Source organism: Miniopterus schreibersii (genome assembly GCF_964146895.1).
Source record: "Miniopterus schreibersii genome assembly, chromosome: 13".
In the NCBI taxonomy this organism is placed as follows: Eukaryota; Metazoa; Chordata; class Mammalia; order Chiroptera; family Miniopteridae; genus Miniopterus; species Miniopterus schreibersii.
The window spans coordinates 61,452,317-61,507,468 of NC_138113.1; the positions used below are offsets into that span (position 1 = coordinate 61,452,317).

At 53.2% G+C, this 55,152-nt stretch overlaps 1 protein-coding gene across 2 annotated transcripts; it reads right to left on the reverse strand.

The window, feature by feature from the left end:
• Positions 1-10,272: 10,272 nt before the first annotated feature.
• Positions 10,273-45,067, reverse strand: IL1R2 (interleukin 1 receptor type 2). 2 transcript variants are annotated; one of them, XM_081156162.1, is made up of 9 exons: positions 44,964-45,067; positions 28,070-28,194; positions 26,877-27,141; positions 22,370-22,550; positions 18,953-19,127; positions 16,918-16,980; positions 15,271-15,406; positions 13,453-13,595; positions 10,273-11,665 (listed from the first exon to the last, which is right to left on the reverse strand). In XM_081156162.1, the coding sequence occupies exons 2-9, from the start codon at positions 28,110-28,112 to the stop codon at positions 11,499-11,501; spliced, it is 1,173 nt and encodes a 390-aa protein (XP_081012288.1). In that variant the 5' UTR covers positions 28,113-28,194; positions 44,964-45,067; the 3' UTR covers positions 10,273-11,498. The 2 variants fall into 2 exon arrangements, with proteins under 2 accessions (XP_081012288.1, XP_081012287.1); XM_081156161.1 differs by lacking the exon at positions 44,964-45,067 and adding an exon at positions 41,853-42,117.
• Positions 45,068-55,152: the final 10,085 nt, after the last annotated feature.

Here is a 55,152-nt window from a genome sequence, read left to right on the forward strand (position 1 = left end):
TTACAGACGGTGAATTTTGGAAGGCTGAAGAAAGAAGTGCCTGCACAAAAGAGCCTGAATATGATACAGGCCGTTCAACAGAAACCAAGTGAAGATCCTTCTGAATTTTTAGAAAGGCTCTATCGGGCCTATTCAAAGCACACTGATGCTGACCCACAGGCACCAAAAAATGTCTGGATGGTGAATATGACTTTTATTGGGCAAAGTGCCCCGGATATCAGAAGGAAGCTCCAATGTTTAGATGGGGCATTGGGAATGAACCACTCCCAGCTGATGGACAGAGCCTTTAAAGTTCACCATGCCCGGGAAATAAGGAAATTAAAGCTGACCACTGTTTTCTTAGAAACAGTGTGGGAAACCAGAAGGAGAGGCGGGCCTAAAATTAAAAGGGAAAGACTCACTAGGCATCAATCAATGCGCTTACTGTAAAGAGGAGGACCATTGGAGAAAGGACTGCCCAGAACACAAAAAGAAAAAGAAAAAGCATAGGAACCCTCTCAGAGAAATGTTAGAAAGGAATGATGACTCTGATGATGAAGGAGGAGGCCCTGGGGCTCCCCAAGACCTTCCCGACCTGTTACTACTTCCCCACAGGAGTCCGGGTACAATCAACAGTGGGGAACAAGCTAATTGACTTCCTTGTAGATGAGGGAGCTACACAGTGCTAAATACAAACTTAGCCAGGGAAAGTTCAGCTGTGGTGATGGTTACTGGAGTGACCAGGTAATTACAAAAACAGGCATTCTTTCAACCTCTGGAATGCCAGCTTGGGGATCAAAAACTTACACATAGTTTTCTCTATAGGCCAGACTGCCCCATTCCACTGTTGGGCTGAGATTTGCTTTGTAAATTGCATACACAATAACTCTTTCTCATGAGAAGCAGCAATTGTGTTTAGAAGTCCCCCTGGAACATGTTCTCCAGCTCCAGCTGCTTCTGGCTTGCTCGGAAGGACACAGAGGTGAACTGTTCCCACCTGAGATCCATGAGCAGGTCGTTCGAGCCATTTGGACTGACAAAACCCAAGATAGGCTGGTTAACATCCATTCTGTAAAAATCAACCTAAGAGAAGGGCCACAGGTCCCACAGGAGAAACAATACCTGTTTAAAAAGGAAGTCTTATAGGGAATTCAACCCAGTAGTGCAGAAATTCTTAAAATCAGGATTAATTCGGCCATGCCAGTCTCACTGTAACATCCCCATTCGGCGAGTCAAAAAGCCTCACTCTAATAAATATTGATTTGTACAGGTCCTTAGGGCCATAAATCATGTTGTCCAGGACATCCTATGGTGCCCAACCCTTATAATTTGTTGACCACTGTGCCCAGGGATAGATAGCAAATGGTTTTCAGTCCTAGACTTGAAGGATGCTTTATTTGATTGTCTGCACAGTATGTCTCACTTTGGAAGCCATCAGCAACACCATTCTTGAAATGTGAAGCAGTCTACCAGCTTTGCTTGTTCAGCAGTGCCATCCTCTAGACACTGCATGGACCATCTTCCGAAAACAACAATCCTGCTCCCTTGCACAAAGGCTTTCCTCCTTTCTTATCTCCCTCTTCTTTTAGTAGATAGTAAGAATTTCTGGACTCAGGGATAGGTGAGACTGTGCCCCTTGACAGCAGGAAGAAACTACAGAAGTTGAGACTTCCATCCATTTAACTCTAAGATTACAAAGGTCCAGGGTTTTGAAGGGGGGAATTGTTACCATAGGCAACCCGTTGGAGCTCAGGCCTGGCTGGACACTTCAGAGGGGTGAGCCATTCAGGGGCTGCACAGGGGATGTGGGTGTGCTTGGATCTAGGGGTACCCTGTGGACTCCAACCAGCTCCCCAGGATGTATGGGCACCATGTCAGCATCAGGAGGTGGGCTGAAGACTGCAGCATCCCCAGACTTCCTGATGGCAGGTCCTGCGTCACCTCTCCCTCTCCACCACTATCGACAGTAAGGGAGTGCTGGGGAGCTTCTCCCATTAGCCAGGATGGGTCAAAGGGAGGTTTTTACACCAAGCACACCAAAAGCTAGAAAGATGAGTGCACAAGACCTGAGATGGAAACTAGCAAGATAATTGACTAGAAAAAAAGCCCACTCCTCCCTAACCCTGTAAGAACCATAGGCTTGAGCAGAAGCAGGGATGGTCTTTGAGATGGGACCACAGTTCTCCCAGATCATGGCACCTTTTGCTCCAGCACCGGTCTCATCAATTTGACTTTGGTTGGGGCAGGCAGGAGAGCCTGCGTTTGGGTTACAGAGGAGGCACTTGAATAGAATCTTAAAGTAGAAGTAGGGTCTGGAGAGGAAGAAAAGCATGGGGAAAGCCAGTAGTCACTGGGCAAGATCTTCCTCTTGCCCCATCTTTTTAGTGCATAAGCCACCCATTCATTAATTTATTCATTCGATAAGCACTAACTGATCACCTACTACGTACCAGGATGTAAGGACCTCCCCTTTTCTGAATGTTTTTGAACAGCTGCGGGACTATTTGGCTTCGGTGTAAATATCCTTGCAGACTGAGGGTGAGACCACATGCACCAGGAACAAAGGCTTGGACAAAGGCTGGGTCCCGCTTTCCGGGTCTAGACTCCATGGAGATAGCCCAGTGGTACTCAGACTTTGACCAGAGCCCAATTACTCTGCCTATTCTCTGTCCGGGGAAGTTCTGATGATGAATGATTAGGAGCAACAGGGAAAAAGTTGCAGAACAATTGCTACAAATAACCAAAAATTGCTCATTTTTATATGGTAAGACTTGGTTTCCTCCCCTGATGTTTCCTTCCATTTGGACACCCCTGGGCCCCCATCCCAAGAGAGGAGTATGAGGGACCCTACCGTGAGTTTCGGAGAGGAGTGGAGCAGGCGTCGCTCAGTAATTGGGCTCTGCTCTGCCTTTCAGGGGCCAGGCTATAGACAGATAGCAAGCTTCTCCTGGGCTCCTCCATGCTCTAAATTTTCCAGGCCTGAGTTTACACAGGGAAGGCTCCGGCGCCGCACGCCTCCCGGGCTGGGAGCTGAGCCTGCCCAGCTCAGGCTTTCGCCAGCAGGAAGCTCCTTCCCCTCCCACCTGGGACTCCTTCCAGCGCCTGCTCCGTCCGTGGTACAGTCACGTGCGGGCTCCCCTTCTGCCTCCTCGACTCTCCTTTCTCGGAATCGCTTCAGGATTCAGCTGGGGAAAACAGGAGCAGTAAGGAATAGGGTTTGCGGGTAAAACACACACCAGGTGATGGAAACATCTGGTGTGGTGAAGGGGTGGCTTTAAGCTGTGGTGGCCCAGCTGACCCTTCCCTTGGTGGCTTGTGGCAGCCCACATGGGGCCGCGTGGCTGTATAGGTTGTTCTACGACGGGTGGTGGGCCCTTCCCCGACACAGACAAGAGCCTGCACTGCGCTGTCCCTGTAGACGCTTCCCCTGGGGCCACGTCGATTGGCTTGCTCGCCTGTGTGTTCTCAGCACGCGGTCTGCTCGTGAGGCTGTTGGAAGCAGTCTATGGCTTGAGCAGAGGCAGGCCGCGTAGTGACCGAAGCAAAGACAGGGGGCTTTGCAAGCAAACTGCTGCAGCCCGACCTTGAACTACATTAACTGCAGGTGGGTGTGGTTTGATTCCAAGCAAAGCTGCGTGAAACTGGGTGAAGCCTTTTTAGACCAGGTGGTGCAAGGGGGCTGAGTTCCCGTGCGCCCACGGGCACCGAGAGGTTCCAGCTCTGCCTTGTCACGCTAGGCCTGAGTTGGCAGAGCCAGATTACCTTCCCCAACTTCCATCTCCAGCTAAACCAAGGAGAGTGCTGGGGGGGGGTGCATCTTACATTCATGTGGCTTGTTCAGGGGATGAACTGCTTATTGAAGAAACGGGGCTGAAAACTATGTAATTAGGACAGTAAGAAAGGGGGGTTCACAGAGACCAGGCACAGTAAAGGGGGCTTTAGGGCGGGATACTGAGTCTGGGCAGGGGTGTTGAGTCTGGGGCAGGGGAGATGTTGCACTGATAGCACAGTGGGATTATGGGGTTTAAGAGAGAAGGCGCCCAGGGTGCTCCTGGCAAGCCTAAGCTTACTGATTTGATAGCTCTCCAAATGAGCCAAAACCCCCAAGGGGTGTGCAAGGACGAAGGAATGAATGCCTGGTCTGGGAAGTAAAGGAAAGTTAAATGAAGGAAAACTTTCAGGCCCACGGGCACTAGGAAGCAGAAGCGGTGAAGGCAGACACACCAGGCCCGAACGCGCGTTAGAACCGCCGGAGGCTCCTTGACCAGGGCTGCGGGCCCACCCGAGTCTCATGAGCAGCGGAGAGCTCCGGGGGCTGGTGCCAAACCCCGAGAGCCAGTGGCCTCCGCTCGCCCAAACTTCCCTTCTGCCCAGTTAGCCTGAGGCCCGCTGTGGTCGCCGCCGACCCTCAGGGCCAGGTTTGGGGAGCAGCACTGGCTGGGGGAGCCGCTCGGGAGTCCAGGGAACGGCTTACGTCGCAGTTGGGGGCAGCCCTGCGATAATCTTGTATTAACACCTGGGGCTTCTTAAAGGGAACAGGGAGGGGCCAGAGACGGCAGCCCCTCTCCCCGACAGAGAAGCTTCTCCGGGACTGAGCAAGAAGGAATTGTGGAGGGGAAAACCTAGATTTAATTTGAGCACTTGGAGGTTGTTGTCTTTTATATACTTGAACTCATAAGAGCAAATAATTTAATCTTTAAACTTGAATGTTTCCTTAGGAATTTGATAATGAGAAAAAGTTTAAAATCAAGTGTGGACTACAGAATATTCTTTGATGTCTTTTTGGACATTGCCAAGACTACATTTATATGCGACACGACATCCTACTGCTAATGCTGGGCAGCTTTGTGCTGACTGCTTGGCCGGCATGACTGCTTAATTAAGGGCATTTGAGATCCTCCCTGAAAAAATGAAATGAAATTAGGAGCACACCTATCTTGTTGGCTCTTCACTTTTCTTGCAGAACTTCTGCTGAGCTATCAGACAAGGCTGGGCACAGTTGTGTCAACCTGTGTCTCTGACATTTTCCATGCAGGCCTTGCCAACTCTGCAGGGCCTGCCCCTCCCAGGGCTGGCCAGTTCTAGAGCATGCTTCTCACATGACAGCAACCAGTCCAGACCCCGTACCTCGGCCACCTCGGCCACCTCGGCCACCTCGGCCACCTCCGCCACCTCCGCCAGCTCCGCCACCTCGGCCACCTCCGCCACCTCCGCCACCTCCGCCACCTCCTTTATGGGGCTCTCACACTCCCTGCCACTCTCCACCTACCCGAAGCCAGGCACCAGACAACTCGGGACAGCCCCTGTGCCCCGGAGCCCACGAGATCATGCGCACTAGCCTCCCCTGAGCCTGCTTCCCCTGCCATGTCCCTTCCTGCCACACAAACCACAGTCCGGGTCCATGCCTTCCCCTCGCTCCCTCTGCCTCCCACCCGCCCGGTGCTTCCCCAGGTAGCAGCCGCTTCTCTCGGGAACTGTGAGTAACAAACCATCTTTTCAGTGACAGTCATCCCCTGACCTGCTGGCCTAACCACACCTGAGTAATAAGAAAACCTACATTTTAAAACAGTAATTTGGGACAGGAAATAGGGGGAATTTTCCGCCTTGAGGATAGCATGGTTTTGCATTTTTTAAATTCCCATACTGAGTCTTCTGGGGCTAAATCTACATTGCTCACATCGGGCTCAGGAAGACCCAGGAAAGGGCACCGTGTTTATGACCAGCGGGCAGCCTCAGAAAGGTGGCAGGGACGGTGCTGGGCAGCTTGCTGCCATCCCCCTGGGCCACGGCAGCCCCCTGGCTGGCCACAGGCTGGTTAGAGTCTCACAGGCCAGGAGAGCAAAAACCTGGGAAGTCCTTAGGGGCAAGGGACCCCTGGATCCCATTTTTTGTGCTTAGTTCCCTGCAGAGGGGCCCCTTAGAGTCACCCTTGTCCCCTCGCAGATTCCAGATGCGCCCCTGGCGAGCTGGGAGAGCTGCTCGGGAGCCAGGCTGCCCCGAGAGAGCAGCCACTTGCTCTGCCCCTTCCTGTGTCCTCACCAAGGCCCATCCCCGCGGGGCCGCCTGTCCTCCGGGTTCAGGGCGTCGGTTAGGAAGCCTGTGCTCTGCGCACCTAAGCCACACTCTATGCCGTGATATTCCCACTACGTGAGCCCCTGTTTCCTCATCTCAAAAATGTGGGTTCCGATAGTCCCCTTATAGATTTTTTTGAAGATTAAATTGGGTAAAACATAAAATGTTCCATTGTGATGCTTCAATGTTGGTTTCCTCGCCTCCGTTTTTGCTGCGCCCCCCCAGCGAAGCCCCCTCGCCTCGCGCTGCGGGGGGCTGCTGGGCCTGCGCCCGGGCCCGGGCAGGGAGCGGTGGGCTGGGCCGCTCCTGCAGAGCCAGCGGGAGGCACCCCCGGAGCTTCCTCGCAGGAGGCTTGGCCTCGCCTGAGGGAGCAGGGAAGTGGCTTCCGGGGCCCCTCGGGGGAGGCGGCACACCCCGTGGCTGAGCCAGGGGCCAGGCTGCCAGCCTGGTGCCAGCACGGAGGAGGAGCTCTGGGAGGGGCAGGGAGGCCCCGGCTCCACGGTGACCCAGGCTGTAGCCCAGGGCGGCAGCTGGACTTCTTGTCCTCTGGACGCCCCAGGACAGTGCCCCCTTGGGGTGACAATGGCAGCAACAAGGAGCCCTGAGGAGAGGACATGGGTGGGGATGACAAGAACAGGAAACAACCACAAAAGCACGAGGCCCGTGCCAGTGTCTAAGTGAGCTGCTGGCAGGGTCGCGGAAACAGCCAGCGCGAGCCTGGGAGCAGGAGACTTAGAAGAGCCCACTGATGGGCTCCCACCGTCCGTCCGGGCCGGCAAGGCCCGGGAGTCCCACGGAACACACGGCTTATCTACGCTCTCAGCAGACACTGCTAAAGTCCCTACTAGGTGTCCGGGCAGCGTGCGGGTGCTGGGGCCGCCCCAGGGAGCAGGTTCACAGTCAGTATACCATCCCCCTCCTGTGCGTTCCCGTAGCGTGTGAAATGCCCGGGACAGCAAGTCCCTTTGTACTGCACGGAGGATTGCTGGTGCCTGGCTTGTGCCCATGAGCACCCCCAGGGAATGCCCCAGAGGTGCTGTCTGATTACACGGGGTTTCCCTGCAGGCAGTGCATTGACGTGAGGTGTCAAACGCTACTTACTGCCCCGTGCCACCCCCAGTTTTACGGGGGGAGTGAAAAACTCACCTTCCTAGAGTTAAACCAATCGAATCAACAGAAGAGGTGAGATTGGCTGCATTGAGGAAAGAAACCACCTTGTTTCTTTGTTTAACTTGGACTCAGGTGTGCAGAATTAGATTAGCCAGAATTCTTGGTTCAAGACCCGTCCCCTTCATTGGTCGTCCAGTGGCCTGTTGCTTGATCTGTTTGCTAATAAACAATAATAACCCACAAGCCAACAGGAGATCTAGAACCTGAGGAAACGTACATCTTCCTCCCCCGCCCTTGTCCCAACCTGCCCCTGGCTGTGGTCACCATCCTGCACCTTGCGTTTCTCACTCTCCCACTTTGTTTAAATAGAGACAAATTAAACACTTAAAATCATACATGTGACCTTTAATAGACACATGCTTCTATATATAGTTAAAATACAGTTTTCACGTATGTGTTCTTCAGTGTGTGTGTGTATATATATATGTATGTATATATATATATATTAATATGTGTAAGTATGTATGTCATGTGTGTATATATGGGCATGCATGTTACACATGTGTGTTGTATGTGTATATGTTATACATGTGTGTATGCAGATGCATGTGCTATACATTTGTATATGTGTATGTGCTATGCATGTGTATATGTGTAGGTATCTGCTGTACATGTGTATATTTGTGTACATGTGTTATACATGTATGTGTGTTGTACATGTGTACACGTGTTGCGCATGTTATGTGTGTGTTGTGCGTGTGTGTTATATATGCATGTGTGCATATGTGTATGTTGTACGTGTGTGTTGTACTTATGTATATGTGTGTGTTATGCATGTGTATATGTATATATATGCTGCAGGTGTGGATATGAATATGTATGTTATACGTGTGTATATATGGGTGTTAATCATGTATATATGTGTATGTATATGTTACACGTATATTTATGCGTATGCATATAGAGAGAGTTTAGTTGCAGTTGTTTTTCATTTGGTATAAAATGGCGTCATGCTATAAGTAAATGTTTCTGGACTTGCTATTTGTGTAGTAACATACCTCTGAGGTTAACCCCGCGTTGCCTGTAGCTGTAGTTTGTTCATTCTCACCCCTGTATAAGGTTCCACGGTGCTGTTACACCTCAGTTTTCCTTCCCATTCTCTTGTCTGGTGGGTATTTGGGTCGTTTCTATGTTGTTGTTTTCTCCTCTGTGTTATGGACATTTTAAAACATATGCAGAAATAAAGGGAATGGTCTAAGGAACCCCATGCACTCACTGCCAGTGTTAACACCTGGCCAGCCTTATTTCATCTACTCTCCCACCCAGCACTGGATTATTCTGACACAAATCTCAACTATCAGCCATAAAGTTTCCATATGCCTCTTAGAAAGAGAACTCTGTTTTCCAAATGGAACCATCCTATAGCACACGTTCCTTTATATTATCACAAATCCAGTGTCCAAAACTCCCCCGTCTCCCACACTGTCCAGCAGTGTGACCGACACTTGAGAGTTGTGGTGGGAGGAAATGCTAGGGGTGCAGTCAAGGGAGCCCAGAAAGTCACTGGCTATTCTCAGCTATTTTCTGGGTCGTTGCTGAAGCTGCCAAAACCTGAAGCTGGGGAACTCCGAAGAGCATGGGAGGGGGAGTTCCAGGAAGGAAGGAAGGGGGCCGAGAGCCGGGCCCCAGCTGAGCCAGCGGCCGGGAGGGCTGGAAGCCTGAAAGCCGCACGTCCTTCCTGCAGGAACCGTCTCCGCCTCCTCCTCAGCTTCGGGTCCTGATTTGATGCTAAAGGCCTCTGCCACCCCTTCTTATTCCTTTCTCCCTCCTATATGCTTAAGAAGCAGGTGAGGAAGTGGGGAGAAGATAATACACAGCAAACATAAAGGGAAGGGTCAGAACCTGCCCATAATCCCTGGTCTAAACATCAGGCCGTGAGCGTTTTCCAAGCAGGGCCAGAGAGCAAGTGTTCAGACTTGGCTGTCTCGCTGCTCGTCGCCTTCGAAGGGCAGGCATAGGGCCCAGCGCACAGGCCTCTGCACACGGCTTCTGTGAAACCGGCCTTACAGAAGCAGCGCAGGCGGATTCGGGCAGAAGGCGGTAGTTTGTCAACCTTTGGTCTAAAACAACACAACTGTTTTCATTTCTGTCTATTCCTCCTATGTTTTTGGTTATTAAATACTAGCACCCTAGGGTTTTTCCTGATATTATCCCCACTTTTCAGATGAGAAGACTGAGGTACTGCGAGAGTAAAGGACATTCCCAGGATCACAGAGGCACCACATGGTGGAGCTTGAATCGAACCCCAGCAATCTGTCCTCAGAATTCTTGCTTTCTTCTCTTTTCCTAGCTGCAAACAAATTTTACTATTTTGTGACCATATAAATTGTATAAAACAATATAGAATTTTTCAAATATCACACTCTTGACAATTATAATGCATCATTGATGCATAATTTTTTCATCAGCAGGGTAATGACTTTCACTAAGCTGTTTCATATATCTAATTATTTCCTTTATTAAATTATTTCCTAAAGTTAATTCCCAAAAGTAGAATTATTGGGTATCTCTGTGACCCTTATAGTGGTGTGCTGGGGAGGGGAGCGCTGACTTGTGCATTTGCCAATTTCTATGGTGTAAGTGCTCCCACCTTGGCCAATTTTAAGCCACCAGCTTCCTATCCTTGAACAGATTTGGGAAGAAATGCCAACCACACTTGACTCTTGCAAGAAGGCGCATGCCGGACGCAGCAGCCCACGGGCCTGACACAGGCTGCATTTTTACTTTCCAGGACCAAATTATAAATGCGATTACAGGGTGTGAGCCTGGCTGCTTTGAAAGGAGCTTGATAACACCTTTTAAAGCTTGACGGTGTGTGAGTGCTCCGGCGTCTCCATGTCGGTTTAATCTACATCTCTGGTTATTATTGAAACAGATCATTTTCCATGGCTCTTTTATGTGTGTTTATCCTGCATATTTCTTACTCATGCTCTTTCATTTATTAGGATTATAATGCTTTTCTTTAAAGTGTGGATAACTCTATAGGCTATAGTTTTAATTCCTTGAATTTGACTGACACAATTTCCTTTGTATTTTGCTTTTATTATTTTTCACGAAGAAAGTGTAACACCATCAAGTCTGTGGGTCTTTACTCTGGTGATTCTCTCCTTGGTGGTGAACACGAGAGAATTCATCCTGGTGTCATGTTCTACACGCTTATTACATGCCCAGCATGTGGCAGGCACTGGGGAGACAGCCGTGACCCAAACACCACCTCGGCGCTCGTGGAGCGCTCGCCCAGTGGGGAAAGCAGACGGAAATTAAGCAAGAAATACAGGGCGGCGGGTCTGGTGCGACGGAGCTGATGCTGGGAACAGCGTGGGGCGGCGGGTGGGAAAGGCGCTGCTCAGAGGGGCTCCGGGGAGGTCATGTCGGAACAAACGTTCCAATGGGCAAAGGAGTAAGTCATGCTAATTTCCCTGAACTTTCGGTTTTAAAAATAATCTAATTGGCCCTGGCCTGATGGCTCGGTTAGATGGAGTGTCATCCCGCGCACCAAAAGGTTGAGGGTTCGATCCCCCGTCAGGCACGTACAGGAGGCAGCCGATCAGCGTCTCCTCACATCGATGTTTCTCTCTCGTGCTCCCTTCCTCTCTCTCCAACATCAATAAAAACATTCTCCGTGAGAATTTTTAAAAAGATAAAATAATCAAATTGGAAGTATTTGGTATATGATTTGAGGCTCTGATTCTTTTTTTCAATGTGTATGCAAGTATCTCAATATCCCTCCCTCTGTCTTTATTTTCAGAAGCTCTATTTGCAGTTGAGTCTATTTCTCAGTTCACTGATGAGTTCTAACGTGTATTTTTCTGACAGTCTGCTCTATTTTAATTGCTATTTTTTAAGTCTTCCTTTTTTAAAATGTCACCAATTCATGCTTTAGCATTTCTAAACCATCCTTTCTCAAAGTGAAATTCCATCTTCCCAAAGAGGAGAACTGTGGCCGAACTACCTTTGTGTCTATAACACCTCCCATCGAGCAGAGCCGAAATAGACTTTTAATATATGTTTGTTAAATAAATAAGTGAATTTATAACTCATTTACATGTTTTTAACTCTTTTCAGGTCTAAGGTCCCTCACTCCTTTAAGTGGGTCGCAAGTGGGAAAGCACGCGGCTGACCCACACGTGTCCTGTCATTCAGTTTAGAATAAACTTTACATTAACACTTCCCTACAAGCCCTCTATAAACACAGCAGCTTTGTTACACGAGTAAGGAAAAGGGCAGGGTCCTTCCTACGTGAGAATATCATTTGTATTTGAATCACTTTATTTCCTTTATTTTACTTGGGTAGGGCTGCAAATCTTGACACCGGTCTCCAGTGCAGTCAGACCACACGCCTTTCCAGGTCTGTGTTTGTTCCATCTGTGCAGCCATATTCCCCCAAAAACCAAGAAGACCAGCGACAAGGGCGCCAGGGCAATGCCCCAGGAGAACGTGGCGGCTGCGGGAAGAACAGTCGTGTCAGTCAAAGGCTCTCTCCCAGCGACGGGGGGGCAGGCTCAGGGCCACAGGCAGAAAGTCCCAGAGGCTATTTTCCTAATAAATGTGCACTGAGTTTCAGAATGTGAGCTCCTGACACCAAGACCAGGGACACCGGGACATGGCCCCAGCGAAACAAGCCAAGCAGGACAACACTTCAGAAAGAAAGGAGGGGGGTGGAGGGCAGGTGCTGAGGGTCGACTTTGTTTGCCCTCCGAACAGTGTGCAGCAAGGTGTCCCCTGGTTAGGTCTCAGCTAGCCGACTGTGACATGGGGGGGAAAGCTGCCCATTTCCTATGAGAACGGATGTTGTAAGGACTCAATACAGTTACAAAGGGGAGAAGGCAAGCTTTGGAAAGGAAGCTTTGGGTGTCGAGATTATTGCTTGGATGCCGCTAGCTCACGTTCTACTCCGTGGCTTCTCCGTGCTATGAAAATATAGGAAGAAGCTGTGAAAGAAACTTAACAAGTAAACACAAGAACACGGGTGCTGTCAGACATGTGGGTGAACAGCCGGGTTCCACGGGCATCCAGGAACCAGCACAATTTCAGACTGTTTTCTGCAGGTCATTCTTACACCCTGAAGCCCAACCCAGCCTCGAGAGAGTGACGTTCAGCTTCCTGAGCGGCCGTGTGGATGCGCCTGCGTGTCCTCTGCGGTCGGTCAAGGCCGGTCCAGCTTTCGGACCCGGCTCACATGGCCTGAAGGCTCCCAGCATCAGGCCAGGCAAGCACGGGTTCCTCTGGGCCATGAATCTGCGCCCGCGGAATCCTCCAAGTCTACACTGCCACCAGCCCTGTCATGGAAACGATCTGAAACGCCCGCTTCTGCACACACGTCCGAGGACAGCGGTGCTGGAGCTTCAGTATGAAGCAGCCTGAACGGTTGTGATCTTCCACCTCGCCACAGGGTAGCTCTGGGTGAGCCCAGGGACCTGTGTTTCCAAGGAGTGTCGCAAGTGAGTCATGCTGGTGGCACACTGACTTTTCTGTCCTTCTGGGCCCTGAGGCTCCACCGAACCATCAGCTTTCCAGTTACAGGTATGCCTGCACTGCCCCCCACCCCCACCCCAGCAAACGTGGAGACTGGGGAGCAGTTTGTGTGCAGCTGAGCTTCAGGCTGCCCAGAGGCGTGAGGGGGCCCCTGCGGGCCCGACTGGGGCTGCCAACGGACCACATCACCTGTCTCCCTTCCCGCTCAGCATCAGCTGAGAAGTCAATTGGTCAGAATGATAACCTGGGTTTTTCTTTCTTCTTTTTAAAATGTCCCTCTGTGGGCACTGGGTTGATTCGCCTCTCACTTTCCTTCCTATTGACTGATGACTTGAGCCTCAAAGCTGCCCTGAGCCCTGGTTGTCTCCCAATCCCTGGCTCCTGGAGGGTCAAGTTTCTCAGCTTTGGGATAAAGAACATCTCCCTCTTCTCAAAGGGTCCCAAGGGACAGCTGGTCCTGTTGAGCCACGAAGAACCACAAGGGGACACGGGGTTTCTTAGAATTTATCGCAGAGCCACTTTATCTCCTTTCTAAAAATCTGCTTGCTATTTAAATTTTTATTTTAATATTATCTCCCAAAGTTGGCCTCCACCCTACCAAAAAAAAAAAATCACAGAATATTAGAGATTCGTTCTCAGTGTTCGACTAACAGGAAACATGAGGGATTTGCTAAGTGATTCGGGGGACCGGCAGCCTCGCCCAGTACCCAGAGAGCATTCAACACGCTTTCCCATGCGCGTCCCCGAAATACATACCTTCTTTGACTGTGGTATGAAGCATCTGGAAACTCAGGGTATTGCGAACAACACATTTAAAATCTGTGGTCAAGTCCTCTCTCACGACTGGGTCAAAAATCAGCGGCACCTCGATGTAGTTCTCATTGTTTTCCGAGTAGTCCCTGAGGGAGAAAGCGAGCTCAGACGCGGCCCGGCAGAGCGCTTGCCCGCGGCCGGCGTCCGCACTGTGCAGGAGAGCCCGCCGAGCTCACGCTGATCGCAGGGTTAAGAAAGTAGGGGCACTGCCGTTATATTTGTGACTTATTTGGGAAATTACTTTTTGAAAAAAATATATATCTTGCCCGGCCGGGCGTGGCTCAGTGGTTGAGCGTCAGCCTAGGATCCAGGCAAGGAAGGGAGAGGGAAAGAGAGAGATAGAAACATCAACGATGAGAGAGTCGTCATTGATCGGCCGCCTCCTGCAGGCCCCGGACCAGCAACCCTGGCATGGGCCTTGACCGGGAATCGAACCACGATCTCCTGGATCCTAGGTCGATGCTCAGCCCCTGAGCCACGCCCGGCCGGGCTATTTGGGAAATTTCTAAGCCTGTTTCTGAAGGTAGGAGTGACACTGAAGATGGTGGTCACTGTAATAGGACACTTGTTACAATGGAAACTTGTTACAATAGGACACTTTAAACAATGGAAATCTTCATTTTTTAAGGCCCTCAATGAACAAAGAACCAGTAGTGGGAAGAGAAATGTGTCATTTTGGGAAACTTGACTGCAGCACCAACAAGTCATTTGCATATGGAAGGGCAGGGAGTTTCCAGGAATCCGGTTTTCACGGTGCCCCCTCCTCTCATCTGCACTGCCAGCCCTCCCTCCGCATAAGAGCATCTGCGATGCTCCAGGAGTCTGAAGGCGCTTTCCTGTCAACTACTGTGAATACAAGTGTCCCTGACGAGGGCCCACGAGGACTTTTTTTAATCTAGGGGGAAAAACTAGGCTCCTTTAGTAAATGGACAGGATTAGCAAGCTGGCATGGGGCAGGTTAGTTTCACCATACGGACTTGCAAGCAAACAACTGTGCTAACCACACAAAACTTTTACCCATTCAATTGCATCCAGAAAGACCCTTTTTGATAGGTCTTTCAAAAAAGTCAAAAATTTGACAAGCCAAAGTTCAGGCTAATTCAGAATATTGACACTATAATTTTTTAAATTATAATTTATAATTTGGAACATTAAATGCTCTCCCTTCCTCACACATAAATGGTTCCTATTTACAAGGTCTGCTTGTTCTACATTCAAAGTGAGAAAGCGCCTTCCAGAGGTGAGTGCTTATGAGAACAGAATTCTCTCCTGCTTAGAATATGAACCTTCCTTGGCGCCTGGGGCAGCCAGAGCTCTCAGAGAAACAGAGGGTCTCTCGGGCACTGTGTAAGTTTCGGAATCTTTTGAAGGCTTGTAAAAACGTCTGACACTCAGGTTGCAGACTGGGGAACAGAAACATAGTAACTCCAAAGTATTTTTCATTGCAAAAATCAAGGAACAAATATTCGATTAAACAGCTAGATAATGCAACCACAATGACAAGTAGTTGGCGGCAACTCAGCTCTTATTTAGAAAGTTTGCTTCTCAAGAACAAATGGCAATTCTGAGCAAAACTCAATTTTTAAAATTCTAAAAATCCAACAGTTTAGAATAGAAAAATTATTTTGAATGTGCTATGTGTGTCCTATTGAGGGGTTGGATGTGACACTGTCTCTTTGAAAAATGAGGAAAGCCTCTGGAGGCCTCACAGCAGCTGTCCCCAGAGATGCCCCCAAACTGACAAACAGCTCCCCCACTCACAGGCGCAGCCCCTCGGTCACACGGCCGTCCTGGTAGGCACTGTCTATGTTGGTGTTGTTGGCCATCCACCACAGCAAGGTGGTCGAGTGCGTGCCAGCTCCCAGAAACACCTTGCATGGGATTGTCAGTCTTGACCCTGTGGACAGCAGGACACACGCATGGACGTCAGAACCAGCTGGATACAGGGCTAGCCCCCTCCTCCCCATCAGTGATCTGAGCGGTGGGTGGACCCCTCCCCATCTCCTCAAACACCCTTCGCCAGCCAATTCTTTCCTTAGAAGGAAGCTAGGTTCCTCAAAAGGTTCCACTCACAGAGCATCAGTAATTACCTAGTGTCTCCAGTTCCTTCAACGGGTCTCGATGGCAGATAAAACCCAGAGGCACGTGGCTTCCCAAGGCCACTCAGTTCCTACAGGGCATCTGCCTTCTCTCCCAACTGATTCTGCTTGTCCCCAAAACCAGATTCACATGTCGACTCTCTCTCTTTGCCATCGCTGGTCTCAGCCACTGTCTTTTACATGAATGGCACCTTCTACAGCCACAGAACGTAAGGCCCGGGTGCCCCTGCCTCAGTCACTGTAAGTTATGTTTTTTAAGTTACCGAAGGGGGGCAGGGAGGATGAGCCAACCCTTCCCATTCGTTCTTCAGCATGGGTGCTGTGCCACCTCAGGCTCAGAACGCCAGTCTTCCTCCCTCCTTCACCACCCGGGGGACCGAAAACCTCAGCCCGCTGCATCCTGCCTCGTGTGACTCCGCCCGATGAGTTCTCTACGCCCTAATTACAATGTTGAATCTAAGCCCAACACCAAACAGAAGAAACAGAGAGAGAGAGATGGCAGGACTCTGCAGCCAGGGTTTAATGAATGAGCATAAACCTACAAAACCATGTACAACACACGCTCTGAGAGGTGCAGGCCTCACAGACACAGCCTGCAGCCCAGGTCTGCAGCCCAGCCTGACCCGAGTGTAGCTTTCTGACCATTCCTGAGTCACCATGACCCCCGGGCAGCTTTTCCTTCTGGAAAGCGGGAGAAATGGGGCCTTTCTATAGGGTCGATGCTGGGAACCCCACTAGAAGCACTGATGTTCACTAAGGACATGAACGCCGCCAGATAGCCTGGACCAACACGGCTGAGAAAGGACAGTCCTGTCAATCATTTCCATCACCCCACCAGCTGCCCTGTGATTTTGGCAACAGAAATGATCTATGAGGGGCCGGCAGTGGCCAGGTCAGTCTCATTTTACCAGTGGAGTCTTGGGAAATGCTGAGGGGCAGCCAAGCTTGGTAAAGTGAATTATTTTCAATATACTGCAGGCACTGCTCTGTGAGGGACTCACACCACCCTTCCCCACAGTTAAAAACTGCCGCCAAAATGTTCAGATTTTTTACGTTTAGATTTTCATAGGTAGTTTTTTAATGAAGCAAAGTACACCTGTTTCCAACAATGCCATTTCCAGCAACATCTGACACAGGGAGATGTTCCCTCACATTTGTTATTTCGGCCTCTCATCCTGGGTTCTAGGGTCTCCACCCAGGCACACTGCACACGAAGGGACAGGCGCAGTCGGCAGACACAGGGGTCTCAGCACCCCAGACTTTGAGATTTCAGGCACCCCCGTGGGTTACGCACCCTTGCTGGCCTTACCCAGGGAAGCCAATATGGTCTGGTGGGGCGAAATGATTACAGGAATGGTCTCCTCTTCTCTTCCTGGGGTAGGTGCACAGAAAAGAGATTCGGTCAGGAAAGCTGTCATTTTGAGCTGCGGTCCAGTTCCATTGTGTAGCTCATTAGCTAAGTTATCCTAGACCGTATGCCACCACTGCGGGAGCCGACCTTTGTCTGGCGGAGGAAACAGGCTCTCCACAAAGCCGAGGGTCCTTGGCCAACCCAAGAAGCCAGAAGCACACTTTCCCCTCACAGATGGTCTTCATTCTGTGATAAACAATGACCCATTCCCCTCCCTGGCTTCCGGAATGGATTCTTAGCAGTAGCTTGCATAATGTCCACAGGATAGGTCTTACTCCCCGTGGCCAATTTGCCCTAAAATATCTCCCCCAATCCACCCTCACCTCCCCAAGGGCCTGCCTCAGAATACTGAAGTCACCTGGAAAAATAAAAAAGAGGCCTGGGGCCTGGGGACCACCTGTGTGTAACTTTAATCCCATGCTGAGTGAGGGATTCAGGTTGGCCACTGTGACTTATTAATTGGGGAGATAATTCCCTTGGGAGGCAAGGGTAGATCTCCTAGGAATCAGAACCCAGTTCCCCAAGAGGCAGGTCTCCCAGGAGCTTGAAGAAACTGGGCACCTGAATTGGAGTAAAAAGAACGGCTTGGGGCTGGGCAAAGGGCTGCCCATCCCCACATCCACTTGCTCCAGCCCCACTCCTTCCACTTAAGAGCACCTTGAAACCTCTATGAGTGAGCATTAGGCAGCGTCGCCGCGGAGCTCCAAGTGCAGGCGGCCTCTCAGCTGTGACCGGGAGCCCTGCCCGCCCCTCCCAGGCCCACAGCTGCAACTCAGAGGCTGGGGACATCAGACGGGGGACAGAAGCTTCAAGGGCCTGATACACCAGTGGGTCTCAAACTTGAGGGCACATCGCGTCACCTGGGGGGCAGGGGCGCTTGTTAAACACAGATAGCTTCGCTCCCGGGCCCTGTTTCCAATTCAGCGGGTCTGGGGTGGGGCCTGAGGTTCTGCGGTCCAGCCAGTCCCCAGGCGTGAGGCGGGGACCTGCCTCCAGAGCATGCAGGCTGACTGCCCCCTGGTGTTCCTGCGCAGAAGCACATGAACGGGACACGCCGCGGTCACGGGGAGTCTCAGCGCCCCCGTGGGGACCGAGGTGAGATGAATGAATCCTCACAAGACAGTGAAAATGAAATATAATCTAGCGATCTGACTTCATGGGAGACACGACTTTCCCTGAAACTTTGGATTCTGCGAGAAAAAAAGTTAGTCTTTTCCCCTCACAGACCAATTATTTAACCTTACTATATTTCCAAAGCTCTCTGAAATGCCCTTAAAAGATTCCAATCGTGTAGTTATTAGTATATAAAATAAAGAAAAGCAGTCTGTTCTCCAGGGCAGAGCCCAGGACTTACACACCCTTGGGCTGGCACCAAGACCGGTGTCTGGCACGTAGGAGGCCAGGCTTACTGCTGAACACCGCGAGTGCTAATCAGCGCTGCTCACGCAGGACACACTCCAGCCAGTGAGGAAGGACACTCACTATTTGGAATCCTGCTTTCAAGGGCAACTAGCCACGCCTTGGGGAACACGACAGGAGCAATTTCCACGGGGTGTGCCTCTGCTTGGCCTTCTAACTGAAAAATCCAATCAAACCTAGTAGCCTACATTCCACATAGCTATGGCCACTGTGTTCTGACGCTGGCCCTGGCGGCACGAGCCTTCCCAAGGGGCCTTCCAAGTGAACCACTGTTTGGGCCCCTCTAGTGGTGCGTTTTAGCCTCAGACCTGGAACCCCCGGATTCGCCCCTCCTCAGAATAACACCTTGCTTCCTACCGTATGAGGCGTCTTACACGCCTTATTGGCCTGGTGTTTTAAGAGAGTTTTCCTTTCACACCAAAGACATTCGAGGAATTCTGCGTGAGCCCCGATTTGTTCTCCGCATGCCCCTTGCCGGACCCGCTAGAGAGGGGCCTTGAGGGCGAGCACTTACTGTTGACGCGCAGTTTGATATTCCTGGTGATGTTGTACCGCAGGCCCCCGCGGGCAAACGTCAGGACGCAGCTGTAATAGCCGGCGTCCTCCACAGACACGTTTTGTATGAGTAAGTGAGTCGTTCCTCTCACACTTAGAAACTTCTCGTTGTCTTGATCCAAAAGGACAGAATCCTTAGGGAAAATGTTTTTCAAAGTTACACTATATACTAATTTTTATCTCAAAAGCTGTGAATGGGATCAGTATTATCGATCAATGTTGAATTTGCAACCCAAAAATGGCCTTGTTATTTACTTTGCAAATGTTGTACTTTGGACATAATTTTAACTCTTTTTAGAAGAGGGAATTTGTTAACACAGAAAACAAAGTTGCTGAATCTGTTTAAGCACCATGCTTAAAGCACATTTGCTTAAGCACCAGGGGGCTGGGGGAGGAGGGGGGTGGGACACCTTTCTTCTTTGACAAAGTAAACCGTGGCTCAGAGGTTGAGCATCAACCTAGGATCCAGGCGATCGGGGTTTGATTCCCGGTCAGGGCACATGCCCAGGTTGCGGGCTCGATCAATGACTCTCTCATCATTGATGTTTCTCTCTCTCTCCCTCTCCTTTCCTCTCTCTGAGATCAATAAAGATATATTTTAAAAAATAAAAAATAAAATAAAATACAAATATATTTATGGCCTGACAGCTGCCTGTGGACCTCAGGAGAACCCAGGGAAGAATCCTATTATAGAGCCGTGGGAACTTGGAAAACAAAGCTCAGAAGAGATAATGTTGTGTAATTACTTTAAAAGTCATTTCAATTTTAGGAGTAGGTGGAGATGTAGAAAAAAAACATAAAAAAACTAATTGAGAGAAATGAGGCCACACTGTTCACATGGACAAAAGACAGGTAGGTGCTGCAGAGCAGAGCCCTCAAGAGCAAGGCCTCCAACAACACAGAAGAAGCTGGAAGGGATTCTGAAAACATCCTGAGAACAAACTGTTCCAGGAACAGCTCTTTCAAAACCATGTGCCTGAAACCTTAATGAGTCAAAGGCACCCTTGAGTCATTTCAGCTTCTTACTCTGAATGGGATCCCAGACATAACTGGGAGTTTGTGCTCCACATGGCTCACAAAGTCTTACTTTCAGTACATTTAATTAAAAGGAGAGAGATTATTATCCCTAACAAGAGTGGACAAATGTGAAAAGAGCCCAGGAGGCCAGCACCACCCTTCTTCCTCGGCCCGGAGCCAGGGCTGCCCGCCTGGCAGTGCTGTCGGGAGCCTCCCGGGCCAGAGCTTTGGCTTCACCAGCTCTCTGCTGTGTGCCCCTGGGCAAGTTCTTACATCTGCGTATCCTTGTTTTCTAATCTGTAAAACAGAGACATTGATAGTTTCTGCTTCGGATCAGCGAGTTTAGGGCAGCGCTGCGCCCAGCGCGCCCAGGGATGATTGGCATCCTCGGGAAGGGGCGAATATTACTAGGCGCCACCAGGGCCTCCCGCCGCCGTGCTCATGGAGCTCCGGGTGTACGCCAAGCCCGCGCACGGGACGCCGGTTGTTCCGGAGGACTCGGCGGTAGGGATGGCTCGTCACCGCTTCGCAAAGGAAGGGGGTTGAAGAGGTGAAATAGCTTGGCCACGGCCGCACAGCTCAACGAGACAGCCAGGGTTTCAGGCCCCAGGAGCTGCCGAGCCTGTGCCCTCTCCGCAGGCACAGTCCTTCGTACCCTTCCCGAGCCAAGAGAGAATTCACTCCTCACGGGGCTGGCTCTTTCACGGGCTGGCTGCTTTCTCCTACTTTCAGAAAATCATTGCATTTCCAGCATTCATTGATAGACTACATATATCGTGAAGTTGTGATACCAGTCAACTGGTTAACACATTTTTTTTCTGAAAAGGCACATTTTAATAATTATGACAAAATTATGCATAGTGTTGATTGAGATTATACTAGAAAATTCGGTTTATGTAGATTGCAGAATATCACTTGTATTTCTTAAATGAAGGAAAGTCCCTAACTTCCTTTTCTCTTAACTATGGAAATACCTTTCATGCCTTTGCTGATTAGCAAAGTAGCACAACATAAAAACGCTCTGTAACACTGACTTATAAAAAATGGAAAGGGGCCCGGCCGGCGTGGCTCAGCGGTTGAGCATCAGCCTGGGATCCAGGGGTTTGCGGTTCGATTCCCTGTCAGGGCACGTGCCCAGGTTGCAGGTCGGTTCCCAGCAGGGGCCGTGCAGGAGGCAGCCAGCCGATCCATGACCCTCATCGTTAATGTTTCTCTCTCTCTCCCTTCCTCTCTCTGAAATCAATAAAGACATATTTTTAAAACACCATGTTATTTCAATGTATATTCCTCCAGATTTTTAAATATATTAAACCATATTTTTACATAACTAGGAAATATAACATATATCACTTAAAGTCTTTTAACTATAGCAGTGTTGTATTTTTCTTCTATGTTGATACATATAAAATTATCTCCTCTTTGTAAGTGCTTATGTAATAGTGCGCTGTTCCCATGAGAGAAAATCAGCTTAACCAATCCCTAGTAGTGAACTTTCCTGTTTCTCGTGTCCTATTATAAACAACGCTTCAGGTAAACATGTTAGGACATAGTGTTATACAGACTTGTCTCATTATTTCCACATGCGTTTTTTAAATGGACCTAATTCTTGACTACAGGGCTAATTTCTATCAATGAGTAAACAAATGACTGTACTTTCCAATATCAGTCTATGGCCTTGATAGGTAAATTTTCCTGTGACGGGCCAGATACTAAGTGTTCTAGGCCCGCAATCCGCACGGCCTCTGTCCATACTCAGCTCTGCTGCTGCAGCGTGAAAACAAACGAGTGTGGCCTGGTCCTAGTAAAACTTTACTTAAGAACACTGAAATTTGAGTCTTACATTATTCACATGGCATAAAATAGTGTTATTCTTTTATTTTTTTTAATCGTTTAAAAAAATGAAAATTAGCCTTAGCTTGTAGAACAGGTGGTGGCTCCTTTTGGCCCTGGGCTGTGGATTGCCCACACCTGGTCTGCCTGCATCACCTGATGACAGTATGTATTCGACCAGCAAGAGAAGAAATTATGTTTACTCCTTTAACCCAAAGTTAATATGTGCATAAAGCGGTTAAATTAACCAACAATTGCTTTCTGGGTTTTAATAGACAGAATGGAGCAAAAGCTGTCTTTTTCAGCTGTTATTTACCCTGGATTTATTTCATATTCTCAATCACTGTTCTGCGGATCCTTACCCAAGCCACATAGGATTAATAGAGCATATTAATCATGGTCCTTTTTAATTAACTGTTTTAAAAAAGAGAAATACAAAAGTGAATGTTATCTTCAAAAGGGGCATTTTATATTTTTCCTACGGCTAGTAAAATACAATTTAATTAAATGCCAGTTTTTAAAGATGTACCTTGTACCACTGAATCTTCATGTCAGTTTTGTTAGGGGCGAATTCACTCAGCTCAGGGCAGACTAAGGAGCCCGAGGTGGAGAAGGTCAGGATTTGGGGGTATGAGATGACAGGCAAGGAAGCTTCTGTGTCCTCAAGCACCCTGAGGTCCATGGACATTTCGTCACAGTAAGAGGCGTTTCTGATTTAAGAGGGGAAAAATGTAATAAATGGCAAGGCAAAAATAAAGGTAAAACTAAGTGAAATTAAGAGCAAGTTCCCCAATCCCATTAAATAAATTCTACATTCTGCATCTTCTTGATTAGTATGGTAATACTTCTATCCCTGATCCTTTTGAATCCTTAGGGGACAAAAAAAAGCACCACATCCTAAATGTTATATAGAAATGGTGATATATTCTGAGTTTTTCCCAAACATCCCTTCACAAGCCTGATTTCAACACCATCAAAGGCCACTAAGAAATCCTCAAGTCCCCTTCAGAGGGGCCTAAGCCCTCCAGGCTCTTGGCTCCTTGGGCAATGGGCCCACTTCTTGGTTCAGGGACCCAGATCCAAATGAAGAAACTGTTTCCCAAGAGCTACTGTCTCCATATAAAGAGAATTCCCTTTACTTCTCTGGGGAATCATTTATGAACTGAAGTCTAATTTCAGAAAACTGCTGAGAACTTCGTATAAAATCTAGAAAAGATTTTTGCAATACTGCATGGGGAAAATTAACTTAAGTTTGTTTGTTTGGATTTAATTTTTTTTTTTGGTTGGGCTAACTGTAATCTCAACATCATAATTCTACCCACACCCCAGGGCAGGGGAAACAATACCAGTAAGTCGTTTCCAGAAACAGGGAGGAAATGGGGACAGACAAAGGATGTTCACTAAAACTAATTTTATAATTTCTAGCTACCTAAGAGATGAACAAACATTTTATGCACAAGAAAATACAAAAAGTTAACTATCACCTTGGAAAGCGCAAATCAAGGAGCTGCGTGCAAAGGAGGACAAGCCTAAAGGACAGAGCGCGGGTGGAGGCCGTCGCCGAGGGGGAGGCGCGGCGGCCCGTCTGGGTCCCTGCACGCACTATTTCACCTGTTCTCGTTTCATTTTCAGAGGAAAATTAGGTATACCGAGACTGAGTAATTCCTAAGGCTACATAGCTGCTAAGAGGTCAAAGCAAGGTTGAAACCCAGTAGGGCCCTGAGAAAACCCTTAAGTTAGGACACTAACTCCGGAAACCAAGCTCACTAGACATAATGAGAGTTACAGACCTCTTCACATTATCGATCTGGTCGTTCCCCTCAAGCAAATACTCCATAGAAATACCCAACAGAAAGGGGGTGGGGAGTAATTCGGCCATGCAGTGTGGTATCCCCACAATGGGAGTCATCAGGGTTGCTCACTACGCACACCCAATTCTCCCATCCTGAGCGCACAGTGGGGCTGCACGTCCTGGCCTCACTGAGAGGTGCAGCCACCGACTCTAGTCAAGGGGTGGGATGTGTGTCACTTCTACACCCTTCAGAACTTGCTTCCTTTTGGTGCGTGGTCAGCATTCAGTCTGGGCCCCGAGCGCCGGCCGCCCTCCCGGGCTGGCTGCCTGTGTTGTTCGGAGCCGCTGGGGAAGGCCGTGTGATCCAGCAGTGCAGCCTTCCCCACTCTGGCTGACAAAGGCCCTGTGGGTTCTAGATCACAAGGCTGTAAAAGTCAGGGGACAGGGCCCTCTCTGACCCTCTGGCTGTAAATGCCAAAGGGTACTGTGGCAACTCTGGCGACTCGCAGCCCCTAGGAACCCAACCTAGAGACCAGCCAGGTAAACTCTCCACAAGCTTGAAAGCTTGACCCACATTCGGATTTCGCTGCCCCCCAATTCCAGGTCACTACTCTTCTAAAGGAATGGAAAATAAAGTAAGAACATTAGCTACAACTTTTTAGTGAAGTATAAAAACAATCTTTAGACCAACATGGCTCAGCCTGTCTCCCAGATTTTTGCATGCTATCACTTCAGTGGTCAATAAACATTGCCTTGGGGGAAGGCGCAGTTCCACGTGCCAGGTGACCACCTGCTGCGGTGCTCCCCTTACTAGATGTTTCCCAGGCTCTGATTTCACAGAACCCTCCCAACAAACCTCTTTATAAAGATAAAACTGAGACTGGAATCGTCAAGTAATCAGACCAAGACAGGAGATGAGGGGTGCACGCTCGCACCCCTTCACTCTGGCCCCAGGTTTTATTCTTTTCCTAACACACTTTTAGGTTTTCCTAGCAGTGTTCCTTAGGAAAAAAAGATAATTTTTTGCACCGGAAAAGAAACAAAACTATGTGTTTATAGCTGCTGTAAAATCACACATCCATATGCCCCTGATACAGAAATAAGAGTTTGCTGGCCTTGCTTCCTAGGCAGGGCTCAGTCACAGAAAGTAACACACACACACACACACCATCTAGGAATCTAGGGCTGGGGCTGATGTTGTCTGAAATCCTCCCATTCACCAGTAATTCCTTTGTGTTAAGAATGTCACGTTCCTTCTCTCTCTTTCTAAATGTCAGTGCTGATGATATGGCTTCTCCTTAAAGCAAACGTGTTCATGAAACCTACAGACTCTAAGCTGCCTGGTGGGAGGAATGGGTATGGCCTGAGGAGGGACACAGTCAGCAGCTACAGAGAAGGCCGGGAGCTCCATTTCCCAACCAGGCCCTAACCCTTTCAGAAGAACCAAGCCAGGGAAATTTTAAGATCTCCATTCTACCTACAACTGTCTCCTCCATGAGCAGCAAGACAGACCAAAGCCACTCAACCGAGAAAGGACAGTCTTTCCAACAAACGGTGTTCAAAAAAACTGGATAGCCACATGCAAAAGAATGAAGTTGGGCCATTCCTTTACGCCATATACAAAATTTAACTCAAAATGGGACAAAGATCTAACAGAAGAGCTCATTCTTAGAAGAAAACACAGGGGAAAATCTTTATGACATTAGATATAGTGATGATATCTTCGATAAGACATCAAAAGTACAGGCAACCAAAGAAAATATAGATAAATTGAACTATATCAAAATTTAAACTTCTGTGCATTAAAGAACATTATCAACAGAGTAAAAATGCAATCCATGGAATGTAAGAAAATATTTGCCAATCATATAACTGGTAAGAGAGCAATATCCAGAATATATAAAGAACTCCTGTAATTCAAAAACAAATAAACAAACAACTCAATTTAAAAATGGGCAAAGGACTTGAGTAGACATTTCTCCAAAGAAAATACACAAATAAAGTGCATGGAAAGGTGCTCAACACAGCTAGTCATTAGGACAATGCAAATCAAAACCAAATGACATAGCCCTTCATATCCCTCAGGACGGCTCTGCTACCCCCTCCCCAAAACCAACAAACATCAGCGAGAAAACAGAAAATAGTAAGTGCTGGCGGACGTGGGGAAGTGGAGCCTTGTGCACTGAGGGGGATGTGAGGCAGTGCGGCCACCGAGGAAAACAGCATGACGGCTCCCCGGAAAATCCACCGATTTACATGCGACCCACCGATTCCACAGACGTGCACACCCGTGTTCACCACGGCATCAAGCACAAAAGGCAGAAGCACCGTAAGTGTCCGTCGATAGATGACAGGTGACCAAGATGTGGTCCATAGCACAACGGAACGTTATTGTCTTAAAAAGAAGTGAAATTCTCATACATTGTACAACACGAGTGGAACTTGAAAACCTTATACCAGGAGAACTAAGCCGTCACCCAAGGGTAGCTGCTGCGTGACTGGGCCCGTGGTCAGACGCCCAGCAGCAGAGCAGAGCGGCGCCCGCCGGGGCCGGGGCATGGGAAGCTGTCGTTTAACCGGGCAGAGTTTCAGTTCGGGGTGATGAAGCGCCCGGAGCTGGATGGTGGCGAGGGTCACGCAACAGCGTGTGTCCCTAACTGACTTGCAGGGTTGAGTGGATTATTATGGTAAATTTTATGTTCTGCATATGTTACCAGAGTTAAGGGGAAAAGCAGCAGGACAGAGGGAGAGGAGGGAGACCGCGGGAGGCAGCCCCAGCTCCACGCCTGCCACCTGGGAGAACGTCACAGGCCATCCCGGCGCCCGCGCGTGCAGAATAAGCGGTGGGAGTGTTTCTGACACTTCATTCAGGCCTCACATCCTGCTCTGTGCCCCTGTGGGCTGGGCAGTGAGCAAAGCAGACCAGGTCCCCGTCGCACCGGAGTTTACGCTCTGGTGGGGCAAACGACCATTAACCAGACTCACGGGTACATGTCAGACGCAGGAAGCTCCGGCGGGGCAAGGAGAGAGGGTGACAGGAGTGCTGTTCTAAATACGGGGCTAAAGAGGTGGCATCCGAGCAAAGACTTAAGCGATGGGAGAGGGGCCGTGGGGACACCTGGGGGCGGCTCCGCGCAGGAGGCGTTTCGGGACCGGAGGGGAGGACACGGATGGGTTCTCACCTGCACACTGGACTAACGTCCAGGCCGCCCCTGAAGAACCCGCCCGCTCCAGACGGCCTCACCTGACAGTGCAGATGTAGGTGCCGGAGTCCCCCCGCACAGCCGGCACAATCCAGAGCGCGCCGTCCTGGACCCACAGGCGCGCGCCTTCCTTCGCGGGGATCGCCCTGGCAGAGCCGTTTTTATGCCACGTCATGTTGACATGGGGGCTGGCGGAGGCCCCCAACCAGTACCGCACCTGGGGGCACCTCAGGACCACGGGCTCCCCTTCCACCTTGAAGCTGGTCTTAAAGTGCTGGCCCCGGTATCGGCAACTTCCTGCGGCCGCTGAGGACAGAGACTGCGGTCAGGCGGGGTCCCACCTCCTGCCCACGGCCCATCCGGAGAGGCAGCCTTCCCCCGACAGCGTGGCGTTCTCGGGGACCCCCGAACCCCTCTCGTGATAATGGCTTCAAAACTCCTAAATAGCAACTTGAGCTTTACTATCAACTCCATTTACACATTTTCTGGGGAAAGTTAAATCGGGTTCACATGGTGTCAAAAACTAAAGATTAGAATGTTTGGCCATATTTTCCACTGGCCAGTTCCCCATTATTAAAGTAGATCTTAGCTGAGTTCAACACGAAAAAGAGCTTAGTCCTGACGGGATGTGTGAGTAAAACCAAAGGCACCACCCCGGCCGGTGTGCTCAGTGGTTAGAGCGTCGGCCTGCGGGCTGAGGGTCCCAGGTTCGGCTCCGGGGCACGCACCTCGGGTGCAGGCGCGATCCCTGGCCCTGGTCGGAGTGTGCGGCGGGCAGCCAATCGATGTGTCGCTCTCACATCCCTGTCTCCCCCTCCCTCCTTCCCTGCCACTCTCTCTGAAAAGCAACGGAAAAAACACCCTCGAGCGAGGATTGAAGATACCGAAGGCACCTTGGGTCACGGGCAGAGGCCCCACTTCCAGGCTGCTCCTTGGGCAGGATGGGTGGGTGTCCAGAGGAGAGCCTGTATCGCATTTCGTTTGCTTTCTTTGTACTATATTTCTTGAGGTGACACTGGTTACCAGTGCAGATCTCAGGTACACTCGACTGCCCGGCCGCCCCCGGAGTCCAGTTCCTCCTGCTCCCAGGCAGTGACCCCTTTGCACTGTGCCCCCCCACCTTCCCCTGGAGCTCACGCCTCAAGTCCTGATGCCAGCAGCCCCTCCCTAGGTAAACACCAGCCCTCCCAGCCAAGCTGCCGCACGCCCTTTCCAGCTGAACGTCACTTCTTACCCGTGTGCTCCTCGGGCTGAGTGGCGAAGGCAGAGACGCCCATCAGCAGGCTCAGGATGAGCACCGTGTCCGGCAGCCTCCGGGGGACACGCGGGGTGCGCGCCTCGGGCCCCGCACTTCGTAGCCTAGAGGAGGAGACAGAGGGGTCACCAGGAGCCACGACCATCCAAAGACAGAATCCCTTCGCGATGCTCCCAGGACAGGTTCCGGAAGCTTCACCTAATAAAAGAAACCTTTTTGCCTGGATTTTTTTAAGACGACAACCCAGAATCTGGAGATTTGCTCCTCTACACTGCAGCCACGACATGCTCCCGGGGGGCCGGGGCTGGGGCGTCCTTCCTTCAGCTGAGGCCTGTCTCCTAAGCGCCTGGCCCTCCCTGCGCCGGCCTGCGGTGCTCTTTCCCCAGCTGAGGCCGCTGCTCGGGTCCCCTCCTCTCAGGTCTTGGCTGGAACGTCCCTCTTGGTGAGGTCTTCCCGAGCCTTCCTGGGTAACGGCGCCACCCTTCTGGCCCAGTTCTTCCTATCGTCCCTCCCTGCTCCACAGCCGGCGTGTCTCCTCTCGCTGAAAGGGGAGCTCTACGTGCGCAAGGACCCCACTTTATTTTATCCAGTTACATCCCTGTGACTTAATGAGTGAATGAATCGCTGCAAGTCAAAAGGTCCTCATATGCTGGTCAGAGAACTCTTCCTACCTAGGGCCCTATAGGCGTCATCCTTGGGGATTAACTCTTATTTTACATACAGTCTGATAGACGCTGAGGGAGTCCACACACCGCTAACTCTCTGGTGTAGAACATTCCAGAGAAAGGAAAAATGAGGCCCAAAAAGCGAATGATGTACTCAGCTCACGAAACCCGCCCCCCACGAACGTCCCCAAGATGATCAGAAGCCTCTGAGCTCCCCGGGTCCCTCCCCCTCCACACCACAGCCGCCTGGGGTACCACGGCCAGTGCCACCTGCTGCTAACAAACCAGCTACAGCAGCAAGCCAAGCCTGCGGGTCGGATGGCGGCCGACTGACCCAGTGTAGGCTCCGAGCTTCCGATGGCGCCCAAGTCCGCTCCGCATGTCTCTCACCGTCCCGGACCAGTGTCTTCCTGGGAGGTGACCTTCTCATGTGATGGCAAAATGCAAGCAATGCGGGCAAGGTACCCACGGCCTTGCTCAGAATTAGCTCGCTCCAGTCCGCCCACGTCCCACTGTCAAAGCCAGTCCCGTGCCAATCCTGCCATCACTGGGGTGGGGAACCGGCCCGCCTCTGGTGGGAGGAGCGGCAACGCTGCACCAGGAGGGCAAGGCCTGGGAGCAGTCGTGCCATCTACCATTCCTGCTTCCTGTCTGGCTCCCCACGGGCGGGGGCAGCCTTGAGGGCAGAGGCCGGGCTTATTCACAGCCTTCACGGCCTAACCAAGCCCAGGCCCAGGGGGACCAGGCAATATTTATGACTGAGCTCTGCTAGAATGTTGGGAGTGAGGAGTAAATCTAGAAAAAAATCCCTTTTCCACCCTCCCCCAGCTTCCTTGAAGGAGTAGGCTTGTTCCCTGTTCCTGGAACAGAAATGATTCTAAGTGGCTCACAGTGAACCCAGATGGTTCTTCGCCGGCGAGGGAGGGTTGTCCAGCTGAGGCATGGCCCTGGCCCTGCAGGCAGGACCCTCCCTCGTCAGCGGGACCATCCGGAGGCGCAGCCTCAGAGCCGCAGTCTGACCTCCACTCTAGTGATGGGGAGCCAGGGTGGCAGTGAGGTTCTCCCCTAGGCGGGGTGTCTGCCTCGGGGCTGTCTCCCCGACACTCCTCTCCTTCCGTTTCTGAACCATAACTATTCCTGAAACTTACCTCTGACTCCACCCTCAGGCTCATGGGGCCTTGGACAGCAAAAGGTGACAGCGGCCCTGACCGAGTTGCTGTGCCTTTGGACACTCACTAGCTGCTCACGTCCCCACTGGGCTGGTCTCAGCCAGACTCACGGGTTCTCTGGCAAGGACGTGGAAGAAGCAGGAGTGACACACACCAGGTACAATCAGCACCACGCACCCTGATAAAGGAATGAGGTCAACGACGTAATAGTGGCAGCTATTGCGCTAAACTCTGAGCATGTGTTCTTTTATTTTACCCCCATGATGGGACTGTTGTGCCAGTTTTGCAGATAATATAGACGAGATTACAGAGGTTAAGTGTCTTGGTCAACACCTTACAGCTGGTGAGCAGAGGGTGAAGTTTACACCCAGGACTAGGGAGTCCACAGCCTTCACACTTGAAAAAATGCAGTTTCTGTGACAGACGCTGCTGTGTCCCCCCAGCACCTGTCCCCGCTGCTTCCGGCGGCAGAGCCAGCAGGCTCTAAGCAAACCAAGCACCGTCCCGCACCAAGGCCGCGTTTCCCACCCTCCCTGGCAACTAGCAGTGGCAACTCCACAGAACTTGGGTGAAGGAAACGTAAGTGGAAACGCGTGCTCGCCACGCTCCCTCCTGCTGCCTCGGGGAGGACGCGAGGGCGGGGTTCCCGCGCCGGCCGGGCGGGCGACAGGAGCGCGGCTGCGTGGAGCGGCCCCTCCCCGACTTCCTGCGGTCACGTGCTCGGGTTTCCGTCCTGCACAGCGAACCCAGCCCCAACATGCTGACTTTTCAGAGTTTAGAAGAAGGACCTGGGGTGGGAAGCCCGGCCGGGCGCTGACAGGCGCCGTGTCCATAGTGGCCGTCGTTCCGACGCTCAAGTGTCTGACGGGCGACTCTAAAAAGTCCCTTTGACCACGGGCAGGAGGAGCTCCCCCGGGACGCAGGTTCAGGCGTAGCCTGGGACCAGGTGAGGGCTTGGGGCCAGGTTTAAATTATTTTCCACCAGAAAGCCAGGCTGCATCCTCAGGGGCAGGTGGGGCTCCGGCCCAGAGCTACAGAGCTGCAGGAACCCAGAGGAATCCCGTCCTGTCACTTCCTTTCCTGGCGATGGAAGCGAGTCGGACGTTGACCCTGTTCTCAAGATCCCACATCTGGTCAGGGTTAGACGGAGAGATGTTTCAACAAGGATCTTATCCAGTAAAGCAAAACTCTAAAATGGCCTCCTCAAGTAACTGCCCCCCCCCAGGCCCCCAGCCGAGAGAACTGCCTGGGCTCCTCTCTGGGGACTTTGGCAAAAATAGCTGCTTTACTGACCTTTCCAGGAGGGGGCTTCAGGCAGCTGAGCCACAGACGCGTCGCAGGGGCTGTTGGTCAGGGAAAGGCTGGAACCCGAGTGCCGGGCTGGGGAACAGAGCCTTTGGCAGGCCCAGAGGGAAAATAACTTGCTTTGCAGAGGTTTGCAGCGAAGCGCTGTTCTCCGGCCCGCTTTCCCCAGACTGCCTTTAAATTACGGACGGTCCACCTTTCTGCTGGACTCTGGCCGGACACCTCGGGGAAGGGAGGCTGAGGGAAGGGCAGCTCTGCCCCCAGTGTTTCCGTTACATTCTGCCCTTGTGTGTTTCTTTGTTTGTTTGCTTTGTTTTTGTCAAATAACCATGTCTCTCCACACCCAGTGTAAGAACACAGAGGAACAGGATGAGAAAAGCAGGGCCAGGAATAAAAAATTTTAAAAAGACCAAAATGCATGAAGAGCTGAAGGAAGGAGGGATGGGGTGAGGGGCAGAGCTCGCGGCACGAGCCGGGGGCCAGGGAGTTACGTTGCCTTTATTTCTGGCTTCACCTTCTTTCTGAAAGTGTTTAAACAACTGTGTCTAAAAACTCTGAATCAGGGCCACAGTCATCCAAACACAGGCGGCAGGTCCTGCATATTCATGGGGTCAGACAGCTCTTAGTCACCTCCAGCCGGTAGAGTCAACTCCTGAAAACCCAAACGTGTTGCTTCAGGCATGTGGTATAACCTGAAACACGTGGGCAAAACAAATATTTACATCAGAGTTAAGCTTGGGAAATGTTTTTAAATGCGAAAGGAAAGCAAAATAAGAGGCATTTTGAACCGAGTCTCCGGAAGGCACAGAACGGTGGGAGTTTGGGGGGAGGGAAGATCCTCTAGCGAAAGATGTGAGCAGCTTGGAGGCAGCTTTGGTTGAAAATTGTCCTGGCTCAAAGCAGAACTCCTAATAGGTCATCCGTAAGCTACTTCAGTTCTTTAGAAAAGGTAGAAGCTAGTTCCGCCACCCACCCCAGAGCAGCACGGCGGGACTGTGCGGTTGGCCCGCCAGGCCCGGGACAGCGGCCTGATGTCCTTGGCCTGGTGGGGCCTGAGGGGACAGCTGGCTCCCTGGGCCCGTCAGAGCAGAGCATGGGCCACATGGGGTGAACCAAAGGAAAAGCCTGAAGAGGTCAAGACTTGGCTCACCAGGGGTACCTACTCTCCTTGCATTTTACTTCCTGCCAGCAAGCATCTTATCCCCGAAAACCATCCCTGTCAACCTTTGGGCCTTGTCCAGCTTATTCCCTAACACCACTGACTAGGAGTTTCAGGAAAACAACTCGGCGTGTGGTCCCACTCACCCAAGTCCTCTGGTCACATGCTGTATCCCCATTAAGCCTGAGCTATTCAGAGCCCCCGGCGGGCGTTTGGGTAAGAGGGGTTCGCTGCTCTGAGCAACTCCAGGGGCAGAACTCATGTGCCTGGTGAGCGCAGCCTCCCCCTTCAAGCATGAAGGCGTGGAAATAGCCTTGATGCTTCAGTCACTTACCGCAGGCCACGGAGCAGGTGGCCGGACAGCGCCGGGTGTAAGCCTGTCTACACAGCCCTCGCTGTGGGTTCTCACCCTCTGCTCTGTAGGCCATCAGGGGCTGGAGGCGCTCACCAAACAGCCTTCCCAGGCCCAGCATCCTCCACAGCTGCCCAGCTGCTCCTCCTCAGAGGGACGCTGCACGTCTTCATGAGTACTCAGGATCAGAAACTCCTCTGGCGCTTCGAAATACAAACCTGCCTCCCCGTAAGCTCTACCCATTGGACAGCTTCCACCCGAGGGGCAGCTCAGAAGCCTGCGTCTCCCAGGAGTCCTGAAACTTAGGGAGCCTGTGCAGGGGAGCGTCCCGGAGGGCACGTGGACTGCAGAGGCCGACTAGAGCCTGAGGGAGGAAGCCAGGAGCGCCGCCTGCCTGCCGTGACCGCAGGCCGACTGTGTGGCCTCTGTGAGGCTCAGGCTGCTGCTCTGTGAGGTGGCTGTGGCCCGACCTGCATCCCAGGAGGCAGACGGCATGTGATACGCAAAGAGGTGAACGCAGAGCTGGCAGAGAGAGCACGCCACAAGCCGTCGCTCTCAGCGTTTCACAGAAGCAGCCCCGAAACTCAGGGAGTAAGTAAATTCCTGGAGCACGCGCGGGGAGGGGGCCTGGTGAGCAGCCAGCGCTTCCACCGCCTGCGATCCGGCCAACTCCCCTTTCTGCGATCCCAGTGAATCACTCAGCTAACAGCATCACTGTACTAGAAAGCTGTGCCACCTTTCCTCCTGGGATCATTAAGCCTGTACACATCCGTGTTACAGAAGGACGTTTAGCATGTAAACACACACACGCACACACACGCACATCCAGAGCCTACGCTGGAATTCTGAAGCTTTCATTCAGTGACACAGGACGGGAGGCTGGCCCCCGCCTTCACCCTGAGACCTAGCTTTGTGGCCGGGCAAGCCACCTGGGCATTTACTCAATCTGGGTCACAGTTTCTTCATCTTTAAAAGACAAGGGCTGGGCCGCTGGGAGTTGCCACACTCCGAGGTGTAGAGCCCAGGGCTCTCGTCCGTCTGGACTTGAACTTAGTCCTCAGTCCTGAGCGCAGCGTCCATGCCTGAAGCGGGGAGCCAGGGGCTTACTCAGGCACCCACTCTGTGGGGCCACTCACAAGACAGCAGATGGCAGAGCTGGGGCTCAAGCCCTCCGAGTCCCCCGAGTACTGGAGTTCCAGCGTGTGGGGCTCCCTGGGAATGTTAATCCGCCCCGACTCTGCACTGTGTGCGCAGGAGGCGTGGTGAGCAGAGCACACCCTTTCTCCCCAGTGACGCATCCGCCTCTCGTGACCTGAATGTGGCAGCACCTCAGACGTTGGATTTATCCACGATCCAGACAACTGGCCCATTTAAACTGCACCACAGACGAAGGAAACAAAGACAAAAGATCTGAACAGCAGAAAGTAACCAGCAGGGCTCTGGCACCAAGGCGTGCGCCCCACTCACAGGAGAGGTCGAAGGCCTGCAGACCCCTCCTTCTTTGGTCATGAGCGTGGCTCCAGTTCTCAGAGTGGCCCTCTGGACTTTCTAAAGACACCACGGCAATATTTCCCACCCCCATGGCCTTCTGCTCTGTGACTGCGCCACCCTGTCGCCAAAGGTGGACTCCAGCCCCCTCCCCGGAGTGCCGGCCGGTGGCTCGAGCCAAACGACAGAGAGAGGCCAGCGAGCTCAGAAGCGAAGTCAGAAAAAGCCACGCAGCTCTGCCTGCTTTCCTGGGGCCTTCACGCTGAGGGAGACCAGCCACCTGCGGGCCGTCCAAAGACCCTGGGACCGCGTTGCAAGGGCCACCTCGTGTAGGAGTCGGGTGACAGTCCACCTGTGCACGGTCTCACCAAACTCCCCTCAAGGACCAGCCCTGCGCGGCCGCCTCAGGCGGTCCAGCTGAGAACCGCTGTTGAGCTCAGAGCACCCCTGGAGTGGAAACACGGAGGAGCCAAGCCCCGCTCCAGGCCATGCGCACAGGATGTGAGTGAGAATTAACCGGCTGCCGAAGCCACCCCCTTGGGGCGGTTGTTATGCAGCAGGGGGTGAGCGGAGAGCTCAGGGGCCGCAGGTGGGAACGGGAGAGGCCGGAAGACCCGCAGAGGAAGCGGCCGCTAACCGACCCGCAGCGGGAGACAGAAACACTGTCAGGGCAGGTGCAAGAACCAAAGCATACAGGACCCAGGGGCCTTAAGGGCTGACGCAGGCCCCGCTCACTGTGCCCCCTGGGGGTCAGGGGGTCAGCACACAACCAGTGCCGGTCATGAGCCCTGAGCCACGAGAAGAGCGGAAGGTCCGTTCAGAGCCTCTGCCTCCAGGAGGGGACAGCGCAGAGCCCGCGTCGGGGTAACAGTGTGGCCGCCGCCCCTGGGTTCCCTTCCTGCTCTCCCTGTCTCTGCCGCTGTCCCCAGGAAAGGGGAAGACACAGGCCGCCCGCCGAGAGGGAGGGAAGGAAGTGGCGATGACGTCGGGGAATCCACCGGCAGCAGGGGAAGCGGAGGGAGGGAAGCCGACGAGGAAGCAGGCAGGTCCTTCCCCTCCTCGGGTAGAAACCGAGTGCAACGCACGAAAGCAGACGAGGGGAGCTGGGAGCAGAGGCTCCTGTGCTTCGCTTTAGCCTGATCTCTGAGGCCCCACTGGGGTAAACAAGGAGCCGTGACCAGGAGGCCACGGAGGGAAGGTGGGGTGGCCGCAGAGGGTCTAAGGTCAGCCCCCTGCTCGCCTCAGCTCCCCCCGACGGGAAAGGGCCTCCGTGGGGGTGGGAGATGAGCAGACCTGGCTGACACCGGCTGCGTGACGAAGCGAGGCCGCCTGCGCTGCGGGCGGGTGCTCAGCCCCTGGGGAGCCCTGTGGCCCACGGGGCCGCGCGCTTGCCAGCCGGTGAATAAGCCCCTCCGAGGCCCAGAGCTCTCCTCCCGCTGCTGCTGCGACCTCCCGGTGCTCCCCGCAGGCCTCGCTCCAGCTCTGGCTTGTGGGTGCTGAGCCCGCTGCTGGGTAAGGACTTAGAGCATCACTTGCACAGGTGGCCAGTCTGAGCGGGAGAATGACCACACGGCCACGACGCAGAGGCCCTGCGCAGCCCCTGAGGGACACAGTGGGGCACACCAGCCAGAGCATCGGCCTGACCATGGGTTTTCCCAGCCACAGACCTCAGAAGCAGATTCAGCAGGACACCCATGGCAGCCAGGTCCGGGGCATCTCCATGGAAGCCAGTGAAGGCCCACGGCTGGCAGGTGTGGACTGGCCACCGTCCCCATCGTGCCTTGGGGACACAGCTCCGCAACACCCAGATGCCTGCCCGGCTGGAAGAAGGGCGAGCTGAGAAACTCTGAAAGACTGAGCTTCCACCTGGAAGAGACTGAATAATTCCAAGAGAGGAAGACTGGAGCCACCAAGATGGGGATAGCATGTACTGGTAGGATTAATTCCTTTTTCCTGATGACAAGGGGCCTCAGGAGACAAATGCGACTCTGTTAGAAGCGTTAGCCAAGGCACACTTTGGTGGCATTGATCTCAGTGAGTATAAACTTTCATCAGGCTGCATACATTTTACAAACATTTTCTTCCAAAATTATTACATCCTCAAAACAGGTGGCATTTCATTTTACGCTAGAAGGACATCTTCCACTCGCCGGACAGGGTGCGGACCCAAACAGCGTGGCCCCCCAGCCCCGCGCCCAGCACGCCGTGAGAGAGGTGGGCATCAAGCCCACACACAGGCAGTGGAGCCCGAGTGATTTCACCTGCGCGTTTGCAGAAACCCACGCTGCAGGAAAGCCCGGCTCAGCCTGAGGACAGCCTCGGCTCGCTGGGTTTCCCCCAGACCCAGAGTGCCCCCGAGAAACCGTCTGCTCTGCCCTGGGGCTGGGCAAGTGTGCATTCCCTGGCCTGGCCCCTGTCTTCTCTCAGCTTTCCGTGCCGGCCAGTTTGTTCCCTGGCTCCCTGACGCTGGCCGTCTGAAACCCTGGTTGCTCCCCCGCCACCCAACTGACCTCCTGAGCAACGCGATGTGGCAGAGAGAACCCTGTTCAGCAATATCTGGAACTTTTCTATTTTGGGGTACACACAGGAGTTCGTTTCTCTGCACCCTTCAAGTTAGGCATGGCCACATGGCTGGTGTTAGCCATGAGAAGTAAGCGGGGCGGACAGGACGTGGGTCACAGGGCGTGCCTACCCATCTCTCTTCTGGTGCCCTACCCCCAGCCCTTGTCTCCTGCCGCCGTGAACCCTGAGCCCTTGTTTGTCAACAGCAGTCACATAGGGCGGTCAGGCCATCCTGCTAGGAGGCTGAGGTCTACTTCTACCCGTGGATCCAGTCGCTCGTTCCTGAATGCGCTTCTCCTCCTGTTAAACAGGAGGGACACCTACTTCTCACCACAGCACTCGTGTCAAAACTCTCTGCGCCCAGCAGATGGTCTCTGCAAGCTCTCTTCTGTGAATGGCCCCAAAAAACTATGACGAGCTCGGCTGGCATGGCTCAGAGGTTAAGCATGGACCCATGATCCAAGAGAGCAAGGTTCGATTCCTCGTCAGGGCGCATGCAGGGGCGTGCAGGAGGCAGCCGATTAATGACTCTCTCATCACTGATGTTTCCATCTCTCTTTCCCTCTCCCTTCCTTTCTCTGAAGTCAATAAAGATATATATTTTTTAAAAAGCTGTGACAAGCCATCACAGTCTGAAGCAGCGGACCAATGACAATATGGAGCATGAGCGAAACTCTTGTGTTAAGCTACTGAGATGTTACATCCGCAGACTAACTGGGACTGGCGTGCACAACAGAGGACAATTGGGGCATCACATTTGTTTTCTATTGCTAGGTAGCCAACTGCCACACACTCAGGGACTTCAAACCACACCCACTGATTAGCTCACAGCGCTGTGGGCAGATGTCCGGCCTCAGCTTAGCTGGAGTTTCTGCTCAGGGCCACAGACTGATATCAAAGCTCAGGGTCCTGTTCCAGGTGCACGTCTTGTTGAAAGAATTCCATTTCGAATTCTATAACCAAGGTCCCCCCTTCCTTGCTGGCTGTCAGCGGAGGCCACTCCTAGCAACTCGAGGCCTCTGGCCATTTCCTGCCCCTGGCCCTCCCCACAGCCCGACCGCTTGCTCCCTCCAGCTCCTAGGAGATACCAGATGCTGCTTCACATCTCCAACCTCTCAACCTTCGGGCAAAGAGCCCACTGGCCCTGTCAGACACACCCAGAATGGTCTTCCTTTTTATTAGCATCAAGTCAGCTGACTGGGGCCGTAAATTACATCAGCAAAAGGTCCTCACCTTTTCCCCAGAAGGAAAGCTAATCATGGAAACGACACCCCGTCCTGCTCACGTATCCCACCTTCATTCAAGGGGAGGGACTTGCACAAGGCCATGGATCACTGGGGGTCATCTTGCTTTTTAACTCTCACCCGAGGACATTTTTTCCATTGCTTTTCAGAGAGAGTGGAAGGGAGAGAAAGAGAGAGAGAAACATCGATGTGAGAGAAACACATCGATTGGTTGCCTCCCACACACACCCTGACGGGGCCGGAGATTGAGCCTGCAACTGAGGTACGTGCCCTTGGCTGGAATCGAACCAGAGACCCTTCAGTCCCCAGGCCGATGCTCTAGCCACTGAGCCACGCCAGCCAGGGTGGTTCTTAGAAGTCTTCCTATCACAGACATTTAACAAAGTGTTCTGGTGAATATTAGCACCAGGAAATTTAGGATTCATCCAAAGCCTTGCATTAATCTCTTCCTTGCTCCCAAATAAGAAATCCGTACCCTGAATATTCTGAATCCTTGCTACTCAAAGTGTGGTTCGTGGCCAGCAGCACAGACATCTCTGTGAGAAATGCAAAATCTCAGGCTCCACCTCGACCTAGAGTCAGAGCCATCTGCACGTTAACAAGACTTGAGACACGCTGCTCATTAGGACTGGCTTCTCCCTAAACAAAGCAGGCACGTGGCGGGAGCACCGGCGGGAAGCTGCCCGGATCCCCAGCCCACTCGGAGCGGCTTCCGGGGTCCTGCCGTCAGAGCCTCCTAGGCTCTGAGGACGACTCTGAGGATGACAGTTGTGATGATATTGAAGATGATGATGATAGCTAGCACCGAACATCCTGCAGGAAGCAGGCACAGTGTGAAAATGCATTACTTCTTTTAATTTTCCCAATATTTTATGAACTCCATACTATTATTTTTGCTTTAGAGATCACAGGAGTTAAATAACTGCTCCCGGGAAGCACAAATAGAAGCCTTGGGGCCAGGATTCGAGCCTCACACCTTCAGCTTTGGGTTCGTGACCAAATCGTCACAGGGCCTCAAAGCTAACAAACTGGGATGCACGGGCCAGCTGAACCTGCCGCTGCATATCACTCGGCCAGTGCTGGCGGCCCTTTTCGCTGGCCTTCTTTCCGAGGCCCGGTCACTCTCTGCCTCCCAGATGTGACTTCCTGCACGGACCCTGAGTGCACCTGGGTTGGCAGTCCCCAATTAAGTCCAAGAATTCCTAAATTTCCTAAATTGACATTTCATACCAAAAAAAATGTGGGTGGTATGAATACCTTCCAGAGATTCTTAAAAATAGCAAAGAGCCCTGCTCGCTAATCCACCCTTTTCTGATGGGTGAAGCCAGCGTCCAGAAGCATAAAGCCGTGTTCCCAAGTCAAACAGCAAGGTAATATCCAGGTTTTAAACTGGGCTCTTTGCCCCAAAATCAAGTGCCACAATCATTTGCCTCCTGTGTTTAGGAAATTATTTATGCCTAATGTGGAACAGAGGTTCTTAACTAAAGTGCGCCTCAGAATCGCCGGCAGGCAGTTCACGCAGACCCTCAGGCGTCCCCCTTGGTGGTGCGGCTGGTGGGTCAAGTGCCCACTTAGTCCAGGAGAGCCAGGAGCCGCGCACACGCGACAGGTTAGGGCACAGGTTTTGAAAGGAAAATGAGTCTGTGATTAGCCTAAAAAGGGTGGGGCGGGGAGGAGCGGAAGAGGGGGGCCAGGCGGTGGGCTCGGCCTTGGTTATGCAGCAGCTTTGAAGCTCCTGACGCCTGGGCTCCGCGTGAAAGCAGCCCCCGGGCCAGCGGGGAGCAGGGCAGAGGCCTCCTTTTGCCTTTTAGGGAGATCAAATGGGCTAAAAGACAATTTAAAATACAATTGAAATGGGCAAGACCATGACGAGGTTGGCACAAGGGGCTCTTCTATTCCACACGGAGCTGGTGGAAAGGCCCCGCTGTGCTCTGGGGAAGGCAGAGCTCAGAGAAAGGGGCCGGGTGCGGGTGAGCGAGGCGGGCGAGGCGGGCGAGGCGGGCGAGGCGGGCGAGGTGGGCGGGCTGACAGCACAGGGAGCCCGCACAGGGCGCAGGGCACCGACCGGGCTGCGGGGAGGGGCGGGCGGCGAAGTTCAGCCGCCCAACCGGCTGCTCAGTCTACAGAGGGCACATGGAGCAGACCTGGGCCGGAGGCAGGGCAAGCCGAGGGGGCCGGGCTCCGGGGAGGACAGCGCCGAAGGGGCCTGGGAGTCGGGAGCCAGGGTGTCGAACAGCAGGCGCAAGCATGAATTCACTCGTTTCTGTCAGATCACAGTCCTTACATTTGATTCAAGAAAATATGGGGAGAGGAGACACCGTTCCCTGACAGGCCAACTCTCTGACCCACGCGCTGGTCCCAGGCCAGAGCAGAGGTGCCGACCACAAACTCCTCAGAGACTGATCATAGTGGGTGTTCATCCTGACTTAAGTCAGCGCCACCCCGCCTCCCACTGGACGCTGATTCCTCGTCGTCCCACTGCACCCTGGTTCCTGCCTGTGCTCTGCCTGAGCCCACAGCACTCCGCCTGACCTCTGAGCCCCCCACAGCACTCCGCCTGACCTCTGAGCCCCCCACAGCACTCCGCCTGACCTCTGAGCCCCCCACAGCACTCCGCCTGACCTCTGAGCCCCCCACAGCGCTCCGCCTGACCTCTGAGCCCCCCACAGCGCTCCGCCTGACCTCTGAGCCCCCCACAGCGCTCCGCCTGACCTCTGAGCCCCCCACAGCGCTCCGCCTGACCTCTGAGGCCCCACAGCGCTCCGCCTGACCTCTGAGCCCCCCACAGCGCTCCTCCTGACCTCTGAGCCCCCCACAGCGCTCCCCCTGACCTCTGAGCCCCCCACAGCGCTCCGCCTGACCTCTGAGCCCCCCACAACACTCCGCCTGACCTCTGAGCCCCCACAGCACTCCGCCTGACCTCTGAGCCCCCCACAGCGCTCCGCCTGACCTCTGAGCCCCCCACAGCGCTCCGCCTGACCTCTGAGGCCCCACAGCACTCCGCCTGACCTCTGAGGCCCCCACAGCACTCCGCCTGACCTCTGAGCCCCCCACAGCACTCTGCCTGACCTCTGAGCCCCCCACAACACTCCGCCTGACCTCTGAGCCCCCACAGCACTCCGCCTGACCTCTGAGCCCCCCACAGCGCTCCGCCTGACCTCTGAGCCCCCCACAGCGCTCCGCCTGACCTCTGAGCCCCCCACAGCGCTCCGCCTGACCTCTGAGCCCCCCACAGCGCTCCGCCTGACCTCTGAGCCCCCCACAGCGCTCCGCCTGACCTCTGAGCCCCCCACAGCGCTCCGCCTGACCTCTGAGCCCCCCACAGCGCTCCGCCTGACCTCTGAGGCCCCACAGCACTCCGCCTGACCTCTGAGGCCCCACAGCGCTCCGCCTGACCTCTGAGCCCCCCACAGCGCTCCGCCTGACCTCTGAGCCCACACAGCGCTCCGCCTGACCTCTGAGCCCCCCACAGCACTCTGCCTGTCCCTCTGAGCCCCCCACAGCACTCTGCCTGTCCCTCTGAGCCCCCCACAGCACTCTCCCTGAGCCCCCCACTCTGCCTTTCCCTCTGACTCATAGAAGGTCCTCAGAAACCCTCTGATCCAGCCCCTTTTGTGACAGGTGGAGAAACTGAAGGCTTACAAAGCCAAGGTCACCTTCACGCTGGTGAAGGTCATAGAGATGAGGATTGGCACCCAGAGGAGGCACTGAGGTCCAGAGACATCAGGAGAGCTGCCTGAGGTTCGTGCAGAAGTGGAAACCAGGGTCCTGCGCACAGATCCCTTCGATCCCTCTCTCCCGCTCTCTCAGCCTCTTACCTGCAGCTCTGCATTTTTCTCTTTGTTGCGTCTTGTCTGGGGAAGGCCGCCAGGCCTGACTTTCACCTCGGTGGAAGCTCTGCGCTCGGGGTAGGGATATATATCCTGGACCTCTGGGATTTCCCAATCGGGCGCTGTCGGGCTCTCCGACTGGCTGGCGGTGGACACACCTTTTCCCTCCTCGAGGGAGCACCCCGGGCTCGGTGCTGGATGCACCATCACTCAGATGGGGAAGTAGCCGAGGGAGCTCTGTGTAAGTTTCCTTATTTTTTGTGACTGGCTAAGACTATGTCCTTCCAGCTGGGGGGGGGAGGGGTAAGTGGCGTGTCCATTACCCTGTTACAGAGAAAAGGAGGACTTTCACTCTTTAACCAGTGGGATGGTCAATATTCCACCCTTGGGATCCTTTTGGGATTGAAGGAAGGTTAAGCTTGTAAGTCCCCAGCTCCCGGGTTGACATGATTTTAATTAAGTGAAAGGGGTGATTTTCTAAATCTTTATTACAGTTTGTGGAATTTGCCTAACTGAATGGTTTGTGCTCTGAAAATGACAATTCAGTCCTAAGTCATGTCTGTACAAAACACGTCTCCTAGCCTTCCTTGACGGGACCCAGGGTGACATGGGCAGCTCCTGTCTCCCCCGCGCCACCCCCACGGGGCTAGAGAGGACCGTAGGCCCAGCCCCACAGACACACCCAGCCAACTCCAGCCCTCCACCCGCCGCACTGACCGAAAGCCTGCCGTCCAGCCTAGATGGGCGTTAAAGAGCCCTCGGCCAGGCCCCTCAGCCCGCTGCCTCCCTCGACATGAGCAGAAGCCATGTGGGGAGGGGGAGGACGTGGCTGGTTCCAAGGAGGCTTGGGCCAGGCTCGGGCCCTCTGGGTCCTGCCTCTCTGTTGGGCAGTCACAGTCAGGCAGCCGGACAGATGGGAGAGAGCACTTTTCAAAATGTCCTCGAAACTCCATGTTCCTCACCCTAATGACACTTCCTGCCTGGTTTACTCGGATACGGAGGTTCTTCCAGATGAAAAGCGTGATGTAGAAATTCTTTTAGACAAAAACCTAGGAATTTCCTCTCCAGAACAAAGCTGAAAGTCAAAAGGACCCATGAGCCCTAGTTGAATTCTTTTGCTAACAAGGAAGGTGGCTCTCAGAGGTCACAACTCAGGTTGGGTAAATAAAACCTAGATGGAAGCTTAGAGGTCAAAGCCATCATCCAGTTTCAAAAAGAGCAAACCAAGGCGCAGGCACATCGCGACCACAGGTGAGGAAGCTCGTTCATTTGCGGTGTATCTGACGTCCTGATGGGGTGGGCATATGGAAAATGGGGCGTTGAGCCAGGGGCAAGAGTTACACTGTATCCGTGTGGGTTCTTTTCCCGAGGACTGGGGGATACTTGTATTTGTTCCAAAATGTTGTCATGGTGAGATTAGAGAGCGAGCTATAAATTTGGGGTCAAGCCAAGTAAATTTCAAAAGTGTGAATTCCCCCTGGCAGGAAAATCTCACCGAATACCATCATCATCCAGGACAACGGGCATGAGAATAACTGAGGCCTCTGTGCACTCGGAGACATCGAGCACACCAGTCCCGCTGACCTGCCTGGGTTGGGGTTCTCTTCACTGAATAGCACAGGGCACCCCACAGCGTAACGTGGCCAAGGAGAGGAAGTGAAACCACAATCTGCCTCCGCCGAGCCGAGCGTAACCGCTGATCTTGTGATCCTCAAAGAGGAATTTACAAAGGTCGGGCCTGGCTCTGGGAAATCTCCACCACAGAGCCACAGAACTGCTTTGAGGAACTCACGTCTCAGACCCCGCAGCCACCCAGAAGGCCCCACGCCTGCAGCCACACTCGGAGCAGCGGCTGCCTTCCCGCACCCCACCCCCATCCCTGGCCGGCTGTCCTGGTCTCCCTGCCTCCGGTACATTTGGCTCAACTTCTCCACCAACTGATGGGAAATAGACAAGGCACAGACTGTTCCAAAGCATCTCGAAATCCTCTGAGGTTTGAGGTGAAAGTCACCCAGGATGTTTATTGCAAGGATTGAAGCAATGTGTCTTCACTTTTTTAGACCCAGAGGCCTTTCCAGAATCTGTTCTGGGTCAGAAATCAGCAGTATCCTCTGAAAACCCTGGTGGGGCGGTTCCAACGTGTTTCCTGCCTGTGACGTGGAGGCCAGAGGGCCAGGGAACAGGGGGGCGGGAGGAGGGAGGGCAGTGTGTGTTGGCCACTGTGTCATGGATTATAACGGCGACTATTTGTCCCTGGTTTTATGAGACAGCCTCTGTCATATTATCCCCATAAATTTACTCATTTTATCAGATCAGAGTCCTTACATTTGACTTAAGAAAATACAGGGAGAGGAGGCACTGTTCCCTGACAGGCAGCTGGTCCCAAGCCAGAGCAGAGGCGCTGACCACAAACCTCCCTCAGAGACTGAGCATAGCCGATGTTCATTCTGACGTAAGTCAGCACCTCCCCTGCCTCCCACTGGGCGCTGGTTCCTGGTTGTCTCACTGCACCCTGGTCCCCAGTTGTCCCACTGCACCCTGGTCCCCAGTTGTCCCACTGCACCCTGGTCCCCAGTTGTCCCCACTGCACCCTGGTCCCTGGTTGCCCTGACCTGGCTGAGCAAACACAGTGATTTCCTGTGCCTGGCAACACTCGCACTAGTACCTCGACTTCCCCTCTTGCCCTATATAATTCTTTGGCTCCTGCCAAGCAGCATGGAGATATATTTAATCTTGCAGCCACCCAAGATGCACCTCGGGTACTAAGTTTCCCTTAATCAAATCCATTAATTACCAGCTGGGAGTGGCTAAGGTCTTTCCTCAGTCTTCCTTTGCATCCCCTTAGGAGGTCGACTTTCTGTCCCGAGACCTTCCCTGGTTCTGCCCGTGGTAGCACATGGTCATTAAATCCATAAGGTCAATTTGGCAACCAGACCCTATAAAATTAAAAATTCTCAGGCCTGCAGTGGTCAGCTGGACAATAACAAAAAACGTTGATGTCCTGGAAGCAGGAGAAAAGTCATGCCCTTCCCATTAATGATTTACAAATTAACAAGAGCAAAATCAAAAAACGGCCCGCAGTGGGCTCCGGTCTCTCACCTGGAGAAAGGGAGGAGCGAGGCCAGCGAGCTCTGTCAGACCCCGGAGCCGCTGCAGCAGGTCACCACAGGCTGAAACACCAGTTACCCCTCCCTTCCCGCTCTGGCGGTCGGAAGTCTGCCAGGTCTTAGTGGGCTAAAGTCGGGCTGTTGGCAAGGCTGACCCCTTCCGGAGGCCCTGGGGAGGGCCGCTTCTGTGCTCCAGCTTCTGGAGGTGGCCCTTGTCCCTGGGCTGTCCCCAGCACAGAGCCTTCTCTCCCCTGCTCCACAGTCACATCACCTTCCCTGTCCTCTACCCTCTTATAAGGACCTGCACGAGTAAACCTGCAAATCCTTGCTATAGCCACACCTGTAAAAGCCCGTCTGTCGAGCCACGTAACGTAATCACTAAGACCCGGCCGTGTTTAGGGGCCAGGCTCAGCCACCCCTTCCAGTCCTCATGGTGTCGCTTGGTGACTGTAAACAGGAGCATAGCAAGTGGCTTCACACAACTAGGGGCTGGAACAGAGCACCCGAGGGCGGAGGGTGTCTGGAAAGGGTGCGCAGGGTGTGCACAGAGCTTCTGTTACCCGCAGAGAGATGTTACTCTGCTGTTCAGTTCAGAGAAAACCCAGTCTCCGTTCTCCCCAGCTTTCCTTTCGCTTCCTGCTCCTTGCCTTGGTTTTCAGTGAGAGACGCTGGGAAGGGAGAGAATTCCAGGGCACCCGTGACACTAAGGGCCACCACCCACTCCTTCCAGCCTCCCATAGAGCCCAGAGGGAGGCTGGGAGGGGAGCTGGATGCGGGTCCCATTCTATGCCCACTCGCCCTCCCCAGGGTGCCCAAGACTGAGTGCCCTGCTCTCTGCTCCCTGCTCCAGTCACAAGCAGCCCTCCCTCCCCGCGGGTCTCGGGAGACCCAGGCAGGCCCCAACAACTCCGATTTAAGGACCAGTCTCCCGTGCGCAGAAGGGGGCCCTGCTTCCCTCAGCCTTGCCCTCCCACCTTCTGGGCCAGGATGTGCAGTTGCCAGGGACCTGCCTGAACAGGAGAAAAGGCCTGGAGGCCAAGCTAACAGGCCGGCAGGCCATTCTCCCTGCCCTGCGAGGGTGTTAAAATTCCTTTCCTTAGCCTCATGGAGGGTAAGAGCTCCTCACGCAGAGCTGTGACCTCGGTCGGGTATTATTTATTCTATCTGCTGTGAGCTCCAGCCTGGTGTCCCCCACGGGGGAGGCAGGAGGCCTTTGCTTGCCAACTGTCCCAGTTGCTTTCCGATCTGGTCCAAACTAAAAGAGAAGAAGGAAACCACGATGCCCCCACACAGTCAGTCTGTCTTAGGTGCGATGTCTCCTGTGCATCCAGAGCTGAGACGCCCCTCCCACGGCGAACGTGGTGTCCACCGCCCAGCGAGCGCCGAGCTCCAGGCCCACGGGGCGGCGGAGGGGCAGGGCTGGCCTGGCGAGCGTGCTGCGGCAGAAGGTGGTAGAAGAACCACCCTCCCCAGTGCCAGCCAACCCGCAGCCACCTGCCCGCGCCCAGTGGCCGCCCCAGCTCGTCCTCAGGTCTCCTTTCCTCCCCTCAGCCTCCCACTGCCCACCAACCCCACCCGCTGCTCTAGCAGCTCCTGTTAGAAATAAAAACCACAAATAGCTGAATTATTAAATTGACTTTTAGACTCATAAGAAAGGTGGTTTTTAGAAAAGTGGTCCTTAACCACTGTGTGTGTATGTGTGTTGGGTTTGGGGTTTTTCTTACTAAAGAGCCACGCTTTATTCTAGCTGCCCCAGAGCCCTCCAGCCTCCCAGTGCTGCTGCTTAACCAGTAATTACTTTTCCAGCTAGCGCCTGGCAGGGCTCCCGCAGGCAAGGAGAGAGACCCCAGCCATTGCAGACAATTTGAAAAAAATTCAAAGGACACTCTCCGGATATTGAAGATCTATGTGGAGACGGAGTGACAGGCAGGAGGCTGTATTTTGAATGTTTACGTCTCTAAGTAAGTGCTGTAGGACCCACCCGACCTCGGTGACTATGCATATGCAGGTACAATGTCAAAGTCGCCGTCCACAGCCCTTTGAGACTGTGAGTCTTGGTTCAAACAGCCTGTCTGGCCTCCCTCACCACATCCCCCCACCTGCCACCCTAATGCACCCCCAGCTTCCAGGCAGTCCTTTCCTTGAGCCACGAGCCTTTCTCTGCTTTCTACTAATCTCTCAGGGACACACAGAACATTTTGCCGGAGCTCCGTGCTTCTGGAGAGCAGGGGCGATGGTGCCTGAGTTATCCTGCAAGGGCCCAAATGGGCCCACTGCCTTCCCACCCATGGGCCATGTTACATGAAACACAGCCTGGCCCTCCTGACAGGCACCTGACTTCAGGCAGCACCCTGACTTTGACTTGTCCGTGGCCCGCAGGGTGGCCGTTGCAAAAGCTCGGCACTTGGGCTCCGCAGGCTTTGATAGCTGGAATCAGAGCCCTGACCGATGGTCATCACAGAGGGACATCCACATTCTTCAACGTCCTGTCACAGGCTGGCACACGGGAAATGGCCTTCATGGGGGTCCCACCCACTCAGGCCCGCGGGTGGTGGTGGCTGCACTGGCTGCAGGGAGCCCCGGTCCGCGAGCTATGGGCTGGCACGGCAGAGGCTGGGCCCCGAGAACCCACATTCTGGTGGAGGAATGCGGCAATAATAGAGATGTGAGCAAAGGGATGTGGTTCGTGGCAGCGAGATGCTGGCTGACCAGCAACCAACACCAAGGTTCTCCACACGGGACAGTGCCTTACACAGGTAGAGCCACTCAAATGTCCATTCTCACTGGATTTGATCGGGGTGACCAGCACTCCCCGTCTTGCCTGTGGAGTCTGCCGTGCTTCGCCCCACTGCCCGTGGGACAGCTAAGCCTTGGCCTGACCCCACCAACCCAGGAAACCTGGGGCGTCAGTAATGTGGACACTGTCGGAACAGGACTAGGGTGACGCTTACTCTGATTCCACCTGTGTTAAAAAGGCAGCTAAGTAAAAAACATTCAGCTTACAGCAAGGACACACGGCTGCTGATGGACAGCAGTCACACCGCGGGGATGATGCCCGATAACATCACAATTACTCGCTCCAGGGCTCAGTTCAGACACTGTGCTTGACGCACTGCCAACTGCTTCCCCAGGTCTACATTCCCTCACTGACTGCAGGGGATCTGCTTCTCAAAACAACGGCCTAGAGTCACACAGGGCCATAAATGGTCTCATGCCTCTCACCTGAACCCAGGTTCATGCTTCTCTCACCTGAACCCAGGTTCATGCTTCTCTCACCTGAACCCCACGTTCATGCTTCTCTCAACAGAACCCTGGCTCATGCTTCTCTCACCTGAACCCCGGTTCATGCTTCTCTCACCTGAACCCTGGGTCATGCTTCTCTCACCTGAACCCTGGGTCATGCTTCTCTCACCTGAACCCAGGTTCATGCTTCTCTCACCTGAACCCCACGTTCATGCTTCTCTCAACAGAACCCTATGTCATGCCTCTCTCACCTGAACCCTGGGTCATGCCTCTCTCACCTGAACCCAGGTTCATGCTTCTCTCACCTGAACCCCGGTTCATGCTTCTCTCACCTGAACTCTGGGTCATGCTTCTCTCACCTGAACCCTGGTTCATGCCTCTCTCACCTGAACCCCGGTTCATGCTTCTTTCACCTGAACCCCGGTTCATGCTTCTCTCACCTGAACCCAGGTTCATGCTTCTCTCACCTGAACCCTGGGTCATGCTTCTCTCACCTGAACCCCACGTTCATGCTTCTCTCAACAGAACCCTATGTCATGCCTCTCTCACCTGAACCCTGGGTCATGCCTCTCTCACCTGAACCCCGGGTCATGCTTCTCTCACCTGAACCCCGGTTCATGCCTCTCTCACCTGAACCCCGGTTCATGCCTCTCACCTGAACCCTGGGTCATGCTTCTCTCACCTGAACCCTGGGTCATGCCTCTCTCACCTGAACCCCTGGGTCATGCCTCTCTCACCTGAACCCTGGGTCATGCCTCTCTCACCTGAACCACTGGGTCATGCCTCTCTCACCTGAGCCCAGGTTCATGCCTCTCTCACCTGAACCCTGGGTCATGCCTCTCTCACCTGAACCCTGGGTCATGCCTCTCTCACCTGAACCACTGGGTCATGCCTCTCTCACCTGAGCCCAGGTTCATGCCTCTCTCACCTGAACCCTGGGTCATGCCTCTCTCACCTGAGCCCCAAGGTCATGCCTCCTTCCTGCTCACCCACTTAGCAATGCCTCAGGAGATGAATAGCCCGACAGTCACCCTGGCCACTCTGTCAGTCACCAGTGTGGCCAAGAAGCCAACATTAGGATCACACACAGGCAGACGTGCCCACCTGCCTCCCCACTGGGCCTGTCCCAGAGGAGTCAGGCCTGGGAGGGGTGCTGAGGAGTCCATTTCCAGACTTGACCGTAGTCCTGGTTAAGTTGGGGAGGAATATGCTGGGTTCTCTAGGATTTAGTCAACCCGCTGTTAGTCCTCTGGGGACCCTAGAGCCAGTGACTTCCCAGCCCACACTGTGGCTCCTCTGGACTCTGAAAGTCAGAGGGGCCAGCGAGGCCCACTCTAGCAAGCCCAAGGAACTGGGCAAGCTTTTGGCCACTTTTGGTCAAGTATTAGTGAAACTAAGTGAAATAGCAGCTGGGGCTTATGTACACCATCATGTTTTTGGTCTTGTGCTTGGTGATCCGCAGCTCCCCAGGCTGTGGGAGCAGGAGGAGGCCTGGGGCCACCCGGGGCACTTTGTCCCTCTGTGAGGAAGCTGCAGTGGCGAGATTTCACCCACATTAAAGACCGAGGACTGAAGTCATCCCTCACTCCCGATGGGCGTTCGAGCCTTGCTGGGTTTGACAACAGTTCTTTGATGAAGCAGACAGAGAAAATCATTTCCAAACCAGGCTCTGTGCTCTCTGGGTGCAGGGCAGCTTCCTGCAGCCCACGGCCAGGCCCTGCGTCCGCTCGGTGAGTCCGCCCTGAGCCACTCTGGGTCCAGGCAGACCGAGGTTCCTAATTCAGCTTCAAATCCTCAGCGTGAATTTCTGCAGCTGTGAGGAGAGGGTGGTGACATGGCTGCTCTCACTCACGCATTTGTCTGACTCTACTCCAGGCACTTCATTCACATGTTGACTTACTTAACGATCCCAGCAGCCCTGTGAGGTAAGGATTATAATGCATTAGCAGCCCGTTTTACAGAGAGAAACTGAGGTATGCAGACACTAAGGAACTTGTCAAAGGTAACGCAGCGTCTGGGCTGAATTGTGTCTCTTTCCCCCAGCCAAAAAAACCAGACAAGTTGGAATCCTAACCTCCACTGACTCCGAATGTGACTGGAGTTGGAAATCGGGTATTTACAGAGAAAATTAAGTTAAAATGAGGTCGCTAGGGTGGGCCCTGATGCAATAGAAAAAGGGGAAATTTGGGCCAAGGCAGGCGGGAGGGGAAGACAAGGTGAAGGACACAGGAGACGACAGTGCGAGCGGGGTGGCCCCCCAGCAGGCGGGGCTACGGAGGCCCGGCCCTGGAGCAGCCAGGGGCGCGGGCTGAGCGAGTCCTCCCCCGGCCTCCGCTCAGAACTGTGACCCAGCCAGTGCTGCGGTCCTTCACCGCCAGGGTCCTTCACCGCCAGGGCCCTTCACCGCACACGGGGAGTTCGCGTCGGCGCTGAGATTCAGACTTGGGCCCTCTGGTCCCAGAGCCAAGCTCCTCATCACCATCCCTCAGGGTGGCTGTGAGGGGGACAGCGGCCAGCTCAGGGCCAGGACACCGAGCGGGACACCTGGTGATGGAGGTGGTCAGCTAAGGACTCCGTGAAGATGAAATAGCCACCATCTTTGAGTCCCTGTTGAATATTCTGAGAACCCTGGTCGGTGTGGCTCAGCTGGTTGACCGAAGGTCCCAGTTGCACTCCCGGTCAGGGCACGTGCGGGGTTGCAGGCTCGATCCCCCCCGTAGAGGGCTTGCAGGAGGCAGCGATCAATGATGTTTCTCTCTCTCTCCCCCTCTCCCTTCCTTTCTCTGTAAAAATCAATTTTAAAAATCTTTTTAAAAATTCTGCGATTAAAATATACAAACACACAATGCAATATACAGATGATGTATTATAGAATTGTACGTTTGAAACCTATATAATTTGATTAACCAATGTCAATCCAATAAATTTAATTTTAAAAAAAAAATTGCTTTCCTATATAAAATAAATTAAAAAAATACAATACACAAAGAAAGATGGCAAACATCTCCAACAAGACCGAGACCATGCCTAATGCCCCGGCCTGTAGCAACAGAACAGTTCAACCCAGAATGCCACGCGTGTGCCCTGAAGAGACGGGACTGGTGTGCTTATGGTCTTCTTCTAACACTATTTCCCTCTGGGGAACAGCACTGATCCTATCACATTCCATCAAGAAGTTAATTACTTTGCTATTCTTGCCAAGTGGAGAGAGGCCAGGGGCAAATGCCTTTACAGGTCGGCAGGTGAGAGGAGAGGCCCTCTTCAAACCTGCCCCCTCAAGCTTAGTCACACCCCAGGGTTGGCTCTGGGTCCCCTGCCAGGCACAGTGTGACCCCAAAGCCTTGCCCCAGGAGTAGACCCTGCACCACCGATCTTAAGCAGTCACCCCCAAAGCAGAGGCACTGGTGAGTGAGGGAGGCAGGGGAGCACCAGCATTATCAGCCACTACTCAAGGGAGCCTCTCAAACATTTATTAAGCACCTACTGCGTTCCGGGAGTCACATGCAAAGGTGAATACATTCTCTATAGTTAGCGGCCTGGGGCACAGATCTTTCCCTCCCAGCGCTTCGGTCTCCTCTGTACAGTGGAGACAGGAATCCTTTTCTAATGAAAACAGCGTTTAGGAAAGTTCTGAGCACAAAGTAAAACACTCAGTCGCTGTCGGCCACTACTACAGAGCTGTTAACTAACACACTGGACGTGAACCGGCACGAAGTGGAATGAGGTGAGGTACCAAGAACAAAAGCTAGTGTGAGAAACCCGCCTAGAAGAAGCTCTCTGTGTATCTGAAGACCGGGTGCTGGCCCGCCAGGCTCCAGCCTCAGTGGCCTGGGCTCTTGGCCCCACCCTGCGTGCTGAGACCAGCCTACTGCAGTCATCAGGGATTTAGGGAGCCCCCAGCTTTTGGCTCATGGTCTGGTGAGCCTCAACTAGCCCCAGATGTGGCTCTCACCTGCCCCTCCTCCAGGCCAGACTGGGGTGCAGGAGCGGCTTCCTGGCTGTGTAGACAGCTGGGTAGGTTTCCCATGAGGAAGGGGCTGGGGGAGGTCAGAGGCCAGGAAACCGGTGCCAGAGCTGGGAAGGTGGTGGCATCCACAGAGGCAAGGTGGGAAGGTGCAGAGCAGGTGGGTGGGGAACAGGATGGAAGTCCGAGTTGGTGAAATGGGCCCCATTCTAGAGACACCCTTGGGTGCCTGATGGAGCAGTGTCTGTGCCTGGCCTGGCCTGGCCTGCGGGACAGACCCCCGAGGAAGCAGGCCGTCCCCACACATCCCTGGTCCTGGATCCCTGGTCCACCGGGCACCTGGGAGACACATAGTCCCTGAGGTTGGTTCTCACGTCCTGCTTATGCAAAAATGGCGAATGCTCTGACCTTCAGGCGGCTGTCGGTGTGAGACAGGAGCCTCCTCTGGGCTATGGCTGACTTGTGACCAGAGCTCTCTTGACCCGAATGTCTGCAGCACCTGGGGCAAATCTTAATCTCCCCAGTCCCACGTGAAGTCACACGTAGACCTCTATGACATGTTACCTAGGCACAGAGAGGGCTCAGCTTCGCCCTTGGGGTCCTGCCAAAGGTACAAACCTGAATCTAACCAGAAGCAAACCCCAGACAGAAATCGAGGAACCTCCTGCCTGCTGTCTGCAGAAGTCTGTATCATATATTCTTTCTGATTAGTGTTTCAGGATTCTTAGGGTATATTCCTAGGAGTGGGATCACTGGGCGAAAGGCAGCTCCATATTTAATTTTTTGAGGACCCTCCACACTGTTTTCCACAGTGGCTGCCCCAGTCTGCACTCCCACCAGCAGTGCACCAGGGTCCCCTTTCCCCACACCCTCGCCAGCACATGTCGTTTGTTGATTTGTTGATGAAGCCATTCTGACAGGTGTGAAGTGACAATATTTTTTAAAAAAATAAAATTTAAGGCCACATTCCTAGGGAAGGTAGAACTGTAATCGGGTTGGGTAGTTCAGTGGTTGAGCATCAACCCAGGAACCAAGAGGTCACCGGTTTGATTCCTGGTCAGGGCACATGCCTGGGTTTTGGGCTCAAGACGTAATAGGGGGCATGTAGGAGGCAGCCAATTGATACCGATTCTCTCCCATTGATGTTTGTAACTCTCCCTCCCTCTCCCTCTCTCTCTAAAATCAATAAAAATATATATTTAAAAAAAAAATACAAAGGATGGCTACGGCCTGCTCTGGATCACAGGAGTGGAGACAACCAGAGGCAGTGAATCATCTCAGGTGCTCTGGTGCTCCACAGGGCGTAACTGGGACAAACGGGACTACCTGCATCAGCTCTGCACCTTAGACAGCAATGTCAGTAAATGGCCTGGGTTTGGTCATCTTGCTGTAACAGGTTACATGAGAGAATTCTTGCCTTCAGGAAACATACCAACCATATCTAGGGATAAAGGGCAGGCCTACAGCTTGCTCTTAAATCATTCAGAAAAATCGCGCACACACACATCTGGGGAATCTAGGTGAAGGATGTGGAAATTCTTTTTACTATTCTTGTAAGTTTTCTCTAAATGTAAAATTATGTCAAAGTAATTTTTTAAGTTAAAAATCCAGCCCCTAGCACCATCCACACCTGACTGGTTGCCTCATCTGCTCGCAGGCCCGGGTCCCTTCCTCCCAGTCCCAGGCCTTCCGCACACACCCGGGGCCGCCTCCCTGAGGGCGACCACACACGTCTGCTTGACAGGTTCTGGAGACCCCTTGACTCAGCAGCGAGCTTTCAGGGGAACCCAGCTCTTGTGATACTTCCTCTTGTCTCCCTGCCATCAGCACCTCCTGGGAAGGAGCCACTGAAATTGTCCCTAAGCCTTGTTTCCCTTCCCCCGTCCGGTCCCACCTCCGGGAGTTGAGGGAATTGGGAGGAGGGCTGAGTCAGGAGCCCTCCGGGCTGGCCCGCCCGCTTTGCGTTACGTTTCTTCATGGGCCAGAGCCATGGTTTTGTGGAAATAAAGACCACTCAAGTGAGAACCTGCAAAGGCTGTTACTCAGAGCTGGCATAGCAAGGGAGTCAGCCACCATCACTTGGTTTCGGCAGGAACCTGGGCAGAAGAGTGGGAAGGTTTTATGGCAAGAAAGGGGAGGCTCAGGTGTGCCTCGACTGGACGCTGTTAGCTGGGGAAGCTGCAGGGGGTCCACCGGATGGGGGACATTCTATGTGTTGGTTGGGGGGCAGGGGCTGGCTTTCTCTAGCTGGTCCTCAGTTGGAAGCAAGAGCAAAAATTAAGGAAGCTGTCAGTTATTTACCAAGTCCTGTCCCTTGGGGGCTGATTGTCACAATGGGGTCACTGCCTGGCTCCCCGGACTGCCCACGGGAGCACCCTGACTTCTTACAAGGCCGCGGCACAGACAGTGGACTGGTCACCACAGACGGTGGGCAGAGCTCTGTTTTCACAGACTTCCTGGCCATTGTCCATTTGTGTTTTCAGTCCCTCAGTTTCTAAGGCAAAGACCTCCTGCCAGTACCCGCTGATCTCAAGTCCCAAACTTCAACCCACACCTGAAAGGTGTTTGAGGAACTAGAACTACCAGTTCTCCGGCAGGTGCCCGCAGACATAGTTGGCATGCTTCGGAGTCCTCAGTTACCAGGCCAAAGTCACTGGCATGTGCACACAGGACGTCCTGGGCACTTCCTCAGCCACATCACTTCTCAGCCTCCAAAAGCTGCCCCTGCCCCAGTATTTCAGCTGAGCCAAGGTCCCAGCCCTTCTACGCATGCCTCCCAATGGCACATCCTCTCTAACAAGCGCCCTCCGTTACTGGTAGCTCGCTGTTGTCATCGCTGTCGGCACAGCCAGCCCTGCTCCCTGCCCAGCACGCTGGCCCCCGTCGCAGGAGTGAGGCCCAGGCTCGGACAGGAGGGCATGGCCACACTCTTACTCCTGACACTAGCTCGGTACGCCCGTTTCTCCAGCGAGGA

Bases quoted from the DNA above. Each gene is read 5' to 3' on its own strand.
- IL1R2 (XM_081156161.1), bottom strand. The intron at 27,142-28,069 runs GTAAGAAGTGAC...CTCTGTCCTCAG, and splicing joins TCAGCCCGAGGAGCACACGG to CGGCCGCAGGAAGTTGCCGA. The intron at 19,128-22,369 runs GTACATCTTTAA...ATTTTCCCTAAG, and splicing joins TGAAGATTCAGTGGTACAAG to GATTCTGTCCTTTTGGATCA.